Source organism: Ascaphus truei, chromosome 1 (assembly GCF_040206685.1).
Source record: "Ascaphus truei isolate aAscTru1 chromosome 1, aAscTru1.hap1, whole genome shotgun sequence".
NCBI classification, from domain to species: Eukaryota; Metazoa; Chordata; class Amphibia; order Anura; family Ascaphidae; genus Ascaphus; species Ascaphus truei.
In genome coordinates, this window is record NC_134483.1 from 504,706,612 (window position 1) to 504,778,700 (window position 72,089).

The following is a 72,089-nucleotide window of genomic DNA, read 5'->3' on the forward strand; positions in this document are numbered from 1 at the left end:
TTTTCCATTCATAACAACTCTCTGCTGCCTATCCGTGAACCAGTTTTCTATCTAAGTGCCAATATTTTCACACCAAACAATTTATTTTCTGTTGTAGACTAACTTTTTGTGTGGCACCGTATTGAAAGCCTTTGCAAAAGCTAAGACCAGAAGATGCATAACATCCAGATGAATAAACCTGGCCATCCTATAATCTCTGGAATTACACACTTACTGTATATATATATATATATATATGACTTGTGCTGAAACGGCTTGTACGTGCTACCAATAGCCTTATGCTAGGTCCATAGTGGGGTCGCGTGCACTCACGACAGGTGTGCGTGACATCACACGTGCTTGTACTTGCAGAGATCCATGGCCTGCAGGGTTGCGCGATAGGAGGCGTGCCTGTGACAGCACGTGAGCAGTTCGCCCTCATTGGATGAACCGTACACGTGACTAGGGCATAGCGCGTCAAAGACAAAAAAGTTTGTCTCCGCATGCATCGCTCCTACCCACGCTCACGTGCGCACGTAGTATGGACACCAATTCATTTACATTGTTTTGATCACGCAGCTCACGCACAATCAGCCTTAGGCTGCAGCCGGTTGACACTGAGCGGCACGTGCGCTCTCCGCGATGAAACACATTGCGGCAATGTGTGTAGCCAGCGTGATCGAGCGCCTGCGCATGCCTGTGAGCGCATGGCGCTCAGCTGCTTGCAGAGGCAAGCAAATTTGTTTATGCCACTTGCTGGCACGTCACGTGAGCGGTTCTCCCAATGAGTGCGAACCAACTCTGTGACATGATGGCCACGCCCCCCGACACACCCCCATACGTGCGCAACTAGCTAGCCAGGAAAAGCACAGCCAAGCAGAGCGCATGACGTCACGGCGCTCGAGCGCCCGCACACCCGCTCCCAGCCTGGCCGCAGCCTTATACAGGATACCGCAGACTTACTCAGGTCTTTCTGAATTACTACCTGACTCGATCCTGGTCGCCATGGGTGTTAGTGCGTAAACCCCTTGAGTACCGGAGGTGTCGTGGTGATCAAGTGCCACGACCCCTCCGGCACAGGGCGGTTATGTGACTGTGGCGGCCATTTTGGAGGAAACGGAAGATGAGGGATCCTCCTCCCCGGGCTCCTCACTAGTTAGATCACGCCATGCGTCGTGATCGGAGGGAAAAAAGCAAGCTCTTTGAGCATGGCGTAGTCATGGGGACTCCGGAGTGCCAATCTCCATGAAGTTGTGGCTACATGCTGGGGCACTTAAAGGGTTAAACGCTCACACCCCCCCATGATGTTTATATCAGCGTGTAAGAAATTCCATCCCAGAAAAGAAAGCACTCAGAGGAGATTTGGGACTGTACTATATCATATAACTTTAATCTCAAACACAACATGTCCTGTTTTAGAAGATACTTTCTACAGAGCACGGGGCCATCACTAGGGGACACAACAAGACCCCAGGCTGCGCTTCCTGCCCACGCCTCACACAGGGGACTACGTCCAGCATGTGACGTCAGACCCGGCGGACTGATATCATCAACCCGATCCCTAGCGAAAGGGGAGGGGGGCGAGAGCGGCTGTGGCGACTCTGCGCTGCGTCTTGTTGCCAAGGGAAACAGACGGTGACAGAGAAAATACATAAAGGGGGGAGGGGACATTCCGCGCGCCCTCCAACCGCCTTTGCTCTCAGTTCCCGCCTCTCTCTCGCGCGCCGGGAGAGGGGTGGGGGGAGAGTTCACGCAAGCGCAGACTTCTCTGGCTTTCTTATGGGAAGCGTTTGGTGACGTAATTGTGGGGAAGGGCGTGGCCTGCGGAGAGCGCTTCGGCGTCACTCCGGGAACGGCCGCAGCGGACGAGACCAGGGCTGCATCTCCCCTCTCCGCTTCGGTGTGGGGTTGGCAACGGCGCCGCTAGCACCCTGTCCCGACTCCGGGGCACGGCAGGTAAGACGCGTCTCTGTGATTGTTGTTGTGTTGTGTCGAGGTGGGAAGGAAAGGCCCGTTACTTCCCCTTCCAGCCCCTCCCCCCCGTGCTGTCGACTGTGGGCTTTTCAAACATGGCTCTCCCGTTCCTAGGCCCCCAGCCTGCAGCGACGCGGCCCTCTTCCGGATTATATAACGGTTACTCTCCCTATCTGCTTGTGTAACACCCCCCGGCCGTCGCCATTAGTCGGGGGTGCGTGAGAGTGAAGGTGACCGGGTCCTGCCCGGGCGGTGAGGTATACACCGGGGAAGTTACAGTTTGGGGGGGGGGGTGTCGAAGGTGACCGGGCGGTGAGGTATACATCGGGGGGGGTTACAGCCGAGGAGCCCCCTCTTAGCTGAGTGACCTCTCCCACCGTCAGTTTGGGCAGGAATGCGTTGCGAAGCGCTGGCAGCGGGAGGGTTAAAGGTCGCCACCCTCTCCGCGCACCGAGCGACAGGCACGTTGTAGGACCCCCCGGTACTGTATTTTTTTACGCTGACTGACGCCCGTCACTCCCATGTTGTTGCTTCTAGGCTTCCACCTCCTTAGATGGTACCCCATCTTCTGTGTGTGTATATATGCGTGTATGTGTATCCCTAGAGATCCGATATACCGGCACAGCACAAGAGAATCACTAAAAGTGGTTTATTGAGTCCAAAATGCGCACACATGCCTGATGTTTCGGTCCCCAGGAGGTGTGTGTGTACACATTTGGTCGGCTCTATTCTTTATGCAAAGCCATAGATTACATGCACTTCTTGCAGTGGAGGAGTTAAAGGTGCACCCCCTTCCCTGGTATGCCGCCTCTATGTACTTGTTAATTGACAAGAACACACGGGTTTTTAACATAACTGTTCCCTTTTGGTAAAAACCCTACCTCCTTAACTGTAATCTGTGTAAAGCCCCCTCCCCCTCATTTGTCTGGTAAATATCCCTGCCTGTGTTCATGTGAGTGCAGTTTATGTAAATGTGGGGAGGGGGAGGGGGATCCCGATGTGCATATAATGCAGCGCGCCTCACTGCCAATGGCACACACCATGTGACCTTGCCCAGAAACAAGAGGGCTGATGCAACGCAGTGTGCCGGGTGTCCCGGGGAGATGATCCGATGCCGGGGAGCTGACCCCCTCCCCTGTGCTACGTGAGGTCCGAGCTGGGCGCCCGGGGAGGGAGGAGGGAGTGTGCTCCTGCGGCTCCCTGCAGGGCAGCATCTGCACATCGCAACCAGCACGAAGCCTCCCCGCATCCCTGCTGCTGCTGGAGATGTTGGAATATTTTTTTTTTAAATGAAGGAGGGATCTGGTCGGCGCCTGCGACCGGGATGTGATCAGACATTTTGTTTGTTTTTTTTTTCGCCAGCCGAGTTCATTTGAGGTGAGCAGCAGGGGAAGGAGGCGGGAGGGGCTGCGATCATATGCAGGGAGATCGGACTTGCACAGGGGGCTCTCAGCTTCTCCCCGTGTGCTTTCCAGACATGATTGTGCCTTTATGTGAAACACGTGTACGGTATTTGTGCATATACGGTATGTGTGTGCTTCTATACATATATGCAAGCATGTACCGCTATACAACGTATTTTAGCCCCCTCTAAACGACGGAGTAGTGAAGATTACTAGTTTCTACCAATGGCGAAATGTGCAGATGGGTCCTTTTATTTGTCTTTGGAGTTCTTGCCTTTTTAGTTGCTTTGGCATGTTTTACACGCTTTCTCTTTTGCTTTTACTGACTAAAAAGGGTTTTAACCGTTTTAGACCCGCGCTAACTACCATTTCCAATGCTATGGTATATAATTTAATATTATGGATTAAGTTATATGGTTTTTGCATAGTTAAATATTCACTGTTGCCAACTCCTTCTGGGATTATGGTAGTATTTAACGGACAATGTCTGTCTAATAAACATTGTATTAGAGCTGATGTGGTGAACTCGGTACTAAAGGGCCACCAACACTTTGTTTTAAGGATATCCTTGCATCTGCACAGATGGCTCAATCATTGATTGAGACACCTGTGCTGTAGCTGGAATTTCCCTAAAACATGACCTGTTTGCCCTTAAGGAATGGGTTCCATGTATAAGAGCAAGGGAACGCAATATTTTTCCGCTGGGCCCCCTCCTTATCCTTAACGTGAATCGGAAGTTCTGGCATCATGTCACGTTGCCATGGCAACGTGCGTCGTATTACCCCATAGCGTTATTTGATGCCGCGTTGCCATGGCGTCGCGGCCCCAGAAGACTGCTGAACCAAGGTAAGAGAGTTAGAGGCATTCACCGCTTCCCCACCATTTAATTTAAGTGCCTTCGGGAAGCGCATGGGACCTCTGTAACCCCCACAGAGAATCTCGCGTGCACCCCTGTATTAGAGCATATGATGGGTTGGTGTATGTGTTCTTTGAAGACAATAATCAGGTTTACGAGACATTAGGCCTCGGGTGCTTTCCCTGGACTTGCGGGTTCTTTCCCTGCGTGCCGTCAGGGGGCGGGCAGTGACTTCACGGAGCTGGTTCGCCCTCATTGGGCGGAGCGCTCACGTGACAGGCCCTGCGCTCCGGCAAGCGGGGAAATTTTCAATTTCCCTAAGACCTACGCTTCCGCGCGCTTGCGGAAGCGTAGGCGAGCCCCTGCTAAAGCCGCTCTAATTGCGGCCTTAGGGGCTCAGTGCTGAGCGGAAGCGCGCCTCCGCCAGCAAGCAACAACCATGGACTAGGCCTTAGTCTGAAATGCTGCAAATATACAGTTGTCATAGGATTGCTTTCAGGTAGAGTGGGAGAATTCGTGTACAAGCCTAAACCAACAGTAATATGGCTTTTGCTTAAAGTGTAATACCTCGTAGATGACCAAAAACATTTTTAACAACCCACTTGGCTTCCCTAAAACAATGTAGCAATTCTAAACAGATCTGCAGCTTAGGTAATTAATTTTCAATAAAGGTAATCACCTGCATATTTTAAAACAAACTTTTTTTTTTTTTTAATCTGCTTTGCCTCTTTAAGGAAAAGTTTGCCGGCTTTTTGTTTGGCAGTTAAAGGAACTTGGTGGGGGAAGAAAACATTCCTCCCATATGGGAAGCAGTGGGTCTATGGAGCCAACACAAATTTAATCTCTAGGGACCCCCTGCTTCCCAAGATGTGCTCCATATTTGCTTCCAGTCTCTACTCCATGTTAAACGGTCCATCCTCACTTGTGAGCTTTAAAACGTCATATTGCTCACCTAGCTTGGTCTGCTACATGCAAGACCTACGCTTCCTGGGAAGCAGGGTGTCCCCAGAGCTGAAATTAACACAGTTCAGTTGCAGAGACCCCCTGCTTCCCACCTAGTGAAAAAAACTTTAAGCGCAACTTCATTTTCTTCATGGCAGTTTAATAGTTTGTTCTATCGTTTTCCCCAATCTGGGCATGTGTGACAGCAAACAGAAGGGAATGAGGTAAAGTTCTCTTTGGGTGCATCTGGTGATTCATGGGCCTTGGTTCACCAGAGGCCTTATTGACACACCAGGTACGTCACCTTAAAATTACTAGGTTTTTGAGCGGATGTGTAGACCCTTCCACTTAAATTTCCGTAGTTGGTTACCAGTCATTGCTATGTAATCGCTACAGAAGAGATCACATGGCCCCTAATCCCGGAAGTCTGGTGGCACATGGGTGCTACTGGATTTTTGCCCTAAAAAGGTTCAACTATTTAAAAATAGCTGTTTGTATATTGCTTTAAAAAAGTCTAATACAACCCAGATTTGAACCCTTTACATGTCTGCTATTATACACTTTGGTCCTAGGATGGGGTGTCTCTCTAACTAAATGAATTGTGCCATTTCTTCTACCCCATGATCTAATTGTTTCCTTCAGGCCTATGGCAAGAGATCCCACTTTCCTGTGAAGTAATATGGGGTCCATGCAGGAGGAGGAGATGCATGATGGGTTCGGGTTTTGGTCTCCTATTTCTGTCACATTAGTTCTATGATGGGGAGAGGAGGGAATATCATTGAAAAGACAAAACTGTCAAGCTGAGCAGAGGCTGAAACCTCTGTATTGTAGGATGTTCTCCAACTTCATTGTTTCATATAACCCATGCTAGCAAACACAGTTCTTTCATGTTCATTTGTATTCCTGTTGACTTAGTTTATGTTTTGGAATTTGAGTCTAGCCACATCTTTGTCTTAGCAGTTGTCCCTTTTGTGCTGTGGATTTTTAATTGGATTACAAATGGATTTGTCCTCAGGCACAGATTATAGGTCACCAATGAGCATAAGAGATGTTGGGATTGTGTGCACTGGTAAAATCAGTTAATTTTTTTTGTTTAATTGTTTTCTGAGAGTGAAAGCTAATACTTGTTAGTAACTGTACAGATATCTTGCAACATACAGATTTCCTTGTGACCCGCACAGGTTATTTGTGTCTGGCTATATTATAATAATTACATATAAGCCTTATGTGATTTGTCGGTCATACCTTATGTTCCCCTTAATCTCAGGCCATATTTCATATCTAGGCCAATTTTTCCCTGCTTTGGGAAATGTTGTACTTTTTGTTTAGCACTCCACAATACATTACATTTTAAAAGTTGATTCAACATCTGCATTGTGTGGCATGGAATCTCGGCAAGCAATTAAACTGAGATTTGTTTAATATTTGTAATGTTATGCCACTTTGCTTTAAAGATGAACTCCCTCGTACAGTCAAATGAATACAGGGTATCTCTCAAATGACCAAAATGTAAACTGTTTAGTCTGGTCCTATAAGAAACAAAATATAGGAGAAAAAGGTTTTGTGTTTCTATTTGTGTATGGTAAAAAAGGTTGTAGGCTTGCTCTAGACTTGCATGATAACTAATGACAAATATGTACTGTATGTAGTTAGATCATGCCCATTTAGCTTGAGGGGGCCGCTCCATATTGTAGAAACAAAATTGAACCAGCTTGAATGGCAGTGGGTTGAATAATGTGTAATGTTTTGTCGCCTAATTGTGTGTGTGTTATATTTAGTGCGCTACTAAAGTGATTTGAATGAAGTGCAAAGATTATAAAACAAAAGCCGATACACAATTAGAGGATAATTAATTATCCAATATAAACACAGTGAACAGATGTAAAAAAAAAAACTATACAGGCATTAACGTATGCAATGGGTCCAGCGCATTTATGTAAAGCGAAAATGTACTTAGAATGAAGCACTACCTTTTTTTACTTCGGTAGAGGTAGGGAGCCGGTATTGCTGTTCAGGGACGTGCCTATGTCCTACTCTCAGGCGCATGTGCGAGCTGCCATATTCCAATTGGGCGAGGGGAAATCAGCACATCACACAACTACGACGGTCTGTTGGGCTGAATAATTGTCCCTACTTGCGAAACGAGTGTACGAACACAGGGGAATGGTGACATTTAAATATGTCCATACTCGCGAGTTTCCGTAAAGTGAAAGTCTGTATAGTCTGTACTTTACAGCCTATAATAAAATAAAGTTCCATAAAGTAAAAATCAAATGGTGATAAATCTTGTGTAGTGAAAGAAATGGTTCCAAAATTGAAGTAGAACCAAACATTTGCATAAATCGCAAAAGTACCAACAATTGCATTGGTGTCATTTGACTAAACCTCTTGAGTGCACTAAATAGACCATTTTTTAAATTGGGTGGTTCCCTGTGCACTCCCTTAATTATCATCATCAAAGGGCACACACCGTATTAACCAAGCCACCTTGCTCAGGGTAGTGCTATTCTGAAAAGAGGCACTTAGTTGCTACGTTTCAAAAGAGAATAAAATGGCCTTCTACATTGTCTCTACTGTTAATTTTCACATCCGGGTACCTGCTTCTACCTCATCTTATTCCCCACTTCCTGTCTAAATTCATTGTAACCAGATATCTTTCTTACTGTATATAATATTGTTTCTGCCGTACCCGGTGAAGGACCCTGAGAGGTTCGAAAGCTTGTAACATATCAACTACTTGTTGGTCCAATTATATATGTATGTCTTTATATAGCGCCATTAATGTACATATTTAATTATTAATGTGCATAGTGCTTCATTCACAGCAGTAGTATACGTGGCAAGATACACAAAGCAGGATCCAGAGTGCAAATAAATCAAGGAGTATATGAAATAGGAGTGATCAACTCATGGAATCTTCTAGGCACAAAACATAAGTGGTGTCAGGCATTTAGACCACACAGGGTCAAAGATAGAGAATAGCAGCGTTCCCTCTCCCACTGGTGGTCCCGTCGCAATCGTATTCCGTGGGTGATGTCACCACCGAGGGATGTGAGGATTTCAACTGTAGATGCTTCCCGACTGCTCCTGAGTGACCCTCCATTGATGACCACGCCCTACACATTTATTTACACAAGCTTCCTTGGGATATATCTATACAGTATTTATTCACGTACAGCAAAAATTCAAGCGCAAATAAACACTTATTATTTAAAAAGTGCAAACACCCATGTAGTGAACATGTGAAAAATCTATTAATACAGGTTCCTGGAGAGAGTTTCGCTCTTCGAATAGATTCAAACCAAGTCCAAGACAGAAATGCAAAGTAGGATCCAGAGCGCAAATAATTGCTGGAGTATCTTATATACTATATTAGTGAAAGCACTGTATGCCTGTCTGGATGTCCTGTGTCCTAGGGAAAATCTCATTGGTCTCTTGGGCCGCCCGCCCCCGCACACCTCTCATTGGCCTGAGGCAGAGTGACGGGCCAAAGGGGAGAGACACACACACACACCACCCCCCCAAAAAATAAGTACAACACTCTCCCCCCCCCCCCCCCCCCTCTCACCCCTGTGGACTTGCCCCCCCCCCCCCCCCAACTGTCACCCCTCTGGCCCTCCTCAATGGCTGGCCGCCCTTGACCACCCACCCTCAAACCCCTTCTCCCTTCCCGGCGCTGGCCTGCAACAACAGAGCCACCCCCTATCACCATTACGGCCCCTTTGCTACGCCCTTACCCCACGCGGCACTTTCCGCCGCGGGTCCTCTAAAACGAGCACGCTGCCGGCGGGGATGGGTGGTTTCGGGGAGCAGAGGGGTCTGGCGGCCAGAAGAGGTCTAGCAGTCAGGTTCCCCTCTTCGGGTCCGGCGGCCGCGCACGGTAGGCGGAGGTACAGCCACTGGTGTGCCACATGGTGCTCCTGCAGGAGGAGCACAGGCACTTGCATGCTCAGAGCGTTAGGCCCGCCCGGTCCCGAGGCGGGAAGTGAAGCGGCCAGCCATGCGGCACCCCCCCCCCCCAACACCCTCTATCAGCACACGTAACCCACATTGCCGCCGCCCGCCAGACAGCAGAAACAGAACACTCACCACCCCTCCTGCCACCACTCTGCGGGACCTCACAAACAGCCCGCTCACCCCCCCTCCCCTCCCTTTCTCCCCCCCCCCCTCCCTTTCTCCCCCCTCCCCTCTCTTTCTCCCCCCCCTCCCCTCTCTTTCTCTCCCCTCTCTTTCTCTCCCCCCTCCCCTCTCTTCTCTCCCCCCTCCCCTCTCTTTCTCTCCCCCCTCCCCTCTCTTTCTCTCCCCCCTCCCCTCTCTTTCTCTCCCCCCCTCCCCTCTCTTTCTCCCCCCCTCCCCTCTCTTTCTCCCCCCCTCCCCTCTCTCTCCCCCCCCCTCCCCTCTCTCTCCCCCCCCTCCCCTCTCTCTCCCCCCCCTCCCCTCTCTTTCCCCCCCCCTCCCCTCTCTTTCCTCCCCCCCTCCCCTCTCTTTCTCCCCCCCCTCCCTCTCTTTCTCTCCCCCCCCTCTCTTTCTCTCCCCCCTCCCCTCTTTCTCTCCCCCCCTCCCCTCTTTCTCTCCCCCTCCCCTCTTTCTCTCCCCCTCCCCTCTCTTTCTCCCCCCCCTCTCTTTCTCCCCCCCTCTCTTTCTCCCCCCCTCTCTTTCTCCCCCCCTCCCCTTCTCCCCCCCCTCCCCTTCTCCCCCCATCCCCTCTCTTCTCCCCCCCCATCCCTCTCTTTCTCCCCCCCTCCCCTCTTTCTCCCCCCCTCCTCTCTCTTTCTCCCCCCCCTCCCCTCTCTTTCTCTCCCCCCTCCCCTCTCTTTCTCCCCCCCCCTCTCTTTCTCCCCCCCCCCTCCCCTCTCTTTCTCTCCCCCCCTCCCCTCTCTTTCTCTCCCCCCCTCCCCTCTCTTTCCTCCCCCCCTCCCCTCTCTTTCTCCCCCCCTCCCCTCTCTTTCTCCCCCCCCCTCTCTTTCTCTCCCCCCTCCCCTCTTTCTCTCCCCCCCCTCCCCTCTTTCTCTCCCCCTCCCCTCTCTTTCTCCCCCCCTCTCTTTCTCCCCCCCTCTCTTTCTCCCCCCCTCTCTTTCTCCCCCCTCTCTTTCTCCCCCCCCTCCCCTTCTCCCCCCCTCTCTTTCTCCCCCCCTCCCCTTCTCCCCCCATCCCCTCTCTTTCTCCCCCCCCATCCCTCTCTTTCTCCCCCCCTCCCCTCTTTCTCCCCCCCCTCCTCTCTCTTTCTCCCCCCCTCCCCTCTCTTTCTCTCCCCCCCCTCTCCCTCTCTTCTCCCCCCCCCTCTCTTTCTCCCCCCCCTCTCTTTCTCCCCCCCCTCTCTTTCTCTCCCCCCCTCCCCTCTCTTTCTCTCCCCCCCTCCCCTCTCTTTCTCCCCCCCTCCCCTCTCTTTCTCCCCCCCTCCCCTCTCTTTCTCCCCCCCCTCCCCTCTCTTTCTCCCCCCCCCCTCCCCTCTCTTTCTCCCCCCCCCCTCCCCTCTCTTTCTCCCCCCCCCCTCCCCTCTCTTTCTCCCCCCCCCCCTCCCCTCTCTTTCTCCCCCCCCCTCCCCTCTCTTTCTCCCCCCCCCTCCCCTCTCTTTCTCCCCCCCCTCCCCTCTCTTTCTCCCCCCCCTCCCCTCTCTTCTCCCCTCCCTCTTTCTCCCCCCCCTCCCCTCTCTTTCTCCCCCCCCCTCCCCTCTCTTTCTCCCCCCCCCCTCCCCTCTCTTTCTCCCCCCCCCCTCCCCTCTCTTTCTCCCCCCCCCTCCCCTCTCTTTCTCCCCCCCCTCCCCTCTCTTTCTCCCCCCCTCCCCTCTCTTTCTCCCCCCCCTCCCCTCTCTTTCTCCCCCCCCTCCCCTCTCTTTCTCCCCCCCCTCCCCTCTCTTTCTCTCCCCCCCTCCCCTCTCTTTCTCTCCCCCCCTCCCCTCTCTTTCTCTCCCCCCCTCCCCTCTCTTTCTCTCCCCCCCCTCCCCTCTCTTTCTCTCTCCCCCCCTCCCCTCTCTTTCTCTCCCCCCCTCCCCTTTCTTTCTCTCCCCCCCTCCCCTCTCTTTCTCCCCCCCCCTCCCCTCTCTTTCTCCCCCCCCCTCCCCTCTCTTTCTCCTCCCCTCTCTTTCTCTCCCCTCCCTCCCCTCTCTTTCTCTCTCCCCCCTCCCCTCTCTTTCTCTCCCCCCCTCCCCTCTCTTTCTCTCCCCCCCTCCCCTCTCTTTCTCCTCCCCCCCTCCCCTCTCTTTCTCCTCCCCCCCTCCCCTCTCTTTCTCCTCCCCCCCTCCCCTCTCTTTCTCCTCCCCCCCTCCCCTCTCTTTCTCCTCCCCCCTCCCCTCTCTTTCTCCTCCCCCCTCCCCTCTCTTTCTCCTCTCCCCCCCCTCCCCCCTCCCCCTCTCTCTCCCCCCTCCCCTCTCTCTCCCCTCCCTCTCTCCCCCTCCCCTCTCTTCTCCCCCCTCCCCTCTCTTTCTCTCCCCCCCTCCCCTCTCTTTCTCTCCCCCCTCCCCTCTCTTTCTCTCCCCCCCTCCCCTCTCTTTCTCCTCCCCCCCTCCCCTCTCTTTCTCCTCCCCCCCTCCCCTCTCTTTCTCCTCCCCCCTCCCCTCTTTTTCTCCCCCCCCCTCCCCTCTCTCCCCCCCCCTCCCCTCTCTCTCCCCCCCTCCCCTCTCTCTCCCCCTCCCCTCTCTTTCTCCCCCCCTCCCCTCTCTTTCTCTCCCCCCCTCCCCTCTCTTCTCTCCCCCCTCCCCTCTCTTCCTCCCCCCTCCCCTCTCTTTCTCCTCCCCCCCTCCCCTCTCTTTCTCCCCCCCCACCCTCTCTTTCTCTCCCCCCACACCCCTCTCTTTCTTCCCCCCACACCAACCCACCTCTTTTCCCCCCACACCAACCCACCTCTTTTCCCCCCACACCAACCCACCTCTTTTCCCCCCACACCAACCCACCTCTTTTCCCCCCACACCAACCCACCTCTTTTCCCCCCCCACACCAACCCACCTCTTTTCCACCCCCACACCAACCCACCTCTTTTCCACCCCCACACCAACCCACCTCTTTTCCACCCCCACACCAACCCACCTCTTTTCCCCCCCCACACCAACCCACCTCTTTTCCCCCCCCACACCAACCCACCTCTTTCCCCCCCCCCCCACACCAACCCACCTCTTTTCCCCCCCCACACCAACCCACCTCTTTTCCCCCCCCACACCAACCCACCTCTTTTTCCCCCCCACACCAACCCACCTCTTTTCCCCCCCACACCAACCCACCTCTTTTCCCCCCCACACCAACCCACCTCTTTTCCCCCCCACACCAACCCACCTCTTTTCCCCCCCACACCAACCCACCTCTTCTCCCCCCCCCCCACACCAACCCACCTCTTCCCCCCACCCCACCTCTTTTCCCACACCACACCACCCCACCTCTTCTCCCCCCCACACCACACCACCTCTTCTCCCCCCCCACACCACCCCACCTCACAATTTTTGAACAACAACTACATCATATCATTTCACGCATTTACATCCCGGGCAACGCCGGGTATATCAGCTAGTATGAACTGAAAAAAAGCTACACAAGCTTCCTCGGGCTACATGAGAGAAATAATAGATATATAGAAATGAAAATATAACCAATAACACGTGATACATAATGGTAAGAAGTGCTTCAGACATAAAAGTGACATTTAGGAACATGAGTCCCTTTCCTGTAGAGCAAGTAGAAAGACCATACAGACAGTAGGGAGGTATTCTGATAAAAGGCAGCATACCACCTACTCCCTACTATGATACTACTTGATTTACTTTGCAAACAAAGCTCAGCTAACAATTTAGCTTGGTCCTATCCCCAAGTCTAGCTAAAGAAAACCCCAAAGTATGTTTGTCATGCAAATTTGTTTTAACAGTTTTACAAATATTTCCTATAGTTGCGCTCTTTCAATACTTTTTTACACAGTAATAATTCTTCATCTAACCCCTTTAAAGCTGCACACCAAGGAGAGCGCGCCTGTCGCTCGAGCGATGGGTGCACTGCTATGGGGAGGCGTGCCGGCAAAGTCACCAGGCTGGTTCCGCCTCATTGGCTGAACTGCTCATGTGATGCGGCGGCTGCCGAGCTGAAAAAACAATCATTTCTAGTTTGAAATATCTGCCACGTGGTCGCTCTGCCTCGCGCACACAATGGACGGGCTGATACGGCTACTGACAGTTGTTCTCGAAGCGTGCGAAATCGCACGCACCCAGTAATCGTATCCTAATGTATTATAATGTAATGAGCAATTTCTTTATTTCTGCAGCAGCCATTTACTTTGTCACTTCCTCTTCTGAAACATGCTCTGGCACACCCCTTCTCGAGCCCTCTCAATTGTATCTATCTTGTGGCTGCCTGGTCACATGATCTTCCCCACAGAACTTTGCATGTTTGTTCCCCTTCTGCTGCACTGACAACCATTTAGTGAACCCCTGAGACGAATCTTAACCAATCTATCACCAGAGATCGGATCCTCTATTCTAAGACGCACCTTTTTTCACATTTTAACATGTTTGCATTCGGGATGCGTCTCTGAATCGATGTACAATATTAGAAAAACTGGTATTTGTAACTGGTTTCTGTTCCGGATCCTGTTTGACTGGACTGCTACCGCGTTCTGTTCCCCGCGCTTTGGTTGGATGCAGTTCCCCGTCTCGCATTTTCATTGGCTGGCTGAACCGCCGAGCTCCCACCTCTCACCCCGCTGTCCCGTCCAATCCCCTGGCCGCTTTCTTCACGGTGGCCGGTAGGTCGGGCCCGTGCTGTCGCGTTCTCCCAGCGGACAGTCTGTGTGCACACCCCGGGCCCAGCATGGGAGAGATGCCTGGCGGCCTCCTAGACAACACCCAGCAAACCACCAGGGGCCTAGAATCACGATGTGTGAGGGAGAGTCACAGATGTAACACAAATATCTGTATTTTTATATGCACAACACTTCATAGAATAGTGTTTCTTTTTTTCCCCAAAACTGAGAATTAAATCAGTGGTGCGTCTTGGAATCGAAGAAATCTGGTAATTCTCATTCTGTGGATTGTATTGATGCACATATTAAAGGGTAAAAATTTAAATGGGGGGGGAGGGGGACAGAAGCTTGGACTGCTGCTTTAAACATGTGATTGCCTCCTTCAAAAGGCATATGTGCCTAATAAACAAGCCGCATGTTTAGTTCAAAGCATGATTGCCGGTGTTTTAAGGAAGCCATTTAGATTACCAAACCCAGTTTAAAAATCTGTGAACAGGGAAAGAAAATAGGTAAACAGAATCCTTATTGCTCAAGTTGAAGACATCTTGAATAAATCAGACAATATTAAAAAAAAAAGGGAAAATTTGGTTATAAACTAATTTATCCCATGTGCTTAGCTGAACTGAAGGATGAAGTAAAAATAGCCAGAGTTGTAACATAAACTTGCTGCTGCTATTGCTTTACAGTTGATACCCATACAATCGGCTTCAGCCGTCTTGTATATTCTGTGCACATGCAGCTTCTAGTCAAGGAAATTCACCATGATGGCCATGGATAACTTGGACCTTGCAAAACAGCACTTCATGATGATTTAAGATATTGTCTTATTTTATAGTAAAGTGTGTGGTGTTAGGATTTTAGACATCCTCCGGGGTTTGTTACTTTATCAAAAAAAAAAAAATCTAGAACAGGATTGGAGGAATCGGGTGCCTAAAATGTAACCACTGGCGGACCTGTTGGTCTCAGCTGCGACCAGCAACATCGCTCCCCAGCATGCTTTTTTATAAGACGACTGCAAAATAGCATTGAGTGCATTGTGATCGACTAGCGACTAAGGGTCTGTCATCGACAATAAGTGGTGGAGGGCAGAGGCCTGCGAAGGCTGGGAGCGGGAGTGAGTCGGTGAATTCCAGGACTCTGCCTAACCCTGCCCTCAATTGACACGGGTGGTATTGTAAGGCCGGACTCACACAGGGGACTTTGCGACGCTGCGTGCTGGGCAATGTGTGATCATCCCCAGCAGACGGAATGATGACATTTCTCTCCCCCCCCCCCCCCCCCGCCGCACACATCTGCCCTGAAACTCGTATTTGCAAAGACGGGGTATGGAAGTGTGTGTCCGTGTCCCGAAGCTAGTTATATTTAATTTATTTTAGTTTTCCGTCTGCTGTCCCCACAATTTCAGCAGCCAATCAATGGTAAACGTCTTGGCATTGATTGGCTGCTGAAATTGACGTCACGCTCTGCATCCGGAGATCAGATTGAAAAGACTCCCGTGACTACAGCAGCGTCGACGCCGTTCTTTGCAGCCAATGGTAGTTTCAACACTGAACACTACCATTAGCTGCCAGGCATCTGTGACGAACGAGCGCGTGCACACATGTCGTGTAGCGTGCTCTGTGAGCGGGGCCTAAGGCCTGGGACCCGCGGCGCGGACGGCTGCACGAGCTTTCCCCACCAGCAGGGGAATTCTCCCGAGCCGGTCCCGGTCCCCCCTGGCTGCACAGCTCACTACACGCTGTGACGCGTCAGCCGCTAGGGGATACAAGAGAATTGTAATCCCTAGCTTCGACGCGTCACGTGGTGTGGCTGTGAGCCAATGAGGAGGGGAGGCTTCAGGAGGAGGAGTGTGGAGTGTGTATGAGTGCCTGCGTGTGTGTATGAGTGCCTGTGTGTGTGTGTGTTGCTTGTGATTTCTTCAATCAGCAGCTCCAGCCCGAGCCCGTGGAGGGAGGGAGGGGGGGAAAGTAGCGGGTCCTTCCGCTCAAGCCACGCCTCCCTCCCGCTCAAGCCTCCCACCTCCCGCTCCGGCTTCCGCTCCCTACAGACCGCATATCGCGGTCTGTGTATGTCAGCGCCCCGCCTGTCTGCAGTGCGGGAGCGCTGACGGAGTGAGCGGGGCCTTAGCCTAAGAGTCTGTGTCCCGCTTCCCTCCCTCCCACTTAACAAACCGCTGGCTCCAAAGTATTATGTTTTTGTCCCCTTATCTAGAATGCACTGTTCCTCATACACTGAATGCACTTCACTACTTTAAGGTTAATTCTATATAGTCCGAAGTGGACAAATTTCCATGGTAATTTTCGCATGAATAGTAGCTTCAGACTACAGAATTGACCCATTTGTCTGTGCTTCCCAGTATCATGCGGGGGAAGGAAGTTCTCCGATATTATTGTAAAACTGCAAATGAGAAACAAGGCAATCAAGTAAAAGTAAAGTGGTGACATTTTTAAAGGTCTGCTAGATGACGTGCTAAAGTTATATAATAAACCATTAAAAAAGTTGATTGATTATTGCTATAGTTTGTCAAGTTCAGCATCTGTCTGGAAACAACTAATTTTTATACTCTTGTTTCCTTCATGTAGGTTCTACCACAGAGGTAATCCTCTTATCAATGTGAAATTAGAGCGGAAAAAAAACACATCTCCATGTGTATATCATCAAGATGCGTTTCTTTGGTTATGCCTGAGGAGTACTAAGTCTCTTGATGACCAAATGTCAACCAGTATAAATGATTGTCCTGGAATTCAAGAGTCTCTCCAACTTCCTGGAGTGAAATTCCCCTCTGCCTTCTAGAGGAACATCCTGATGAAAATGCTTCATGTTTTAAGGATGCCAACCACCTAGAAGATTCATGCGCCCTATCTGTACAGTTGTGGATGGTTTACCATCTGAAGGCTCCACAAGCTTGTTTCCTGGCCCTGCTTCTGTCTCTGAAATGTCGATGCTTCGTGCTTTGGACCCAGTCCAGACCTGGCTGGGGCAAGAGCTGGAGAAGTGTGGTATCGATGCCATGATTTACACCAGATATGTCTTAAGTCTTCTGCTGCATGATAGCTATGACTACGATCTTCAGGAACAGGTATATCACTTTTTTTTTTTTTTGCATTTATCCAATTGCAGGTAACGCTAGTATTTTTGTAAACCAGCTTGAGTAAAACATGAGAATCGATTTGTCTTTCTACATGGAGCTAGAAAGTTGACTGTAGCGACTACCAGCCTCACATTGCAAGACCAGTAACCATCCACACACACTGACCCAAAAGTTTCAAAACAACTGTCTGTAGTTTTGCTGACCATGTACTTTAGCCCAGATTGTGCTCAAAAAGCTTTGTAATACGGGAGGCATAAGCTTATAGGGATCCATGTTAAAATGGACAAGAAGCAAAAAGTGACCATGCTGATTTGCATGTCATTACCCAGAATTCCTGGCTGCAGTGGAAACTTTGTAAGCTGACATAATGGGGAAAGGCAGGTTGTGGACCTTTCCGAGACGTGAATATGCTCATAAGTGGTATTTTTATTTGCTGTACATGTATATATGCAAATATTACTTTCCAATATATATTTGACCTCAATGTTAGATTCTTTCCTGATATTAAACATGCACACGTTAGCTGGCATGAAAACATTAATTTACTGGGATTATTAATTGAGCTGTAGGCTGCATTTAATCCTAAATTATAAAAAAAAATTGGAAACATGCAGGTAAAATATATTGGATTACTCATTTGTATATTGTGTATCTTTTGCACACACTGAGACACAGCCTGAGGGAGGTTGTGTGCCGTTTAAGCCAACCCCTTCATATTCTGGCGCCTAAAAATTCAGCCGGCTCCTAACACGTTATTTAAAAAAAAAAAAAAAAATATCTCAGGCCCTGATGGAACAGACTTGCTTGCTTGCTTGGCAGTTCAATTAAATATTGTTTTTCTGAATTCCTGTCCTTTTATTCAAAATAGTATATGGCTGTACTTTATAACCTTTGTATCAGAACATTGCTTTCTGGATAATTAAGTAGCTTTTCTCCTGAATAAAACCAAATGTGTGCTTTCTATTGTAGCTCCAGGTACATCCTATAGTAAATCGAAGGCAACTTAATCTAGTGTTCTGATTCTGTCCACTTCTGCTCACCTAGTGCTGTCACCCAACTTTCTATATCCTTGGAAAAGGCACCCTTGCTAGAATACTGGTCACTTTTATTCTAAAATTATGAACAACGTGTCTTACAGTTCTCCTATTTGTAACATTTTGGGAAACGTTTTAGTGTTGACGTTTTTTAGCACTGATTTTGACATTCCATGGGGGTTGTCTGTATAGGTAATACAGATCAGATCCTCAAGTCTTGGACAAATGAATTCTCTGGCACTGTTGTAGCTGGCTTGTAAAACCATATTGGGTTACAAAGATCTTTCTGATTTTAGTGTTTGGAACTTTTCAGATATAAACAACCTATGATTGGCAACCAGGTCTATTATATTTTTAGTAAAGCATTGAGAAATGTAAGTTCAGTGCTGTCTAGTAGTTTGTGTTTTTTTGGCTTGTAGAGAGTAAGTATATTAATCGGCAGGAAATAAAGTTTGAGAACCATTGGTTGGGAAACGTATATAACTATCTCAAATGTTAGGTCTGCAGTATAATCAAAGGGCATTGACCGCAAATAGGTAAACATTTAATTCCTCAAATAGTGACTGTCGGCCTGACGCACCTTTCCATCACCAGTGGGTTATGCCCTTAATGCGGCAGAATAAATTGCACGTATTACAAAGCATGCACGAAGGAACTCTTTATACGGTGTTGTAATCTATATTTACATATTGACTGCATGTGAAATAGAATAAACGTGAACACTTACATTTAGGAAATGTCTGTTCTGATCCCATTCACCATCCAAACTTCTCTCTGCGGAATCTAGGAGAACGACATATTTCTGGGCTGGGAAAAGGGAGCGTACAAGAAGTGGGGGAAAAGCAAGAAAAAGAGCTCGGACCTCTCCTTGGAAGAAATGAAGAAACAAGCTGCTGTCCAGTGTCTGCGATCTGCTTCTGATGAGGTACGTTTGTTTTTGATGGCATCCATCAAATTGGCCACTCTTAAGCAATGTTTGTCACATGTAATCTATAGTTTTGAGTAAGGCTAGTCAGAAATGTTAAACTATTTGTCTGTGATTGAGATTACAAGAAAGATGGGTAAATGCCGTTTCTGAAATATAATTTTGATCGGTACCTTTTGAACTGGGGCTGTATAAGAGAATTGCCCTTCAAAAATGTGGATATATTAAACTGTTGACGTTGTTTTACGTTGTAAACTTGGCAAGCTTAGCAAACCATGTTTGAGAGCAGGCACTTACTGTGGGCACAAGTAAAAGCACCGAAGGGCTAATACAAATTGGTATTATAAACATGCCAAAGTGAAGATTTGGACTTTTGTTTCTGGAGACTCGTTACAAATTGTATTTCTTAGGGGCTTCTGAATGGAGATGTGTTCATTACCCTTAGCCTACCCCGACAGTCAAGAAAATAAATCAGCGCAATATAACAAATAGGCTGTTGCTGTCATCTACCAAGTGTTCCATTAAAATCAGAAAAGCACATCCAAAAATGGTTTATCATGAGTGGCCAATTTGATCCATAAAATGCATCCATTATGAAGACCTTTGCTTCAGTAGTTTCACATCGATATTGCTTAATATTGTTGTTCCCTGGAGGAAGGGGTTAATAGACTTGCTAAGCCTGCCACCGTCATTTTTATTTATTTATTTTTCTTGCTAACTAGGCGCCAAAAAAACTTACGTTATCCATACTTGACTTATTTCATGTGTAAATATGTGGTGTAATAATTGTGCGCCGCCGAGATGCATCGTGCCATAATTCACGTGGTTGAGCAGCTGACAGAACAGCTGCTTAATCCGTCTCTCTGACAAGCCACATTCCAGGAAAAGCAATCTGGCGCACTGCAGCTTGTGCCATTTCTGTGCCTGAATGTCCTGCACCCTTCCACAATAGGGACACTTGGCCCTTATTTCACGTCAAGTGACACTTCAGCCGATAACTATTTTCATGGACAACTAGAAAAAAAGACCTTTCCATTTAATTTATTTTCTGTCATTTTAATATTATAGCAGCAAAATAAGTCTTCATAACTTTTAGGGGGGAAATGTACTACAGGATTGATGCAGGGCGTGTTTTTCGGAGTGGAACTGTGTTCATTTCAACTCCAGGGATACTTACCTCCGTAGGGGGTCTGTACCTGCAGCCAAAGAACTGTGCCTAACATAATGGCAGTGTTTTTAAATGTCACACGGGCCAATAGGAAGTGGTGACGTCATCCGGTGTGACTTCCTATTGACCCGCGTGACTGGGACATTTAAACTGAAGAGTTTAAAACGGAGGTAAGTGTCTCTGGAAGCAAAGGGTCCCTGGAGCGGAAATGAAAAATAAAATAAAAAATGAAACTTGGTATTACTGCTTTAATAACGAATGGATATGACCTTGGTGGCCTATAATAGGAGCTGCACTTTTGCATGGCTGAATTTGTTAACTCTGAGGAGCCCACTATAACAGAAACATTTCTCGTTACGGTTTTCCCAGTAGTATGGAAAATACTATTGTTTTCATAGTGTCTGTTGATTGGTTTGCAAGTGACTTCCTTGCCATGTTGTATGTTAATCCAGGGGTGGGCAAACTGGAGGGCACGTGATATTCCCTGCAGGGGGTGTGGGGATTACACCCAAAGGCATTTTTAAATGAAATGCCGGGGAAGCAGCGAAGGCCTCTGTAAACTTCACTTACCTTGGCTCAGACAGCTTCTGAGCGTCATGACGTCACATCTCCAGAACGCCGGAGCCAAGGTAAGGGGTGACGCAGGGGGGCGTTGTCGAAAAAGATTGCGCTCCCCTGTGTTAATCCATTCAGTACCGGTGGGCCCTTCATGCAATTTATAACCACTTGATTGCCTTGGTCTCTTTTGAGGGGGGTGTTTGCTCTGAATCAGGGATTTTTAAGGTTGCGCTGGACACTGAACTTATAGTTGAATTACTCTGCCAGCTGTAACCGTATTTCTGGCAGGGCCATAAGTGCCGTGCCCCCTGTGGTTTTGGTTTAGTTGGGGTTTCTCCTAGAGATGTTTTAACATGGTCTGAGCACTGCCCTATTTTTGTGTTCTTGACACCACCTATAATTGACTTGGAGCACCACAGTGTTTCTTTTTCCCAATTGTTCTTCAAATTATTGTACAGGATTTGTATTTCCTGGTGAAGGACTTGTTTAGTTTACCGTGGACTTTATGGGGTACGGTTTGGCAACTGGGATTGTCGTCAGTCTGTCTCTTGAATCACTGCTTTTTACTGATTGTCTCCATTGTTTGTGGTGTTGGGCTAGAGTTGTTAGGTGGTATAACCAGTCTTCATTAAATGTTCTTCGGCTAAGGTTGAAAGGGCGCATAACCAGGTCCTCCCCTTTTCGCTTAAAGTATCAATGTTGGCAGCCTAACGCCGCCCTTCGGTCGTTTCGTTTCCATGTCGGACCACGTTCAGCCATTAGGGTTTTTTTCTGTGTGGTTTTATATATATATATCTATATCTGTGCGGATGCCGACAATGTGTGGCCTAACCAATGCCACCGTCTGTTTTTATAATGGTCAACACATTTTCGGAAACGTCGCATTTTTGTCGAATTTCAGCATTGGACGTCCTATAGGTATATTTGGTATTTGTTGGTCGGCACAGGCACCGCCGATTTTGGAATAAGTCTAGTTTATGTTGATGTGTCGCCTTTACTGGCCAGGTTTCACAACCGTATAATGTCTGTAGAATAACAGCTTTGTAAATGCAGACTTTTGTCTTTAAGAGTGGGACTTTACTGGCTTAGTGTGTTAATTTTCATGGGATGTTCGAAAACATGAACGCTTACCCTGGATATAGAGCTGGGTTTACATAGGGGATCAGCTGGTTTCTCTTCCATTTCATATTCTCACAAGACTGTGCAAACATCCTGCCTCCTAATCGGTCTTCCCCCATTTCATGGAGATTTGTATTTTTTTCCCTCAAGTTTAAGGGCAATCACGCTGTGATTACCGTCAAGCTATTTCTGTACACTAACCGATGAGAAGTGAGTTGAGATGGCCAAATGAAATATTCACTTTTAATTGGATTCCCTTTTTTTCTGAACGCTCTCCAGTTAAGCTCCAGGCAAATGTATTCTGCAGTGAGACACTGAAGTGATCTCTAAGGGGCTGGCACTCTGCAATGAGAGCTTTTTTTTTTTTTCCATTGCTTGTTCCGTCTGTTCTCTGGACGAAGCGGCATAGAGCATGTCAGCTGGTGCAGGGGGTGCGTGATGCACAAACAAAGTGCTCGCTTCCAAAACTTTTTACTTGCATTATGGTAAGATGACGATGATTAAGTAAAGCTGTGTAATTAGGAGACCTTTTTATAGAACATGTAATTTCATAATTTCTGTGGGGAGGAGTTTTTTCTCTCTCTAACTTGGAATGGGGGATGGGAAAACAGGCCTTGACTTTACGCAGCAGCTGATGCAGAGAAATTGCTGTGTCAGAGCATGATACCAGTTCTCATTGTTATATAAAGCCATTGTGTGCGTGGGCCTTATGGTATCAGACTCGTTAGAAGAAAATACAATTTTGGCTTTTAATTTTGAAAAAAGTGTGTACGTGACTCGGACTATTGCATGTAATATGTAATTCAATAGGATTTTTTTTGATCCGATTAATTCTTATATAGCATCTTTTAGCTGATATTTTCACTGTTTCATTCTTTAATTTGATCCATGCAACACTTTTGTTGGTGACTTGCTATTTATAACGATCCTTGTAGATTGTAAGCTGTTTAGGCCAGTGATCTGCTACCTTTTTTGTATCCATACATGTAAGTTTAGTTATCCTTAGAATGCTATGTTCTCACGTCGGTTGCATGTGCCTTGAAGTAGTTTGCTCATGTGGGTATCCTGCAGTGGCATATTTCTTTCAATACTTCTGTATTGAAAATGTGCAAATGTCGCAAATATTTGCTCATTGTGAAGTTAAGATTATTCATTTTGGGGAGGCTTTCTTTCATCGGTGCTTACACAATACTTGCATTGCATATTGTGTGTACTTCCTGTAATTTCATGAAATCTAACATTTGCTAAATTTTTCTTGAATTCTCACATTTTTGAGACATTACGTTAATGTAATTATATCTTTTAAAATATTAGTGTAACTTCAATATGTAACACCACAGCTTGAATAAGTTAACTAATGTCACTTTTAGATGAGGACATTTATCTTATTTTTATATTTGTTCTTCGCAGGTTTTGCAATCTTATGCAAACGTTTTGCATCACATCTACCTACTCCTTTTTATATATAAAATAATTATTACTTTTGTAACAGAGCTTTGTTACCCAGTAATACATTGCTATATCCAACGATTGTTTATCGTCTGAGATTCTTTGAAACGGTGCCTCAGAATTGACAAAGAATGATTGTCCTAATACACCTGTGGGTTTCCAACTTTTTTTTGGGTTAAGGAACCCCAAGTGAAATTCTGAGGAACCCCCAACCATCTCAAATAGCAACTCTGATCAGATGCATTGTAAATTCTTCTGTATCTGATACAATTTTCAAATGATCAGAAAATTGCAGGGAACCCTTTAGGGATACCTGGGGAACCCAAGTGTTCCTAGGAACCCTGGTTGAAAAACAATGTAATATTACTACAAATGCATTAAAGGGACAGGCTAGGACCAAAGTTAGCTGATGACAGCAATGTTCCTTCGGTTCTGTGTAGGTGATACTTTTCAAACAAGTGTGTTTTTTGTTGTTTGTTTTATCATTTGAAACCACAATACAGATTGTAGAAATAGTCTTCAGTTTTGTTTTTACATGCTTTTTATATGAATATGCTGGGAGATTGTTTGTTCCAAATCTTTCTCATTGATGTTTGACTAATGATGGCAGCGCAGTTTGTTGAAAGAGCAGTAATTCCAACATAGCGTAGAATTTTTACTAAAAAGACATTTTATCTGTCTACTAAAGTTGATTGCATTGCAAATGTGTTGGATATTTGAATTACTGCCTTCCACCAACCTCCCCTCCGCCCCTCTTGTTTACATTCACATAAACCGAGTAAAATAAGCACCACTCCAAAGTAACCTGGTACAGAGGCGGCTATTGCATTGAGTAAATGAAACAAATCACTTGGTGTCCAGAGATTTGATAAGATAACACCATGCACAAGAAGACCCTTCATTGTGGAAGTTCCTGTTTATTAATGTGAGCGCTTGTTATGCCCATGGGAAAGCTTGCATACAAGTACTGAAAACTGCTTATGTCCAGTTCGGGTGATACTGAAAATGTATATTTTGAGCAGCTAAAATTACGTATGTATGTATAACAAATTATGATTTTTAGGAATTTTTTACGTATACTGTAAAACTGGATCATTATTATATTTAAGTGACTTAAATTAATATTGCTCTATTCACAAATAATTATACAATATCGCTAAATGATCATTACCATGGCTGCTAGCAGGGGAGTCAAGTCTACGGCAGTCAAGGTGTTAAAGAATCAGTGTTACACGCCAAAAACCTTTTATGGTAAAAAGAACTCCTACCGCCTACCTCTCCCCCCTTCTCCCTCCTGCCCCTTGTTTTGTGTGTGGACTGAATTTTCCGAGCACACATTCATTGCTAGGGATTTTAATTTGTGTCTAAAAAAAAAATGACATTAGAATTCAGGGAGACTACCTTGCTGTTTAGCCATTTATTCTAAAAATGAAAGTTCACAAAACAATTTATGGTGTTCCATTTCAAATTTGCAACATGCCCTACCTAAGCAAGGTGTTTGATCTAAATGTAGCTTTTGTAACAAAGGTACCGTGTAGGTTGTGATGGCTTTTGGTGGCCTAACTTTAGAGTTCCTCGATTTTTAAGACACAGGATTGAGGGATAGTATCCCTATAAGCGGGTCTCAGCTGACTCAGGGTAGAGTATAAGTAAAATGATAATAATAACCTCTGTGATCAAGGTATAGGAGCAAATATGAGTGCTGGGGAAACTCTGATAAACCATGTGTAATGGTACATGAAATGGTATATGTGCACTAATGGCGCTGTGTGGCTAGCTCAGGTCTCCATATATGCCATAAAGTTCCCAAACAAGCCCCAACAGAACCAAAAAGTACATACCAGAAATGATCTTTGTTTCAGTGAGAATCCCCTCTTTTGCAGCACAGCTCTTTCCTTGTAGTGGGTGCTTCACGTCCATAGAAGTACAGAGAAGAGTAGTCCCAAGGGGGGCACAGGCGGAGCACTGCCAGATCGAAGAGGGAGAAAGGGGGCTGCATTCAGTAGTATTAAAAATATGTTTTATTGAGTGGTCAAAAAAAGAACATTATCACTTTTACGCGTTTCGGGAATTGCGTCCCTTTCTCAAAAAGTGTGAACCCAATTGATTTCAGCTCTGGCAACCCCCTGCTTCCAGTGATACTTCTGTATTGTTGCCGTATCACTGCAAGCAGAGAAACCGTGATCCGTCATCTAATGGGAGCGTTTAAATGTCACGCGGTCCAATTGGAAGCTGGGAATTCTTCCTGTGTGGCTTCCTATTGGCCTGTGTGACCTGGACCGTTAGGCTAAGGCCCCGCTGCACACGGCCGCTTTGCTTGCCGGCGGCGCGTGGAATTCACTGCACCGCGGTCTGATTCCCCCCCGCCGGCGTGGGGGGCGTGGCCAAAACGTATGGGGGGCGCGGCCATGACGTGAGGGGGCGGGACCGCCCCCACAGCGCAGCACTGCAGCAGCCCCTCTGGCACCCTCGGCCCCCTCAGCCCCCTGGCACCCTCACACGGGCACCCTCACACACACGGGCACCCTCACCCTCACACACGGGCACCCTCACACACACGGGCACCCTCACACACACGGGCACCCTCACACACACGGGCACCCTCTCACACACGGGCACCCTCTCACACACACACACACACACACGCGGGCACCCTCACACACACACGGGCACACACACACACACGGGCACCCTCACACACACACACACACACACGGGCACCCTCACAAACACACACACACACACACGGGCACCCTCACAAACACACACACACACACACACGGGCACCCACACACACACACGGGCACCCACACACACACACACGGGCACCCTCACGCACCCTCTCACACACACATGGGCACACACACAAGGGCACCCTCTCACACGGGCACCCTCTCTCTCATATACACACACACACATACACACACGGGCACCCTCTCTCTCTCACACACACACGGGCACCCTCTCTCTCTCACACACACACACACGTGCACCCTCTCTCACACACACACGGGCACCCTCACACACACACACACACGGGCACCCTCACACACACACACGGGCACCCTCACACACACACTCGGGCACCCTCACACACACACACACACACACACGGGCACCCTCACACACACACACGGGCACCCTCACACACACACACGGGCACCCTCACACACACGGGCACCCTCACACACACACACAGGCACCCTCACACACACACACGGGCACCCTCACACACACACACGGGCACCCTCACACACACACACGGGCACCCTCACACACACACACACGGGCACCCTCACACACACACACACGGGCACCCTCACACACACACACACACGGGCACCCTCACACACACACACACACGGGCACCCTCACACACACACACACACGGGCACCCTCACACACACACACACACACGGGCACCCTCACACACACACACGGGCACCCTCACACACACACACGGGCACCCTCACACACACACACGGGCACCCTCACACACACGGGCACCCTCACACACACGGGCACCCTCACACACACGGGCACCCTCACACACACGGGCACCCTCACACACACGGGCACCCTCACACACACGGGCACCCTCTCACACACACACACACACGGGCACCCTCACACACACACACACGCTGCACACGCTGCACACGCACACACGCACACACTCTCACTGCACACTCTCTCGCTGCACACTCTCTCGCTGCACACTGCACACTCTCTCGCTGCACACTGCACACTCTCTCGCTGCACACTCTCTCGCTGCACACTGCACACTCTCTCGCTGCACACTGCACACTCTCTCGCTGCACACTGCACACTCTCTCGCTGCACACTGCACACTCTCTCGCTGCACACTGCACACTCTCTCGCTGCACACTGCACACTCTCTCGCTGCACACTGCACACTCTCTCGCTGCACACTGCACACTCTCTCGCTGCACACTGCACACTCTCTCGCTGCACACTGCACACTCTCTCGCTGCACACTGCACACTCTCTCGCTGCACACTGCACACTCTCTCGCTGCACACTGCACACTCTCTCGCTGCACACTGCACACTCTCTCGCTGCACACTGCACACTCTCTCGCTGCACACTGCACACTCTCTCGCTGCACACTGCACACTCTCTCGCTGCACACTGCACACTCTCTCGCTGCACACTCTCTCGCTGCACACTGCACACTCTCTCGCTGCGCACTGCACACACTCTCGCTGCGCACTGCACACACTCTCGCTGCGCACTGCACACGCTCTCTGCGCACTGCACACGCTCGCTGCTCGCTGCGCACTGCACACGCTCGCTGCGCACTGCACACGCTCACTGCACACACTCCCAGCACTCACTGCACACACTCCCAGCACTCACTGCACACACTCCCAGCACTCACTGCACACACTCCCAGCACTCACTGCACACACTCCCAGCACTCACTGCACACACTCCCAGCACTCACTGCACACACTCCCAGCACTCACTGCACACACTCCCAGCACTCACTGCACACACTCCCAGCACTCACTGCACACACTCCCAGCACTCACTGCACACACTCCCAGCACTCACTGCACACACTCCCAGCACTCACTGCACACACTCCCAGCACTCACTGCACACTGCACACACTCCCAGCACTCACTGCACACACTCCCAGCACTCACTGCACACACTCCCAGCACTCACTGCACACACTCCCAGCACTCACTGCACACACTCCCAGCACTCACTGCACACACTCCCAGCACTCACTGCACACACTCCCAGCACTCACTGCACACACTCCCAGCACTCACTGCACACACTCCCAGCACTCACTGCACACTGCACACACTCCCAGCACTCACTGCACACTGCACACACTCCCAGCACTCACTGCACACTGCACACACTCCCAGCACTCACTGCACACTGCACACACTCCCAGCACTCACTGCACACTGCACACACTCCCAGCACTCACTGCACACACTCCCGGCACTCACTGCACACACTCCCAACACTCCCAGCACACGCACACAGCCCTCACAGCACCCTCTCACAGCCCTCTCACAGCCCTCACAACACCCTCTCACAGCCCTCACAACACCCTCTCACAGCCCTCACAACACCCTCTCACAGCCCTCACAACACCCTCTCACAGCCCTCACAACACCCTCTCACAGCCCTCACAACACCCTCTCACAGCCCTCACAACACCCTCTCACAGCCCTCACAACACCCTCTCACAGCCCTCACAACACCCTCTCACAGCCCTCACAACACCCTCTCACAGCCCTCACAACACCCTCTCACAGCCCTCACAACACCCTCTCACAGCCCTCACAACACCCACTCACAGCCCTCACAACACACACTCCCCCTACCTTTGGTGTCGGCTGCTGAGATCGGAGCGGAGCTGGCATCAGGAGGAGAGGGGGGTGTCGGGGGGGGGGGATTCTCGGGAGGAGGTGGGGTGTCTGGAGGAGGGGGTGGGTGGTGTGGATGCCGGTAGGGGGGGTGAGTGAGGAGCAGGCTGGGACTCGGAGGGCCGCGTGGGCTAGGCCCAAAACTGATTATGCCACGGAGGGCCGGTAGCTGTGGGGGCCTCGGGGGGGGGGGGGGGGGAGGAAGTGGATACCGGTGGAGGGGGATGGATGCCGGTGGTGGGAGGTAAGGAGCAGGTTGCGGCTGGACTCGGAGGGCCGTTGCTGGGGGACGTGTAGGGCTTCCGGCCACCTTCCTTCCTTCCTTCCTTCCTCCCTCCCGATCAGGAGCATTTACATTAGCGCGACCCCGGTTCTAGCGCGGTCGGATTGGGTGGCCCCCGAGGACCGCGCTATAACGGGGTTTAGCTGTACATTGTTTCATAAAGAGTGCATTCCTTGAATGATTTGTTTGCAACACTAGCAAATTACGGATTAAAATAACCGTACTTTAAATTATAATTTAAAGAGGTGTTTAGACTTGTATAAAGAACAGTTGATTATTATATTTATTTTAGATTTTGAAAAATGGTTGTAGGAATAGGGTGCTGCTGATGCTTTACACCTATTATTATACTTTGCTTGAAAAAATAATAATAATCCGTTCTGGTAATATAATGAGAACCTGATCGTTTTCATGTGACTGGTTTTAGAAGGAATCCACCTGAAAAGGGAGAGGGGACACAGCAGATTCCGTGTTGTGGCCACGCATCTCAAGAACAACGTCTAGGAAGCGTTAACAATATATTGTTTGAAATATATAACCTCTTAAAGCAGCAATCCCCCCCCCCACCCCGACCCTTTATTAACCCCCTTGAGCTTGTCCTGGTCCCAAAAACAAAATTTCCTTAATCTCTAGTGTCTGAGGTTATCCTGGTAACCTTTAGGCCATGTTTATAGTGCCGGCGACGAGACCTATGTCACCCGTCGCCACTGGCGAAAGTTGCACTTTAGTTTGGAGCGACTGGCTGCTGGCAATCCAAGCATTTTTAAAATTAAAAAAAAACTTTTTGCAGATTATCACAAACGGTAAAGTGTTACAAAGATTGTGCACTGATTGGAAGTGTGCTAAAGCCTGCTATAGAAATCAAGATGCTCGGTGTATTAAAACTCATTAAAAATGGCTGAGTTGAATTTAAAAATTAAAAAAGGTCGTAAGTATCTAATACTACGGAACTAATAATAAATAAAAAAAACGCACACTTGGGATATTGGATTGCTCCTTTTAAAATGCTCATCTGAACTGGGCATCAGAATTTAAGCATAAAAACACAGTTGGAAAGGGCAAGTTGTTTTCTTATTAAAATCAAAGTAAATGGCATTTGGCAGACTTCTGTTTTAAGTGTTTTATGCTGGCAATATTTTATAACCATTTGTTTCGATTTCAAACATTGAACAAATGTCTTTAAGCATTTTTTTTGTTTGAATTAAAAACGTAACACAAGTTATTTATACTAATCTTTTAAGGTAACATTTTCTTTTATTTTTTGTTTTTGTTTTTTTAGAGCTCTGGCATTGAAACTTTAGTTGAGGAGCTCTGCTCCAAGCTGAAAGACCTGCAGAGTAACCAAGATGAGCAGCTGTCGCTAAATAAAGGTAACTATATATACTGATAACAGTGGCTTCCCTTTTTACTTTAATTAGAATAGGACTTTAGCCAATGAAAGATTTTGTGGCGTTGCCAAGTAGTCAAGCTTAAATCTTTATGCCTGTCGTTCCATGAGAAGATTTACAGTATAAAAACTAAACCAAAAAGTCTTAATTCTGTGAGATTTAATTCCCAGGTTCAGTTAACTAGAATTTTGTTTGACGAATGTCGTCTTATAGGTGTAATAAGAATTGGAAATAACAAATTCAAATGTGAAATGATGCAAAGTTGAATTTTGATGATTTGAATCATTGTTGGGTTTCTGCGTTTTATAGATAACTCAGGCTAAGGTATTCATCTGTACCTAAAACTGGTTCTTTGATCATATTAACCTATATATGTGCTTGCACCAAAATGCATTTGTTTCAGGTAAACATCACATTTAAAAGAGGGGTTTCCCAAAATTGCCTGTATTTAACGTAAGCTCTTTGTGATGGCCGTTTTCTAGCAGATTACCATACCTGTTTTTATTTATTTTCTTTGCGGCCAGCGAGTGTGTTTTAATCAAAATCAAATAAACTATTGCCATATTTGAGGATATTGTGTAATTTAAACACTAAATTCCCAGTACAAATTGTAATTTTCACATTGTTCATATCAATTTGATAGTGATATAATTGACTATTCCTTTTTAACAGAGGAGAAAAGTAACAGAAAGCTAGATGGATCACTGTCTCCTGAAGCTGCATCATCTCCTGCAGAAAAGGATCAGGTAGAGATGTAAGTATTGCTTAACCATCTTGGAATGGTTGGCTATGTGTGATCTCTTAAAACCATTGTCCAATGTCCAGTAAAAGGGGCAGTCCTTCCTAGGACCAAAGTGAACAAACCAGTGGCATGCCCAGTAGCTGAGATACCATCTTTAAACTAATCAGACAAGTAAAAGTATCTTTAATCATTTTTAAAACCAATATCGTAAGTTTTTTATGATCATTAATCCTATTGTCGCAAGGCGATGCACTGTTATATATACAAGGAGATTGTTCACATCGTCATCATCATTGTTTGGCAAAGCTGATCTGAAGCAAATAGGAACGGACTCTTTTTTTAAATAAGTGGCAGATACGCAAATATTTTAGTTTTGGGTGGATTTGATCTTTTGAATTAAGGCAATTGCATTGATGTATTATTGAAATACATTTATAAACACCTTTTTGAGCTTTTGAGTGCCGGGGAGGGCTGCGGCCAAAGAGTGCCGGGGAGGGCTGCGGCCAAAGAGTGCCGGGGAGGGCTGCAGCCAAAGAGTGCCAGGGCCCCTCCTGCACAATGGGGTCAGGTGGCTGCCGCGGCCTGAAAACGAAACTATTCCCCTACTATTTCCTTGTACTTCAGACCGCTTCCTGCACTCTGAGCGCAGGACATGATCAAAGCTGCAAAAAGCACTCTGGACATGGCGTAACCACTGTGTCTAGGGGAACCCAGAACGTTAAAAGTGCCATTCCACATAGCGGCGACAAAGCGGTTTTAAAACAATTTCACAATCCTAATTAGCTTCTTTAAACTAATCTCACCATGCGTAAGTGTTGAATAATTACCAAGATTTAACACCTGCCATTAGTACACTTGCGTCCTTGTCTAGACTGCCCCTTTCCCTCTTGAGTCCCAGAAAACTGGCAGTACCTGAGTGCCACAGTGCTTCCAGATAGCGACTGCATGATCACTTTCGGTACAGATCATGTAATCGGCATGTCCCGAGTGACCTGTGCAGGACTGGTCAATTGATACCTTTCTCCCTCCCTGTACAGTTGAATGAGAAATATGCATAGGTAGTGTTGGGACCTGCATACTAGTCATGACGTGGCTGCAGGCATATAATGCTTTGGCCAAAGGGTTTAACTAAATGACCCTTAGAAAATACTTAAATGTTTGTATTCTCATGTCACATTGGATATACAATTGGGTGTTCTTGTCTCTTATTGCTCTTAAAAGAACCCTCAACAAGGGATCCATGTAAAGGTTTGTACTGCAATGGTTACAAAGTTATGGGATTTAAAATTGTTCTGAAACAGTTTGAAATGTGGTTACATTTCTTTATCTAAATATTGATTTCTATTTAATCTCGTCTACGTAGAATTACTTTATTTTTTACCTATATTGCTTGACCACTGAACTCTGACATTTTTGTTTTTAATAGGTATTATGAAGCTTTTCCACCACTCTCCGAGAAACCGGTTTGTCTGCAAGAAATAATGACTGTGTGGAACAAGTCCAAAGTTTGCTCTTATTCTAGCTCCTCCTCATCTTCCACTGCTCCACAGACCAGCACCGAAACACCCTCGCCAAAGGATTGCAATAGTGAAAGCGAAACTATGGTAGCAAACATGATGAACGAAGCTTCTAACAATGTACAGGGAAGGAACACACAAAGGAAAATCAAAAATGAAAAAGAGAACAAGTTTAGTAATGGCACAGCTGAAGAAAAAACTGGGTTATGCAAAAAAGTCAGACACAAGTCTGATGGGAAAATCCGCCCTCGATCATGGTCGTCTGGCTCCAGTGAAGCAGACTCCAGTTCAAGTAGTAATCCAGGCGAACTGAAAACACGGTTCATTAAAGTAAGGCATAAAACTCGTGAAGTCCGGCACAAAAAGGGAAAGAATGGACAAAGACTTCCAGCAAAGAATGCAGAGAGAAAAAATGTTGCTAGAGGCAGCAGCAGTGGTGCAGGATCTGTCAAGCAGTTCTGTAAACGGGGAAAACGACAATTAAAAGAATTTGCAAGGAAAAATACTGGCAATGAAGGAAGTGACATCTTTACGGAGACAAAAAATGAAACGGAATTCAGAGAGGAACCACTGTGGTATACTGAACCTATAACAGAATACTTTGTTCCCCTGAATCGTAAAAGTAAGCTGGAGACTACGTATCGGAAAAGACAAGATATTTGGGATATAACTTCAGAAGATCTCGAAGAGCTGTCTGAGTCTGTACACAGTCTATGTATAAATACCCCCAATATCCATAAAACATACCTCGCAGCGGGTACTTTTATTGAGGGTCACTATGTAGAAATGCCTGCAGTTGCAAATGAGGCGAGTGACCTTGCTGGGACCTCGAACTGTTCTCTCCCAGAGGACAACTATTTGGATGATGTTCATCCTTTAGAACTCTCTCACTTCTATGAAGTGGATTTTGATCAATCCATGTTGGATCCTGGTGCCTCAGATGAAATGCAAGGCGAAAGTCGTATCTTGAACATGATCCGACAGAAAAGTAAAGAGAAAAGTGACTTTGAGGCTGAATGTTGCATTGTGTTAGATGGAATGAGTTTGCAAGGGGAAAGTGCAATATGGACAGAAACAACCCGTTCTATTGGTGCTGAAAGCTTTTTCTTGCAAGACCTTGGTAATTTAGCTCAGTTTTGGGAGTGCTGTTCCTCTTCAAGTTCTGTTGATGCAGATGGGGAGAGTTTTGGAGGAGACTCCCCAATTAGATTTTCCCCTATTTTTGACCACACAATGCTTGATACACACACGCTTCTAGGCAATCAAGATTTATTTTTGGATGGAAATGAAGAGTCTAATATCAACTCTTGTTTTTCAGTGTTCGAAGTGCAATGCAGTAATTCTGTTTTACCTTTTTCTTTCGACACCCTCTCTTTGGGCAATGAAAATACAGAGTCTTGTTGCAGCATGAATAGGCTTGGAAAAACTCAATCGAGATTACTAATATGGACCAAAAATAGTGCCTTTGATGAAAATGAACACTGTTCGAATCTTTCAACTAGAACCTGTAGTCCATGGTCACACTCTGAAGAAACGCGATCAGATACTGAGACTTTAAACATTCATTTAGAAGATCCTACCCAATTTAATGTAGAAGACCTTAATTATGTAGTTCCTAAAGTGACGTCAAGTTACTTAAATGATGAACTTATCGATTTTTTGCAAGAAGAAACATTTCGGCAAAAGAATGGAGCATTAGGGGATGAATCTGTGTTGGTTTTAAAAAAGAAATCCAAGTTGGAGTCTGTCTGTGGTATTCAGCTTGAGCAGGAAAATGTGGAAAACTTTGACACTACAGAGGTTGGTAGTGAGGGCAGCCAACATGAAGATGGGTTCTGCGCAGTGGTCATTAAAGACATTTGGACAAATACGACAGACAGAAATTCAGTAACCTTGCTTGAAGCTGAAAGAGTAGAGGATCAGTTATTTCCCTTGGATGTAAATAATTACTGTTGCGGTCTTGATACGGATGCAAAAGTTGAAACACTTCAAGAACCTAATAAGGCTGTGCAAAGATCAGAGTATCATCTTTGGGAAGGTCATAAAGACACTCTGGAAAAAAGAGCATTTCTCATAAGTGAGTTATCAAAGGTAGATGGTGGAGACTATACTACCCCATTCAAACCCTGGGATGTAAACCACGATAAAGAAAATTCCTTTATTCTTGGAGGCGTTTATGGAGAGCTCAAAACCTTTAACGGTGAGGGTGAGTGGGCTGTGGTACCACCCAATCAGACAAGAGGAAGCTTACTCCAATGTGCCGCTTCAGATGTTGTTACAATAGCGGGTACAGATGTTTTCATGACACCCGGAAATAGCTTTGCACCAGGCCATAGACAATTATGGCGGCCATTGGTTTCATTTGAAGAAAATGAACAGTCAAAAGGTGGTGATAAAGGTTTAAATAAAGGTTTTTCTTTCATTTTTCACGAAGATCTACTTGGAGCTTGTGGTAACTTTCAAGTTGAGGAACCAGGGATGGAGTATTCATTCTCTTCTTTTGAATTGAACAATCCATTTTCACAAGTTCTTCATGTAGAATGCTCGTTTGAACCTGAAGGTATTGCTGCCTTTAGCCCTAGTTTTAAACCGAAATCTATATTGTGTTCAGATTCAGATAGTGACGTTCTTCATCCCAGGATTTGCGATGTCGACAGAACGCAATACAGGGCAATAAGAATTTCCCCACGGACTCACTTTCGCCCGATATCTGCATCTGAACTGTCTCCTGGAGGAGGAAGCGAGTCCGAGTTTGAATCTGAAAAAGAAGAGGTAGTAATGCCTGCTCTTTCTGAAGAGGTATTTGATGATCCACAAGATCTCAAGCCACTGGAAGAAGATGCGGAGAATGAAGGGCATTTTTATGGAAAGTCTGAGCTTGAATCTGGGAAATTTCTCCCCAGGCTAAAGAAATCTGGAATGGAGAAGAGTGCACAGACATCTTTGGATTGTCAAGAAGAGTCAGTTAGTGTGTTGCCGCTAGAGAAGCTAGATCATTGTTTAGACTGCAGGATTAATGAATCGCTTGAAAGGGAAGTGATGGAGAACTCTAAAACTAACTGTAAAATGCTGGAGTCGTATGAAGAAGCGGATGCGATGCGCAGCTGCAAGATTGGTTGTCTCTTTCCTTTGTACGACAACCCTATTGCTGCTGAAGAACTTGGAGAGGTATGTAGCGTTATTTATATTAAATTAGGAAGTATATAACGTGTATACACGGTTGCGCTGTAACGGGTACAGCTGTAGAAAGTGGGTTGCATAAAAAGGTCCTGTCCTGGAATTCATACCAAGAAAATTAATATGTACAATAATAGGTTTGACCCAATTCGCTGGGTTATTATAAATTACACAGCCTGTAATTTTTAATAGAGGCAAGTATGAATGGCTTTGTGTTTAATTTATTAACATATACCATTCGGGATGGAAATATCCATTATTCATTGGCCTTTTTAACCTTTTGTTGTTGTGATCTTTGTCTGGTCTATGAACCAGTTTTTCAGCTGTTCACTGGTCTTTGTTCCTGTTCTGTCTTTGCATAATGATTGAACCATCTAAATGCTAATCTGTTGAGCTCGCCTGTACTATTTCAGACTTTCTTTATTTAGAATATCAAACCACATCTGAAACTGGGAAACCAGAATTATAAAGCAAAGGAAGAGTTCTAGAAGCAATGTTAATGACAGTCAAACAGGATGGCATAGGATAAAAAGTTGTAACATTTTTAAGAGGTGATGTGTATTTACTGTGACTTTCTTAAACTATGCAATACTAACTTGTTGGTTAACATTTTTTTTTTTTTGCAGTATCCCTCACTAAGCGTTGATCTTCAAGGCGTTAACGCCATCAAGGAAAAGCAGTGCTGGTGGCAGAAAGCTCTGTACTCCCCTCTTCTTTCTGGATCTTGTTGTGAGCGTAAGTAATTTAATTACCAATCTTTCAAAACAAGTTGCGTAAACCATGTATTCCCTTCATTGAGTAAATTGAAATGGATGCATCAGTGAAGGCCTGTACATTTGATGATTACATCTCTGTTTAGGGAATCTATCCTAACTGAACAAGAACAGAGTAAATGGAAAACGGATTATAAAAACAGGCATAATTTCACTTCTTTAACAGTAGGAGATATTCTGAAGAGGAGTTCATAACTATATCGCTTGATTTCTTAAAAAGGAATAGCATAATAACATCAATGTAACGTTTGCAGATAAAATTACGGCGTTTGTATAATCTGATCAGTGAGCAAAGAATAGTATAGAAATTCACATTCAATGCTGGTACTTCTATGAATGCATATGGCTAAAAATGCTTTCCAATTAGGTAGGTCTCTTAGTAAAGGTGTTTAATTTTTAAAAAGAGCTATTCGTTAGAGCAGGATAAAATAGTAACATAACCATCTGTAATCCGCTTCCATAGAAAGATTGTCACCTTCAAAATGAAACTTGTCCTGTGAAATGAATGCTTTCATTAGATCATGTAAAACAAAAATTCTATTGTGCTATATTTTTGTTTGATTTAAGATGGCATTAGAATTACAAAGTGACAAATATTCCTGTGGACAGTCTTTTTACAAAATAGGTGAATATTAAAAACGCCTAAACCAATTTGGCTACAATAGAATGTTTTGAAAAAATATTTTAAAATGTTTTTTTTTTTTTCATTTTAAAGATGCTGCCACGTACATTTGTGCTTGTGGCAGTGGCCATACCTACTGGATGAAGTGTGTGTGTGTGTGTGTGTGTGTGTGTGTGTGTGTGTGTGTACACAAAGTTAAATATAACTGTATTGGAAAGTACAGACTGGCACTGTTGGCAGAGTGCTCAAATGTGGGGGAAGTTATTAGTGCGAGCTTGGAGCTTTTGTGCAGGAACCAGCAATTTAGGTTTGAAGCAAAACTTATACTATGCAATGAAAGTGCTTGAGAAGCATGAATCCAGCTTTAACCCCACCTGACTGGCATGTGATGGCTTGTGTACCAATCACTTGGCCAGCTGATGTCTGGAACAGATGAGGAAGTCCTTCTCTTGTGTTTGGATGGAGGCAATAAGCTTCCTGTGAGCTGGGGACTCAATTAGCTCTAGATGTACACAAATAGCATGACATACATGGTGCATCAGAGTGTCAGCCCTTGTGATACTGTATATCATGAGGACACTGATCTGGCCTAATACAACAAACTTATGTGATCGTTTGAGCATATGATTGTGGAAGATAGAAATAAGTTGACAAAAAGCATATGACTAGCAGTGGTTGCCGTACACGCGCATGTTTTTATTATGCTTGTATATGCACGCTGAGTGCTGCAGCACTGTGTATAGTTATGCTTTTACTAGCATTAAGGGTTTTTGTATTGTGTTTTTTTATTTAAATGTGTTTTTATTTTTTATATATTTCATTTAAAATGTTTGGCAATATTTTGTCAATTTTGTTCCTGTTAGTAATAGTACTGTGTTAATAAATAACCAGTGTTTTCTCCTTTTCGTACTGAAGCACCCTACACAAATGTCAAGGGGGAAAGTGGTGTAGATCATACAAATGGGAAAGAAATTCCCAGCGCTGGACCGCATCCTGAAGAGATTGAAAGGGTATTTATGCAACTTACTTTTAAATGTGCAGCTTTCACCATCTGTGTGTGTATTTCCGATCTGGCTGATAACATAGGTGTGTTTTTTTTGTTTTAAGTTTAGGGGTGGGTTTTATTTTGTTTTACAAAGGCTCAATGCAAGGTTATCTGTCTTGTGTTCTAGACTACTTATCTGTATATGTCTATACATATATATATGTATATGTATATGTGATCTCATAAATGTGAACAATTGGTCTTCATACGTGCCCTAATTAAGTTGAGTAGTGGAAGCGGCAGAACTGGTTTACCGCAATCAGTGGTTATTAGTACAAAACAAATTGTTCTTTCAGCCCATATATACCAGTTCTAAAATAGGATTTTCTTTCATGTTTCTCAGCAGCTGGGTGAAGAGATGCCTATCTGCTACTACATTTCCAGATAAATGTAATTGGCAGTTGTGTAATCAATTTCCTAGTTTCTCTAACTGCTACAGGTGGTATAAAAGTCAATCACTTGTGGGAGCTCCCAACGTCGTGCTCCACTGCTGTGGATACATTGCATTGTGGGGAGCTACTTTGGATGCTGCTGCTGTAATTGACACCAATACCACCCAGGCTAAAGTGCGTTTGGGGCTTTACCAAGTGCACAGTTCCAGCATTTGATCAGTAACCCTGGGATACTAGACAACATATTTTGCTTGGAGAACCCCTACCAACCCCCAGGGGTTCACTAACCCCTGTTGGGAGTCGCTGCTCTAGGTAGCTAACAGTTTGTAGATCCAGCTAACCGGAATGGAGCGCACCTGCATAGAATCTTCTCCAGACTGCCCGAGTGACAAATCTACAGGAAATTCAAGCAAATCAATAAAAAGCCTCATTACAAAACATTTGTATAAAATTAAAAAGCCTCATTACAAAACATTTGTATAAAATATATGAAACCCAGTGGATGTTGATTAAATGACCAGTTTAGTGAAGATCAAGTGGCTCGCATTGAGACACACTCTTAAAGGGCCATATTTACTATGTAAAACAAGTGTCTTATGGCGCACAACTTTTTTTTTAAACGTCCCCTATTGTAAAAAATTGTGGTGTGCCATTTATTGGTTGCTCCATGCTTAAGGCCTAGGACATAGTGAAATCAGCGTCGCTGAGCCACGCTGAACAGATGCACAAAGCCCCTGCATCTGTAATCAGCGCGGCTATAGTTTCTCCCTCCGCATGCGTGCTGATGCGTGCGGAGGCTGAGAAAATCAGAAGACAGGAGAGTTTGAAATTTTGCCGCTTGGGGGAGCGGAGTTGCGGTCACGTGACCGCTCCCATCCAATGGGGCTGCAGCCTTTTTTTTCCCCTACTGTGTCGGTGGATAGCAGAGCTCAGCCACCAGACCAGACAGGGTAGAGGCAGCACAGAGGTGGGGGTGGGTGTTGGGGATTGTGTGTGTGTGTGTGTGTGTGTGTGTGAATATATTTATCAAAGTTGCACAATGTTAATAAATAATTTATTCTCACATGTCTTTTTTTTTTTAATTTTTAAAATATTATATAATACACACACACACACACACACACACACACACACACACACACACACACACACATTCCCCAGTGACACACAAACACAGACCACTTCAAAGTGACACACACACACACTGACAGCTACCAAGTGACACACACACACAGTGATACCCGCCTCCAAAGCGCGCTTGCTGTCTCCTCTGCCAGGACAGCAAAAAGCTCCTGGTAGAGCGAGCGGCAGCAAGCAACAGCGAGCAGCACAAAAGTGTTTACTATGTCCCAGGCCTAAGAAAAGTTGCAGTGATTTTAGGTTTTCAGAGATTTATAATGCAAATGATTTTCACGTCTTGACTTGATTAAATAGTCAAGTAGATATAAAAGGAGTTTGTTTTATTCACCTTTATTCCTGAAGGGAATGTCTAATGTGCTCAATTTTCTTGTCTGTGATTTAATAACGCTCCTGAGAACACTTTCACTTTTTGAAGTGAGTGCTTAGTCAGCTCTTCTTTAAGTGTTTTATTTAGGAGGTCTAAAGATATGACTCGCCTAATTTCTTTATTTTTTATTGTTTTTTTAATCCACTCTTAGACCTCTACATTTTATGACGCCAGCGATGCAGTCGAATGCAATGCCGGAACAAAAACCAATGGCTTTAGGAAGAAGATATACTCAAGCGACAGCTCCAGTTCTGACACCGCTTCAGATGGTGGACACGAATGGGCCGATGCTTGCGAAGAGGAACTTTTCTCTCGCACTCAGCTTTGAAAGAGCATAGCTGTAGTTCTGAAGATTTAAAGTAATAAGAGGAAAAACCTGTTTTGTGTGGGTTTTTTTTTTTTTTTTTTTCCTTCCTTGGGGATTTTTAACTCTAAACATCTTTAGTTACCACTTCAGATAATTTTCTTTTATTTTCCCCCTTTTATAGTCTGGGTCAGAAATCCCATGTAAGGCTTTTTTTTCCTTTTTTTTCTCTCCTCTGACGAACTGTTAAATATTTGCCTAGTAGATCCTAGATTAGATGGTGGTGTCCGATGAAGAATGAATGCATGTGCTTGTTTGTAGAATCCCTGCTTCCCAGCACCTAAAGGCATATTCTTGTTTTTTTTTTATTTTGTTTGGGTTTTTTTTTTGTTGTTTTTTTTACCATTGGCTGTAGCCAGACTTGCTATCTCGGCATTGTGGGGTCTACTCTACAGCTACTTCTGCCATTCAGATACTTGGGCTTCTAGAATATTTTTGGCTATATTCTCTAAGAACCGGGAAATAAATACGTAACACTGTAATCAGTCAGTGCCTTTCTGAATGCAGGAAGACTAGCATGAATGACTTGCCCAGTCTTCATTCAAAACTAAAAAGAAAAAAAAATTGTAGTTAAATTTGAAGTAGAAGCAATGCGGATTGTGCTTTAGAGACTTAAAGAAATACTGTGTTTTCTAGCCTATGATATTTTGCCCCCGCTATCGGAGGATAATATAGTTTGATATTTTTGCTAACTGTAAGAGCCAAGGATTGTGTAAAGTTATTTTTTTCTCTCTCCCCTTTCCTTGTGCATATTTTTCCAGCCCATTTCTGCGCTTTTTAAAAAAAAGTTTTTATTTGCTAACATGTAGCAACAGAACACTGAAATGTTGAACTGCATAATGGAAATAAAGGACTGTACATATGAAGGTGATATTGCAGTGGTAACACCAGACAATTCCCGATCCCAAAATCTGGTTGTAATGCTGTTATGAAACAACTAGTACCTGTTGGCCTGCAACATTCCCGTCATTTCCACCATTACTAACGTGTTGGGTTATTATGGTTTTACTGCATTACTACAGTACTGCAGTACAGTATGTCATGCCAACAGGCTACAGGTCAAAATTGAACAGAGGCCTTTTTTTTTTTTTTTTTTTGGCCATAAGCAATGATTCAAAGCTTTACTACAAATCCTTTGGTTCCTGCAGTTAGTTATCATATGATATTGTTGGTGTTACTTAGTTAGTCTTGTAGTTATTTTTGTGTTTGAGAGAATGTTACGGGCAAGTGTGTGTGTGTGGCAATAAGTAACAATTTCCATCATACATGTGTGACTGATGTAATAACGATTTATGTAATTTTTATTTTGCTGAACTATAAATTCAGCACATTGTCAAAAGTGTAACTGTTCAAAACTGTCATACTCTTTGTGCTTGTAACACTTATGCAAATTGTTCAAGCACAGGAAGAGCAATATTTGAAAACAAAACCTAACATATTACCAAAATAAATCTATAAAAGCATGCTTATAACACCAGGAAATGCAAAAAGTTTAATATTGCTTTGGAACAATAGCGTCATTTTTGAAGGCAATACAAGGCGTGATAATTAAAGGGATTTGAGATTTGAGTTCAAGTGGAGTTGCAGTATGTTTAACTTGAACATAATATAGATTTTCTTCTCTTTTTTTTTTTTTTTTTTTTTTTTTTTAGATTAAGGAAAGAAAATTGTTGGTAATAAAATCTTTCAGGGGAAATAGATCAATGTTTTAAATCCACTCTGCATTGAAGTTCACAGAATTTACAAGAGACGACATAATTTAAATTCTGCAGTTACTCCTAAATAAGTATGAACTTACATTTTTGGTTGTTTCCCACATTTTGCAAATGCCCTGACTTCAAATGTTTTAACAACATTGTAGAATCCAAGTTCATGGGGAATTTACTTTCAGACTGGTTTTAAACAATGTTCCCTCTTCCAGTTGCTATGTATGAAAATAATTTGGTTTTCTTTGATCCTTATAAAGGATTATACTCCTCACCTTTTTGTAAACATTTGTAAAAATGTATATTCCTAAAACTGCATTTTTTTTTAATTTTATTTGATTGTCTTAGTATTTTTTATTTAGGTTTACTACTTTCTGGAGCTTCCTTAAAGGTTTTGTAGAACCAGCACTGAAAATATTGACACAAACATAATTTCCTTGCTGCTGGAAGCACCTTAAGCATTTTGGGCCCTTCCATCAGCTATGGGGTTAATGCATCAATGTGTCAACCCCATCAAACGAGGCTTTCAAATGTAAATTGAAATTGACATGTCATGCACCCTATTTTTTTACTTAGATATGTATATTACTCAAGTCACAGGCTGCTCATGCAGATAAACGGACATCAATAGTAGTGTAAGATTCCAGCACGGTTTAGAGTGGAGGAAGGGAATGGTACATTAAAGGACTCGGCAATCATTTATAATTTTATCCATTTTTTTTTCTTGTGTTTCCACCCTCTCTCCCTCCTCCCCCCATGGCCGATAGCTCAATAGAAGTTTCCTGCGAGAGTCGTGAACTTTTATTTTTCCCCCTAGATAAGATACATGCATTCATTTAAGGTTGGCAAAACGCTGAACGCACTGTGGTATGAAGCGCATTGCATATCCATAGCACTGAAAATATCAGTTTTCCATTCCTGGGCTGAAATTCTGTTTAGAATTATTTTTCTTCAAGTGGCTGTATTGTTCTGATTTCATGTACACCAGAGTAACTGATTTTGTTTTCTTGTGAAGTTATTTAACACCAAATAAAAAAATGAAAATACTTTGTGTTTTTTTTTATTTATTTTTTTTAAAGATAATTCCATGGTTTTGGAATGCACTCCATTTTAAATAAAATGTATTTTTGATGCATTAACCCAGTCAACATTGAAAATATAGAGGCCATAACATTACAGTATACCTTGTGAGGCTGCAGGCAGAGCCAGGCTGCCCTGTCTAGATTAGTGTATGAATGATTGTATCTATATTTATATCTGAGTGCATGCATGTAAGCCGGTGTATGTATGAGTGCAAGTCCTAGTCGGGTGTGGTTATAGTGGGCCCCTAGAATCTTTCCCCATGTGCGCCAATGATAGCCCAGTCTGACACTAGGCATAAGTGCCTTACCAGCACATTTAAAGCAATAAGTAGTTAGAGAGGACAGTGCAAGAGTTAGAGGGGAAGGGTGCAAGGTATGGACCTGCATGGTATTTTGAGCAATTTAAAATTAGGGGCAGAGAAGAGCCACTAAATAAAGGGTGTGGATAATCTAATTTGAGAGGCTAGATAAATTAGATGTTTAAATTTTGAAATAGGTGTCTGAGGGGATATGATGACTATATACAAATATATTTGGGGACAAGACAATCTTTAAAAAAAAATAACTTCATCCCAAGGGCAGTACAAATGACACATCCCTTAAGGTTGACGGAAAAGAGATTTCACCAGCAACAAAGGAAAGGCTCTTTACAGTAAGGGCAGTTAAAATGTGGAATTCATTACCCATGGAGACTGAGGGCAGATACAATGGATTTGTTCAAAAAAAGTTGTGCATCTTTTTAGAAAGGAAATGCATACAAGGATATACCAAATAAGTAAATATGGGAAGGATGCTGATCCAGGGAGAAATCTGATTGCCAATATTTGGAGTCGGGAAGAAATTCATTTTTTTCCCTTGTGATAGATTAGCTGAGATTTCACTGGGGGGTTTTGTTTGCCTTCCTCTGGATCAATATACTGTTAGTATAGATATAGGATAAAGTATCTGTATAAATTTAGCATAGGTAAAACTTGATGGATGTATGTGGGGTTCCCCCCCCACCCCCACCCTCTCAACCTCATCTACTATGTAACTCAGGTGCCCTCTTTCTCTTGGCAGCAAAAGGGCAATCTCTTGGTATTCTATAGTATTGATATAGGGTTCTCTTGGTATCTTAGTCTTAAACAGCTATTAAAATGATAGTTTGCATCTTTCAAGGCTTTAATTTTATTGCAAGTACAGCATGATCACAATAATTGATTTAATATTGCAGCATATTGTACAGGGACTAGGCCTTCAAGACGAAAAAAGTTAGCATGATGTTACTATACTGGCCTATTGCTGGATAAGGTAAAAACGGCAGGTAACCACAATTTGACAAGGCTTACAGTAGCTGTGACAAACAGGCTTCAGCAGCCATATCTCTGAAATAACATTGATGGCAACACTAATTGGTTGCTTGAGTATCATACACTTCTATACTTTTTTTTTTTTACGTTGGTTTTTTTAGTTCTTATATTTAGTTGTCACAGTATCTAAAGCTTTAGAAACAACTTCTACAGTGTGAATGACTGGCACTTCCTGACTTGCATTGTGAAAGCTTTTGGTCAACAAAGAGAACCAAGTTGCATAACTTCAAGAGTATCCTCTATCACAAGCAAAGGGAAGTTGTCAGCAAATGTTCACTATTAGAGGGGAATGTCCACATTGTGGTAAAAAATTATACTTTTAAATGTAACCTGCTTCCTTTAAAAAAAAAAAAAAAAAAAAGTATCTTTAAACAAAAATGTACTTAGTTATGTCGAGTCTTACTGGTTTCGGTGCCGCGGACCAACACCCTGAAATACGTGACCCCGAAAACAGTACATTTTGTGCCCCGGGAGGATTAAAGCGGGAACCCTGCAGAGTTAATCTTATCAGGCCCGCCAGTCTGTAAGCTGTGCAGAGGAGTCACAGACATGCAGTTTCTCTCTGGGTCTCCCCGAGCAGCTCTTACAGGAGCAATTCATGTGCTTTTTATTTATTTACATAGGTATTGAAGTAGGGGGGGGGGGGGTCGGGTCTCGAGCTAAACCCCATTAATGTTTGCTCAGGGCAAACCCTGCTTCTGGAGATAGAGCTCACCGGGGCTGCGGGTATCTCCCGCAAGTTTATATCTTCCGCCTCACGACTTCCTATTGGCCTATGTGACGAGACATTTAAACTAGCAGAGAGATACCTGTAGCCCCAATGGCGGTAAGTATCTCCAGAAGTAGGGGGTTCCCTGGAACTGACTGGGGTTCAGCTCCAGAGACCCCCTGCTTCAATCAATATAGAAAAACAAAGTCCAAACAAACACTGTAAAAACATTAAACATACATTTAAAATAAATGTTAAACCATAAAACTCATTGATTGGCATTGTGGATACCTGCTTCTCTGACTCCGGCGCAGCTCTTAGAGACTCGTGGCTGAATTGGAATTACTTGGATTAGCACTGCGGGAGTCCCATTGAGAAGTGGCTGCAGAGCGGTCTGGCGGCCACACACAATCACTGCAACAGTAAGTCTACGGACCCAGTGCTCTCTACTGCATGTGTGCCTGGCGGCGCGTGCACAGATTACAGCCGCGATCTATGGTATGGCGGGGCATATCTGCCCTTCCATTGGCTGCCCACTGAGCACGTGACTGCGGCATGGAAAGACAAAAATCTTGTCTTTGCCAGCACTCGCGTCGTCGCGCTTTGCGCACCACCACACAGGGCGACTGGGGCCTGCCCCATAGTGTGTGTTGCATGCACCGCAGCGGCCCCTGGCCTTAATCTTGACACATCTGTAATTGGTCATACAGTGGCGAGAAAAAGTTTGTGAACCCCAATGATAGTTGCGGAAATTCCATAGTTTTTCCATGATAACCTTCTTGAATCAAAACCAGTCTTTTCTTGCATATCCAATAGTGGTTATATTAACCAAATCCATGTCTTCTGAAACAAAATGATGTATGAATTAGACAAACAATGAGTAATTAAGAGTCAGGATATGTACATAAGTGAAACCCTGATTTTAAATTAATATACAAGTGCGTACATAGAGAGATTCCGTGGCGGTGCACATCAACAATAAAACATAATTTTAATAGGCATAATTAAAATAAATACAGCAAGGAAAGAACATACATGTGCAGAAGGAGTGGCTCAGTGAGTAAAAACACTGACTCGCACTGACTTTGGAGCAGGGGAACCTGGTTCAATTCCCGGTGTTGGCGCCTTGTGACCTTGGGCAAGTCACTATCTCCCCTGTGCCTCAGGCACCAAAAATCATAGATTGTAAGCTCCATGGGGCAGGGACTTTATGTAAAAATGTCTCTGTAAAGCGCTATGTAAAACTAGCAGCGCTTTAAAATAAATAAATTAACATGATGGTGCTCCTAAATTACAATGAAATTAAAATGATGTCCATCCCTTGAAAATACCACAGTATTGACTGACGTGTTGGTTATAATGACCAAGTATTACGCATAGATACACTATAAGACCCCGAAAGAAGCTGTCACGCACAGCAAAACGTACGGCGGGTCAGCGCTGGCTCCGGCGGTGTCTACTCCCCGGTGGCAACATCATCTGTTAGCTAGTTACATTTGTATCTAGTATATGCTGTACTGATGTGGCTCAGTCGCAACAGTAGGTCTACAAAGGGTTACAGCATCTGCACCATCTCTCGACTACTCCCCCCGGGGCTTCTACCTATACGCCTACCAACTCATCCTCACAGGGATCATTCACACAGGGGGCCTGTGCGCATAACACTGCACGGCAATAGCCTGCGGCTGTGTGTCAAGAAAGGCAGGTCAGGGTACCTGCGCTTAACGAGACACATCGGAGCAACAAATTCCTCTAGCAGATACAATCAGCTGGAGCGGGGACTCCTTTTCCTAAATGTTACTTTTATGGCTGAAGCACTGCTTTCCTTGGTGTGTTATTCGTAATTTATATGAGTGTCGTGTAGTACGGCTGTGAAGCGCTATGTACATTTGATGGCGCTATAGACATAAACATATTCATACATGGCCATCATTTTTTGTGCAGCCTGGTGTAAGGGTCCTTTGCAGAATAGTGTATGCCAAATGGGCACTAATTACAGTATTACACTTTCCTGACTGAGAAACATTTTACACTGCCCCCGAACTCCACACCGATGGCACTGCGGTAACAAGGGTCCTTACCAAACTGTGTATAACAACGGCACTGATCAACTGTTAAACCCACGGCTACAATCCTGTGTTTAGTTTGGTGTAAGGGTCCATTGCAGAACAGTGTATACCAAGTGGATACTAATCACCTCAATTTACTTTCCTGACTGAGAGACTGTTTAACAGCCCTACATTGAAGAGACTGCAGCACAAGGGTCCCCACCATGCGATATATAAAAGAGGCACTGATTATTATGTCTCTAGGACCACCTACCTGCCCCACTAATCTTATACTGAGGACATTGTAACAGAGCTATGTATTCACTGCGCTGACAGAAAACTGTATATACTGTTGCTATCTTCAACAAATGATACACAATCAATCTAATATACCTGCCACTGTATCTACTTCCACTAGACCTTGAGATATATTCCCCTTTTCTACACCAAGCATTAGAAATAGGGTGAGCATTAGTGCTCTGATTTAATCCATTCCAACTGCTTGTGTATTTGTGTGTAATACTTGGTCATTATAATCAATGTGTCAGTCTATACCATTGATTCCCAAACTTTTTTGTTTGGAGGAACCCTTGAAGTATTTAAAAAAAATCTCAGGGAACCCCTATCTGGCTGACACATATTAGATTAATTTCACACCCCACGAGCCTCCTCTATTTCCCACCCTCTACTCATGTATTTCTCTCCCCACTCCCGCCTTGCATGTATTTATCTCCCCTGTGACTCACTCTTACTCCCTCTTTTCCTCACTCCCCCCTCTCCTCTCAGTTGCCCCTACCTTCTGTCAATTACCCCACTCTCACTCAATCCCCCCACAAAATACATACCAAAAATCCCCACCCCCCTAAATACATGTAACCCCACCCCGCAATACATAATAAAAATAATCGCCCCCGCAAATACATATTGAAAATACCCCTGCCTATATATATTAAAAGGCCCCCGCCAATACATATAAAAAAGATCCCCGCCACCCCAATACATATTAAATAAAATCGGGCCGCACGGGTAAAATCATCATCATCATCATCATCATCATCATCATCATCATCATCATCATCATCATCATCATCATCATCCTCCCCCAGAAACTCTCATCATCATTCTCATATATCTCTCCCAGCACCCTTCATCATCATCCTCATATATCTCCCCCAGCACCCTTCATCATCATCCTCATATCTCCCCCAGCACCCTTCATCATCATTATCATCCTCATATCTCCCCCAGCACCCTTCATTATCATCCTCATATCTCCCCATCACCCTTCATCATCATCCTCATATATCCCCCAGCACCTTTCATCATCATCCTCATATCTCCCCCCAGCACCTTTCATCATCATCATCCTCATATCTCCCCCAGTACCCTTCATCATCATCCTCATATCTCCCCCAGCTCCCTTCATCATCCTCATATCTCCCCCCACCACCCCTCATCATCATCCTCCTCATATACCCACTCCCCTGCATCTCACATTACCCTCATATACCCATCCCCCTCACATCACCCACCCTGCACCTCACATCACCCCCACCCTGCATCTCACATCACCCTCTCTTCCCCACCCCCTCTCTCCCCATATGCCTACCTCAGGCAGCGGCAGGCAGGAGGTGGCGGAGGCGGCGTGCAGGAGGCGGCTGCGGGCAGGAGGCGGCGGCGGCAAGAACTGCATGCACGCGCTTGCTAGCAGCAGACACCGGAAGTACTGCTCTGCTTGAGCGTGCCTGTGAGCGGGCTCCGGGGGGAGGGGGAAAGCCGAGGGGGCGAGCCAGGAAAGCTGACGCGGGCTGCACATTGATGCGGGCGGCTTGGCGGAACCCCTGGGACTGCTCCATAGAGCCGCAGGGTTCTGCGGCACCCTGATTGAGAATCACTAGTCTATACTGTGGTATTTTCAGGGGGTGGACATCCTTTTAACTTCATTGTCACTTAGGAGCACCACTATATGTATGTTATTTCCTTGCTGTATTTATATTAATTATGCCTATCAAAATGCTAAGTTTTATTATCAACTAATATCTTGCCAATGGTGATGGTGGAGAGCACCGTCAAGGGATCTCTCCTCTATGTACGCACTAGTACAGTACATTTGTTTGTATTGTCCATATATCCCAGTTAGCACACAACGAACCATACAGTACTTGAAGACTTAAGAAAGGGTTTTCTTTCATCTGTCTCAAACCCTGGTTTTATAAACTAAATTAAAGGGGATCATTAGAATCAGGTGTTTAAATAATTAGACAGATCTTCAGGGGTGAGTTTGGGAGGCCCCACCCTATATAAAGATCAGAAACTTTGTGAGTTTGGTCTTCATCGAACAAGTTTGTGGAAACACGTCATGCCACGATCTCAGAGGACCTCAGAAAAGCAGTTATTAAACAGAGGGAGAAAAGATCCAGGTTAAACGGGTGTCAAGCAGATATATAGCAATTAAGGATGCACTTAACATACAATGTGGTCTAAACTCAATAAACTAGTATGGGGTAGGTGCTGCTTGAAAAGAACTGTTCCCAGGTCTGAGTGAAAAGGTGTCCAGGAGAATCAGCGCACCTCAAAATATAAAGAGAGAAAGAACAAAATAGTGAAGCACGTACACAGAAATCTTCAGCAAATTCAATGGTGAGGTATGCACTTACATGAAAGTGCCTGAGCCCAGGCACTAAAAGGTTTCTTTGCTCCTCCACTCCCAGAGTGGATAACAGAAGGATTCGGAAGCCTCTTCTTAAAAAGTCCAACTTTATATGTAAAAAATCAGAGTAACACTCACATAGACAGAGTACACTTTAAGAGGGACCAGCTTGAGCACTTTTCTCTTCCTCCGGTGCTCGCGACTCCCACCGCCCTTTACCTCTGTGGCGGGTGTGGGAACGGGGGGGAGGCTCTAGAGGTGGTCAGGTGTCGCCGGAGCTCCGCAGCAGGGCACTGCCATGTTAGGTCCTCGCACATGCGCATAGAGTGCCTCGCGCATGCGCAGTGGAATATTGCGGCGGCCATTTTAGGAGATGGCTCCGCAAGGGACTACATGTCCCAGGAGCCTCAGAAACAATACAGTGAGGAGGAAGGTAGAGGATTTTGGCGCGATCAAAGCGCGCGCTCAGTCCAACAGGCAGCTGAGGGAGTAGGTAGTGTCCGGGTGCCATTGGCTCCCGAACTAGACCAGATCTCCCCAACAGGCCCCTGATAGGCCCCTAAGCTCCTTCCAGGTTGGGGATGCTGTAGGGAAGGCCCCAGATAGGGACGCATCCCCGTAGCACTACCGTAGTATTGCCTAGTGAGGGTGTGTTGCACCGTCAGACAGGTGGCCACGCGGTGAGCTGTGGCCTGCGGTCTGGGATCAGACCCAGGCTACGTCAGACACATTAAGGGAGACACAGACGTTACCGGTGAGGAGAGAAAGGATTGGGCAGACCCCACATTGTGGACTCACGTTGCGTTTCTGCTGATCCAACATCTACAGTATATCCTGGTCTGGCCTGAGACCAGGAGAAGTACCACGTGCACCAACAATCTCACACAGGGGTAGCGCTACTCCACAAACACTTTGGGTGGGACTGCCTTACGGACACGGGGTGTTTAAGTGCCTGGTGCGCCCTCAGTACTTTGGGGGAACCCCGTCGGATGTTAGTAATCCGTTATATATACCTGTGTGTATTATTCATTGTAATTGGTTGCTGTGAGGGGTTATCCCGCTGCGCTGGGATCCCTCCCAGGTGGAGGGACTGTAAACAGAAAGAAAGAGGTCACCCCAGGCTCCCAGTGGCGGAGGATAGGGCCTCCTTTAAGTAAAACAGGCAATCAGCATGCGTAGTTCCCTTAGGGAAAGGGGGCTACACATACAAGGAGATGAACAAAAGAATGGCTGCAGAAGAAGAAATTCCCGACCTAAACCCTATCGAAATGTTGTGGCAGGATATAAAGCGAGATGTTCATGCAAGGAAGCCCTCAAATGTCACTGAGCAGAAGCAGTTCTGTAAGGAGAAATGGTACAAAATTCCTCATAACCGATGTGAGAGACTGACCAGCAGTTACAGGAAACACTTAGTTGAAGTCATTGCTGCTCAAGGGGGCGCCACCAGGTATTGCATCTAAAGGTTCACATACTTTTTCACACATAGATATTGAATGTTTAATTCAATTAAACATTGAATAAATATATGAATAATGAACATGAATAAATAACTGTTGAAAAAGTATTATGTTTTCATATCATTTGTTTGATCAGGTTATCTTGATCTATTATTAGGACTTAGATTAAGATCTAATAACATTTTAGTTTTAAAATATGTGAAAATCCTAAGGGGTTCACAAACTTTTTCTTGCCACTGTAAATATATGGGGTTTTTTTTATTTTTTTTACTGGATACAATAATGACACCACAATTCCACAATTACTTTTGAAAACAAAAGATGAGAAAAGGACATGTACTTGTGTACTGTGATTTATCACAAAACATTAGAAAAAGATGGTCACAACTACCCCAAACACTTGACTAATAGGAAAACAGTAAAAAGTTATACAATGTTTTTTTTTTAATGAATGCTTTTCATGGGAGAATTTTCCAGAAGTATGTTGTCATGTCACAGCCGCAGGGCCGGCTTTAGGGCAAGGTGGTCGCCTTGGGCCCCCTGCCTTCTCTCCTTCCTGTCGGCGCCGAGATCAACCTTTCACACAAACTCCCCCAGCTCCCCTCTCCAGTCGTGAGTTGGATCCAGGGGCCGACAGGAAGAAGCGCACCTCCGGACCGGCAGAGAGGTTGGGGGGTGGGGGTGGGTTTAGTTCTTTAAATCCGTGTGAGTGGGTCAAGCTGAGCCAAAGTGTAGTTCAAAAGACAAAAGTCCTCTGGGAAAACGAGGAGCAAAAGTGGCTACTTAGTCCTGCATAGTTGGTAGCCTCCTGGCTACTTTGCTGGTGTGGTGGGAACCGCCAAGCGCCAAAGCTAGAGGCCCCAGAGAAACGTAGGAAAAAGGGGCTAGAAGAAATATGGTTACCTAGCCCTTTGTGGTGGGGACTGCCACCCGCCGAAGTTGGAAGCACCAAGAATGTCCAAAGCTTGGCTCTCCAGGTAGCTATCCTCCAGGAGAGATGCTGGAATCATCCATGGCATCTCTGTTACATAGTCACATAGTAGATGAAGTTGAAAAAAGACGTACGTCCATCAAGTTCAACCTATGATCAATTTAGACAACAGATACTTTATCCTATATCTATACTTACTTATTGATCCAGAGGAAGGCAAATAAAAAACCCCAGTGTCATATCATCCAATGCTATCTCATAAGGGGAAAAATAAATTCCTTCCTGACTCCAAGAATTGTCAATCGTAACATTTAGGAAAAGGAGTCCCTGCCCCGAAGAGCTTACAATCTAATTGTATCTGCAAGAGGAATTAGTTGCTCCGATGTGTCTCGTTAAGCGCAGGTACCCTGACCTGCCTTTCTTGACACACAGCCGCAGGCCATTGCCGTGCAGAGTGTTATGCGCACAGGCCCCCTGTGTGAATGATCCCTGTGAGGATGAGTTGGTAGGCGTATAGGTAGAAGCCCCGGGGGGAGTAGTCGAGAGATGGTGCAGATGCTGTAACCCTTTGTAGACCTACTGTTGCGACTGAGCCACATCAGTACAGCATATACTAGATACAAATGTAACTAGCTAACAGATGATGTTGCCACCGGGGAGTAGACACCGCCGGAGCCAGCGCTGACCCGCCGTACGTTTTGCTGTGCGTGACAGCTTCTTACGGGGTCTTCTAGTGTATCTATGTGTAATACTTGGTCATTATAACCAACACGTCAGTCAATACAGTGTATTTTCAAGGGATGGACATCATTTTAATTTCACTGTAATTCAGGAGCACCACCATGTTTATTTATTTTATAGCGCTGCTAGTTTTACGTAGCGCTTTTACAGAGACATTTTTACATAAAGTCCCTGCTCCGTGGAGCTTACAATCTATGATTTTGGTGCCTGAGGCACAAGGGAGATAAAGTGACTTGCCCAAGGTCACAAGGAGCCAACACCGGGAATTGAACCAGGTCCCCCTGCTCCAAATTCCTTCCTGACTCCAAGAGTCCCTGGATCAACATTCTTCCCATGTTTACTTATTTGGTATATCCCTGTATACCTTTTCCTTCCAAAAAGATGTCCAACCTTTTTTTGAACAAATCCATTGTATCTGCCATCACAGTCTCCATGGGTAATGAATTCCACATTTTAACTGCCCTTACTGTAAAGAACCCTTTCCTTTGTTGCTGGTGAAATCTCCTTTCCTCCAACCTAAAGGGAGGCCCCAGAGTCCTTTGTACTGCCCTTGGGATGAATAGTTATTTTGAAAGCTTCCTGTACTGTCCCCGAATATATTTGTAAATAGTTATCATATCCCCTCATAGATGCCTCTTTTCTAATGTAAATAAATCTAATGTAGCTAGCCTCTCCTAGTAAGTTAGATTGTCCATCCCCTTTATTAATTTGGTGGCTCTTCTCTGCACTCTCTCTCGTTCCATAATGTCTTTTCTCTAAGGAGTGGCGCCCAAAATTGTACTCCATATTCAAGGTGTGGTCTTAATAATGCTTTGTAAAGGGGCATAATTATGTTTACTTCCATTCCATCCATTGCCCGTTTAATGCAAGATAAGATCTTGTTTGCCTTTGCAGCTACTGCATGACTTTGGGTACTATTACTAAGCCTGCTATCTACAAGCACTCCTAAATCCTTCTCCATCAAGGATTCCCCCAATTTATCCTCATTTAATTTGTAAGTCGCTAGTTTATTCTTGCTTCCAAAATGCATAACCTTACATTTATCTGTATTAAATCTCATCTGACATTTACCTGACAAAGTTTCCAGTCTCTCCAAGTCCTTCTGGAGAGAAGTTACAGCCTGCTCTGATTCTACTACCTTACACAATTTAGTATCATCAGCAAAGATGGAGACTTTGCTCTCGATGCCAACCTCAAGGTGATTAATAAACAACTTAAAAAGCAGGGTTCCTAGTACCGATCCCTGAGGTACTCCACTCACGACTTTAGCCCAACCTGATAAAGTTCCATTTATGACAACCCTCTGTTGTCTGTCCTTCAACCAGTTTTCAATCCAGGTGCATATATTTTTATTGAGTCCAATTTGCTTTATTTTGTACACCAACCTCTTGTGTGGAACTGTATCAAAAGCATTTGCAAAATCTAAGTAGACCACATCAACTGCATTAACCTGATCTAAATTCCTACTTGTCACCTCAAAGAAACAAATAAGGTTAGTTTGGCATGATCTATCCTTCATAAATCCATGCTGACTATTACTAATAATTTTGTTTTCCATTAGTTATTCCTGAATATTATCCCTTATTAAACCTTCAAGTAGTTTCCCCACTATTGAAGTCAGGCTTACAGGTCTGTAATTCCCCGGATGTGATCTAGCTCCCTTTTTAAATATATGCATCACATCTGCTCTACGCCAATCTTGTGGTACTGAGCCTGTGGGAGTGGAGTCCTTGAATATTAAATATAATGGTTTGGCTATTACTGAACTTAACTCCTTGATAACTCTTGGATGTATGCCATCGGGGCCAGGCGCCTTATTTACTTTAATTTTTTCAAGCTGTCTATGAACGTCTTCCTCAGTAAACCAAATGTTCATTAATATGGAGGTTGTGGCTTCCTCCTGCGGCACTACAATTGAAAGTGATCCTTCCCTGGTAAACACAGAGGCAAATAATTTGTTTAATACTTATTTCTTTTTTATTTATTTATAAAATGTTTTACCAGGAACTAATATATTGAGAGTTACCTCTCATTTTCAAGTATGTCCTGGGCATAGAGTTAAGATGACAAAGAATACCTGGTTACAAATACAGTTGCATAAGTGAACAGGGTATACATTATATGCAAGACATTGCATGCACATGTAACGGGTATTCCACCCCACCCAATCGCATATACAGTGTGAGTGCGGGGAACATACAGTGTTACCTTAGGTGTGGTGCGTTACCTGTTGGCTCACAGGAGGGCTGAGCTTCCGCCACGGGGAACCTGGGACATAACACAATACTAACGGTGATCACTTACACGATGCAGCGCCTCCACCTGCGATGGCTCCCACCAGAGGGGGAGTGGTTCCTCGCAGGACAATCAATAATAACATACACGTGAGGTAAAATAACTAAGGACTTTACTAACACACATATCACACATTACATAACATCATAACCTTATCACCTCAGGCCCAATGTCTGGTGTTCCCCCCCAGTGTCCTGTAATCCTACGGAGGTCGTGGGTGACTGCGCAGTCACTAAATTATCTGTTAGGCCTGTTGGTGCACTTATGTGGAAATACCTTCCGAGCACTCCGATGCTCGGGCCTGCAACACTCTTCTCAAAGGGTCAGACGTGCGATGCATCCGTCTGATCCTTTCCAGGTACTTCTCCAGGAACCCCAACGAGGGTCCCACCGCTTCACGGGAACACAACCGTCTCACGGTAACAGAAACCGAATCACGGGAACAGCAACCGCCGCTATCCCTGTCTATCCCTAACTAACCCTAACGTGACAGGAACCCTAACCTAGGGCCTGTCCCTGATGAACCGCAACCTGGGGTGGCTTGGGGAAATCTCCTAGGGCCTGCGGAGTAATAACCTGCCCCACTCCCTTAGCTACCCAAGTCCCTAATCCTCCCTAACATCTAGCTACTCGCTACTCCTAACAGCCTGCAGCAGACACACAGCTCTCACCGTCAGCCTGCAGACATTCACACACGCTGCACACACTGCGCCCAGCACATGCAGCGACACACACACAGCTGGCAATCGTACACAGCCACCTGGATACCCGCAGCAATAATCCACTGCACACACTCTGTGCCTATTTGCCAGTGCGCACAGCACTACCAGCTGTGGCACTGCCAAACCTGCACCTTTCGTACCCAAGGGTAACCTCCTTATCTAGGGCCGTCCCTCTTCAGTTACCCCCTGCCCTTACCGGGAATTGGGGCCTGCCTGGGGACCTAAGGAGAACCCTTACCTGGTGCAGGAGCCACGCGCTCCCTACACCCTTCCTACTCCTTCCTCTGCCTCTTCCTGACTGACTCATGCAAAGCCCGGGAAATGTATCTCTTTTCCCGGGCTGAGCTTCCTCCAGCCCTATTGGCCACTATCAGGCACCTGGTGCCTGTCTCGCTATGCCCCATGGGAGTTGTAGTCCCATGGAGCCTAAAAGCACATAGGGACCGCGTGCGCGCCTCTCCTGCGCATGCGCGAACAGCTAATGGCCGCCTCACTGTTTCCCTACCTATTCTCCCGCTCGTGCGAGTCTACCCTGCCCTCGCGCGATCTTCTGCGCATGCGCGACTATCTCGGGCCGCCGGGGACTCTCTGCGCATGCGCGAACCGGCGCAACATGGCGGCGCCCTGTGCAAGAGCCGCCGGAGATCTCCTGCACCCCGGCGAGCTCCCTCCTCGGCCCCCACCCTCCTGAATGGCCGTCGGGTCTGCCGCTTGCCTCTGGCAGTACCCGACAGCGTCCGTGGCCACGGAGGCTCCCTGGGGGGTCGAGGGGAGAAAAAGGTAACCTGGCTACACTCTCCCCCTGGTGAAACACCCAACGCCCTCGCTTGGGGAACAACATAGCATGGCACAATTTTACACACGGAAAAATGGCATGGCATAACCCGTACACTTAACAGATCGGCTGCAACATCCATGAAACCTGACACATCACACCCATTATTACCCGAGGCCAGCTGAGTATCAGCTGCTTGCTGAGACCATTTGTGGGGTGCCCCTAACTGATCAGATGGGGGTACCTCACTTTTGCGTCCGTGAGCCTCCCCCTGAAAATTTTCTTGAAGAGCACACCAGAGGCCAACAGTCACTGGTTCCTCGCTACTTCCTCCCCCTGGTGGAAGGAGTAGCACATTGTCCCTCAAACCGGCCTTTACCTGGTAGTCTATGGCCTGGAAGCAACAGGTCGGGCGGTCAGGACCTTTCCCGCGGTCTACTATTGGGCGACTGGGCCACTTCTTTTTGGACACAATGGAGGCCAGTCTCCCTGGATCTTCCTTTACACAGTCCTTGTCCCTACAGACTTGCGAGGCTTCCACTGGGAAGCGAGAAAGGAACAACGTCTCTTCATTCAAAGTCTCTGCGTCACCTGGTAAGGGGTAAAGGGTAGGTACCTTACCACTGTGGTGACTCACAGTGGCCAACAGGTCCTCAGGGATGCGGTCAGTTCCCACCTCGACGGTCTTGGGGCCTGTCCACAACACTTCTGGGACAGTCCACTTACTGTCCTGAAACTCGGGAGCGTTGGATCCCAGTCCTGGGACCATTTGGGCTGGAGCGCACGGGTTCTCACTCAGATCAGCTGTGCTGACACATGGATGTCCAGCTACGTTCTTCTGCTCCGCATGAACGGTAGTTGGAGCATTTTTCACTGTCATCTCCACCGGACAGCTACCTTCCAGGGAGAGCACCTCGGCCAGGATGCGATGCAGAGGGGAGCCCGTCGCCCTGGTGACCAGACTTAAGGAGCTATCGTGCTCCGCGGTCGCCTGGAGGCTCACCCCCAACACCCCTGGGGCAGTCGACTCATCCTGGTCTTCGTTAGTAGGTACTGATCCCATGCCTGGGACCGATGGTACCTCTGTAGTCCGGGCGGCCCGTTGTAGGGCACACGGGCCCATATCAGGATTCACTGAGATAATTGGCTTGCTGACTTCACTCGCGTGGTCCGCCGGCAGGCGCATCACCACGAGGCGTTGGTCACTGGAATCACTAAAAGAAGATGGGGGTACAGACACCTTACCCTGTGATTCCACTGTATCATCGCTGGGGTGGTTCGCCGGTAGGCGCATCGCCAGCGATGGGACTTCAACCTGGTCCGCTGGCAACATCACGATCGGATCCTCCGCCAACGTGTTGCTCGGCTCCAGGATTGGCTGATCCGGGTTCTGTGGTTCCTGCTCAGGAACCAGGTCTAGAAGGTTCACTTGGGCGCACTGGCCCTCCGAAATGTCTATGAGAAGGGTAGATGGGTTAGTTATACTGACCGGCTCTTCAGGCGGGGGCACAATAGGTTTTAAGAACCAGGCACCGCAATCTCCACATTGAGGCTCCCACGCCAATGCCGCTCTAGAACAGTCACATGTAGGGCTAAAATACTGTATGCTCAGTTCTCCATCCACGGTGCCAGTCTTGAAATCCAGCGGTAGCTGAAATAGGTCGGCTCCTTGGACATAAGCTTTTTGCAGGCATGTGCACATTAATGTAAGGGCTTTCACTCCTGGCACGTGCCAGGACACATACACATTGGGGTGTACTCCCTTACAGTCTGTTTCATCATCATTATCAGAAAACCAAGAGTCTATTTCATTTATGTCGGCCACAGTGCCCTCTTCCTCGGGCTGTCCTGTAACCGCCAACGGCACGGGTTGCAGAGTCGGTATCCTGCAGCAGCCACATATGCGTCCCCAGGCCAATTTACAAAAGGAGCAGTCACCGTTGTTTCAGAAACATTCCCGGCACCCATCCTCGTTTGCGTCTTCCAGCCGCCCTCTTATCAGGCACGTCAAAATCGCAAAGTTCATACTACCCGACGGACTCAATGATTCTATCATACACGGACACAACAAAAAGGATACACCCCCGGTCTTCGTCTGCCAGAGTCCATATGACGGTGAGCAATTTTCTTTGCCCCCAGTACTTTCTTTTATGGAGACAGCAGTTACGGGTGAAGGCGCACTGTGCTTGCTCCCCCTGGTGGAATCTGAAGGAGGGGCAGCACACACTTTCATGGAGGGACTCTGGCTTGGCACAGAGTTATTCAGTTGGCGGGGGCGGGGCTTAGGGTTTCCCGCCAAGCTCGGACAGTTTGCAACATTTTCCCGCGCGCTCGGGAAATCAGAACATGACTTCTTCATGACGAACAAAAATAGCACAATTTAGCAAAAAAAATATACCGGGCACCCCAGGTCTATCTCAGCAGCGCCTCCAAATGTAACGGGTATTCCACCCCACCCAATCGCATATACAGTGTGAGTGCGGGGAACATACAGTGTTACCTTAGGTGTGGTGCGTTACCTGTTGGCTCACAGGAGGGCTGAGCTTCCGCCACGGGGAACCTGGGACATAACACAATACTAACGGTGATCACTTACACGATGCAGCGCCTCCACCTGCGATGGCTCCCACCAGAGGGGGAGTGGTTCCTCGCAGGACAATCAATAATAACATACACGTGAGGTAAAATAACTAAGGACTTTACTAACACACATATCACACATTACATAACATCATAACCTTATCACCTCAGGCCCAATGTCTGGTGTTCCCACCCAGTGTCCTGTAATCCTACGGAGGTCGTGGGTGACTGCGCAGTCACTAAATTATCTGTTAGGCCTGTTGGTGCACTTATGTGGAAATACCTTCCGAGCACTCCGATGCTCGGGCCTGCAACACTCTTCTCAAAGGGTCAGACGTGCGATGCATCCGTCTGATCCTTTCCAGGTACTTCTCCAGGAACCCCAACGAGGGTCCCACCGCTTCACGGGAACACAACCGTCTCACGGTAACAGCAACCGCATCACGGGAACAGCAACCGCCGCTATCCCTGTCTATCCCTAACTAACCCTAATGTGACAGGAACCCTAACCTAGGGCCTGTCCCTGATGAACCGCAACCTGGGGTGGCTTGGGGAAATCTCCTAGGGCCTGCGGAGTAATAACCTGCCCCACTCCCTTAGCTACCCAAGTCCCTAATCCTCCCTAACATCTAGCTACTCGCTACTCCTAACAGCCTGCAGCAGACACACAGCTCTCACCGTCAGCCTGCAGACATTCACACACGCTGCACACACTGCGCCCAGCACATGCAGCGACACACACACAGCTGGCAATCGTACACAGCCACCTGGATACCCGCAGCAATAATCCACTGCACACACTCTGTGCCTATTTGCCAGTGCGCACAGCACTACCAGCTGTGGCACTGCCAAACCTGCACCTTTCGCACCCAAGGGTAACCTCCTTATCTAGGGCCGTCCCTCTTCAGTTACCCCCTGCCCTTACCGGGAATTGGGGCCTGCCTGGGGACCTAAGGAGAACCCTTACCTGGTGCAGGAGCCACGCGCTCCCTACACCCTTCCTACTCCTTCCTCTGCCTCTTCCTGACTGACTCAAGCAAAGCCCGGGAAATATATCTCTTTTCCCGGGCTGAGCTTCCTCCAGCCCTATTGGCCACTATCAGGCACCTGGTGCCTGTCTCGCTATGCCCCATGGGAGTTGTAGTCCCATGGAGCCTAAAAGCACATAGGGACCGCGTGCGCGCCTCTCCTGCGCATGCGCGAACAGCTAATGGCCGCCTCACTGTTTCCCTACCTATTCTCCTGCTCGTGCGAGTCTACCCTGCCCTCGCGCGATCTTCTGCGCATGCGCGACTATCTCGGGCCGCCGGGGACTCTCTGCGCATGCGCGAACCGGCGCAACATGGCGGCGCCCTGTGCAAGAGCCGCCGGAGATCTCCTGCACCCCGGCGAGCTCCCTCCTCGGCCCCCACCCTCCTGAATGGCCGTCGGGTCTGCCGCTTGCCTCTGGCAGTACCCGACAGCGTCCGTGGCCACGGAGGCTCGAGGGTCGAGGGGAGAAAAAGGTAACCTGGCTACACACAGTTACAGATAATATATATTTTAGGCGTACGTAACAGTTACAGACCAGATTAAAATGTGAGACAGCCTTTGTTTTGAAAGAACTTAAACTGGTGGTGGCTGTGGGAGTCTCCGGTAGGTTGTTCCAGTTTTGGGGTGCACGGTAAGAGGAGGAGCGGCCGGATACTTTGTTGAGCCTTGGGACTATGAACAGTCTTTTGGAGTCAGATCACAGATGATATGTGCTGCATGTGGTAGGGGTGAGGAGCTTGTGCAGGTAGCTGGGTAGCTTGCCCAGAAAGTATTTGAAGGCAAGACAGGAAAGGTGAACTTCACACCTAGATTCAAGTGACGACCAATCTAGTTCTTTGAGCATTTCGCAGTGATGTGTGTTGTAGTTGCATTGGAGAACAAAACGGCATATTGAATTCTAGAGGGTGTCAAGTTTGCTAAGGTGGGTTTGGAGTTCCGAGCCGTATACTATGTCTCCATAGTCGATAATTGGCATTAGCATTTGCTGTGCGATCCGCTCTGCTTTTTCCTTATTTCCAATAATTGGCCTGCCCATCTCACACTGAAAATGTCCTATATTTTCGTTCCTCATTTTTTTTTTAAGGTACTTAAAGAACATTTTAGGGTTGTTCTTACTTTCTATTGCAATCCTTTTTTCAATACCCATTTTTGCTAATTTGATTGCCCTTTTGCAATTTTTGTTACATTCCTTATAATTCTGATACGATGCCTCCGTCCCTTCTGGCTTAAAGAATCTAAACGCATGCCTCTTCTTTTCCATTTCCTCCCCTACCTGTTTATTTAGCCACATTGGCTTTGACTTATTTCTTTTATAGATACTACCCAAGGGTAACTTGCACACTGATGAGTGTGCCTTTCTAACAATGTTTTAAAGACTGCCCATTTATCTTCTACTTTTTCCCCTGCAAAAGCATCATCCCAATGTATTACTTGCAGATTAGTCCTTAGTTTCTTAAAATCTGCCTTTCTAAAGTATATGGTCTTTGTTGAACCCAAGTAATCTGTTTTTTGATAATTTATTTCAAACGAGACAATGTTATGATCACTGTTACCCAAATGTTCCAGGACTTGAATATTTGTTATTACTTCTACATTGTTTGATATTACCAAATCCAGTATTGCCCCTCTCTTGGTTGGTTCCTCAATAATTTGGGTCATATAATTGTCTTTAAGCACCCCCAAAAAACTGTTTCCTTTTGTTGTAATGCTAATCTCATTGCCCCAGTCTATGTCTGGATAATTAAAATCCCCCATTATGCAAACATGACCCAGTTTTGATGCCTTCTCCATTTGCAAAAATATTTTAGCTTCCTCAATCTCGCAGATATTTGGTTGTTTATAGCATATTCCCACAAACATTTTCTTTATACTTTTACCTCCACTGCTAATTTCTATCGACAAGGTCTCTACATTTTCATAATTCCCTTCATAAACATCTTCCCTTATTATAGGTTTTAGATCCGGTTTAACATATAAACATACTCCACCTCCTCTTCTATTTACTCGATCCTTCCGAAAAAGGGAATAACCCTCTAAATTAACTGCCCAGTCATGAGTTTCATCCCACCATGTTTCAGTAATGCCTATGATATAATAAGCTCCCTTGTAGCTATTACACAAGCTCCCCAATTTTATCTGTCAGGCTTCTTGCATTAGCAAGCATGCATTTAAGATTTTTTCCAGCCTGTTCTATTATCTTATCTTCTTTCTTTCTGCGCCCACTTGGTTTAGTCTTTAGAAGTTTTCTAGTATTATCTGTATTTACAATGAGTGTCTCGCTGCTTGTCAAACTCACACTTGTCTCCATAACCCCTTGTTTCCTCATCTATTCTCTTTAGTTCGTTATCTGTTTCATTCCCCTTCCCCCTCCATCCTAGTTTAAAATCTCCTCCAACCTTTTTAACATTCTCCCCCTAGCATAGAAGATCCCTCTTCACTGAGGTGCAATCCATCCATAGAATAAAGATGGCACCTCTCAGAAAAGGACAATAAATATATAGAGTAGACCGCACTCTATAGAGTATATAAATGAAATTGCAGGGTGCCAACGGGACTAGGGGGACCCAAACCCCCTAACCAATACTACCCAGTGTGCTGGGACTTTTTGTGTGGTACTCTCAGAAAAGGAGTCCCAATACTATAAAAAAAAAAAAACCCTCCTTCCTACACCACTTTCTTAGCCATGCAATAACCTCCCTAATCTCTGACTGTCTCCTTGCGGTAGAGCATATCACTTGTAGTATTTCAGGAAATACTACCTTGGAGGTCCTTGCCTTAAGCTTTTGGCCTAGATCCCTGAAATCATTTTTTAGGACCCATCTTTCTCTAACTTTGTCATTGGTGCCAACATGTACCAAGACCGCCGGGTCAATCCCAGCCCCCCCAACAATCTGTCTACCCGATCCGCAATGTGCCGAACCTGAGCACCCGGGAGACAACAAAATGTTCGGTTCATGTGGTCAAGGCAACAAATTGCCCTATCTACCTTTCTAATAATGGAGTCCCCTACCAACACAAGCTTTCTTTGTATCTGAGCATCCTGAGTCCCCTCTGTGCTGGAAGAACTATTCCTCTGGCTGCTAAAGGAATCAGTCTCCCCCTGTTGAGACTCATCCTTGACATTCCAGCACTTGAATCGTCTCCAGCTGGCGCTGGACACTGAGACCGAAGATTCCACTGAGATGATCCTCCCAGAGAGCTCCCGGTACTTTGCTCCAACCCCTAACCGCTCTGCTGGTCGCATCAGGATCCTCTGCTGAACTCCTGATCGGGTAAGCAGATATTGCCTCCCTGGTGTCAGCCAATCTGGCACGTCTCTTTAAACGCTTCACCAATCAAGAGCGAGGTGGGTGGTTGAAATGGGCCAATTGTAGGAGGGGGAATGGCTACAGCTGGAAACCCATAAGGGGGGAGTGTCATGGAGGGGATGGAAATTAAAAACTCCAGGCACCCCGCTGAGTTTGGTACCATGCTGTCAGAGCAGAACAAAGCTCTGGCTTTGTTCCGTTGGTTCTCCCAGCAGGCAGCCAACCTCACCCTGGTTACCCAACAATGGACACAGAGTAACCACAGTGTAAACAGACACAAAATACAGATAACATACGGTTACATGACCATACAATGGCATTCCCTCCCCAGGCATACAAAGCCTGATCCACTCAGTGATTACAGTTCTTTTGCAGAGCAAGTTGAGTTTTCACCCCTGCATATCCCTAACCTCATGAACTGAACAGTATCACTGCTTTCAGCATTAGTACATAGGCAAACCCCCTGTGCCCGACATTAACCAATGGTTTCCCACAGTAATTACTGCCAAAAACGGGCAGCAGGTTAGGGTTTCACCTTTATTTTAGTAAAATGTTTTGTAAAACGATCCACAATAACCAAAATCGTAGTCATGCCTTGAGAGGGGGGAAGTTTCACAATAAAGTCCATGGAAAGGTGCGTCCAAGGACTTGAGGGTATAGGCAGTGGCTGCAGAAGCCCACAAGGAAGTGTTCGGGCACACACACTGCAGGCCGAGTCAAAGTCCTGTACCTCTTTAATTCTGACCACCAAAAGGTCCTCTCCAGGTGTACACATGTTTTCCCGAACCGTTGGGTGGCCTGCGAGCTTGGATTTATGTCCCCATCGAAGAACCTCCTGCCGAAGGAGAGAGGGAATGAAAATTTTGGATGGGGGAATGGTTATTCCAGCAGGAGCCTTGGTCTGAGCTTTTTGAATACGATGAAGAATCGAAATAGCAGACACAATCTTAGATGAAGGAATGATGGGGCCTTTGTCCGTCGAATCATTGTCATCCGTGGAGAACTGGCGTGATAGAGCATCTGACTTTACATTCTTGGAACCCGGGTGGTAGGAGATCACATAATTAAACGGCTAAAAAAGAGTGCCTTCTAGCCTGGTAAGTGTTTAACCTGCGTGCCCCTCGAGATATTCCAAGTTTTTATGGTCCGTAAGAAACGTAACTGGTATGGCGGTTCCCTCAAGAAGGTGCCTCCACTCCTCCAGAGCCATTTTAACAGCTAGAAGTTCACGATTGCCCACATCGTAGTTGTGTTCTGCAGAACAAAACTTCTTAGAGAAGAAGGAACATGGATGTAACCGACCCTGAAACTCACTTCTCTGTGACAGGACTGCACCTGCTCCAACATCAGAGGCATCCACTTCGACGATAAAAGGATGACGAGGATCGGCGTGTTTCAGGATGGGTGCAGAGGAAAAAAAGTTTCTTAAACTTCAGAAAAGCCGCCTGGGCTTATTATTATAAAATAATAAACTTCATATAATACAAGTCTATAGAACAAGAAAATGAAATGACCTCTGGAGCAATCCCGATGATGATAACTTCATCCAAACATGGTATAGTTATGCACCACGACACAGTGATAATGCAGCATTTCTTTACCAAACTTGCGTCGCTGACCGTGCTATACCTGCAATGAAATATAGTTATCTCGGGTAATCTTCATGATTCTCTTACTGTCGTGCACATGCGTGCATTTCGCGGCCAGATCTAGGTCTGGCAAGCTGCATATCTACATTTTTTGGTCAATTGGAGCTTGGGGCCTTGCTCGCCTTGCCCTAAGGCCGGGTCTGATATTGACAATAGTTTTAAGTTAAAAAAAACAACATTTTTTTTAGTGTTCTGGTTTATTTTATACATGTGTATTTTATTTCAGCTAATAGGGATATTGGGCATTAGTCTAGAGGAAGGGTATGTCTGTTGGGGGGGGGGGGGATAGGGAGTTGTTTCCCCAGGGAGGGTGGTTAGGCTTGACGGGTTAACCCCTTGGTTACCTTAGCGGTTAGATGGGCAATGGGAGTGGGTAGTGTTTTTTCTCTGCCTGTAGTATACCTTGGTAATGACAGGCCTTAGACAGGTTAATGTTATTTCTATCATAGGCTTCTGTAATAATAGATATTGCAGAAGCCTCGGATACAAATATTATCGCCATGCGGGGTCATGAAGGCATTTTTTGAGGATCGCGTTAATTCGCGATTTTGGTCAAATATTGCACCCGGTAAAGTATTACAGCGATGTTATTGAATACCAACTTAACATTGCGGTAATAACGCTCGTCGTTATTATTTGTTTTAATCGGGTGCGATATTAACTCCACTTTAACGGAGTTTGATGTATCTGGCCTGTGGGCGCTATGTAAATAAAGACATACATACCAGAGGGTGTGTTGCAACTTGTCACACATGTCTTTCTATTTTTAGCTCCAGTATCTCCCTGCTTACTTACATTCCCTGCCTGGGTTAGGACCAAGGGTACATTCCAAAATACTACAGACACAAAGTACTGCAGGCAGAGGGTGCTGCAGGTTAATGGGCCACCAGGGAGGCTGCTTCTGTCCTTACAAAGACACTTCCAACCCACTTAGTGATAGTTGGACGGGAATAATTTAAAACTGACATCTCCACAGGAGAGGAACTAGGGAAAGCTAATAGTTCAGTGTTTGCTGTGACACTTTAGCAAAGTGTGATCTCCTCCCTTCTCTACTTGTGATGACAGGACATAAATAGCTTTGATTCAGAGCAATTATGGTCCTCAGGCTGTAGTATATTATTTTCTCAATTTTGTTACCCGTAGCTCTTAACCTTTTGATAGGTTTCTGATTTTTAATAGGTAGATCCCATTGAAGACTACGGGGGCAGGACCGCCAACAGGAGGGGAAGGTCGGGCCTTCTGTCTCGGGTCCGGCGGCTACGGGGGGCTCGAACGGCTAGCACTTGAATTTGGGTCCGGCCAGAGGTCCGGCTCAACATCCTCGTCCAGCTGCTGGGACCCAGCTCTCCCCTGCTGCAGCAGACCTCACTCTCCCCCACTGTGGCGGGCCCTGCCTCCTGTACAGGCCATGCCCTCACACCTGAAGTTGGGCCCGCCCAGAAGTTGGGCCCAACTGAACGGTGCAGCCCTGGAGGCCCCCCTCTAAGGTGAAGTGTGTGTGTAATTTTGAATAGTAGGAAAAGGGGGGGGGGTATTATGTGAATGGGGGAGTGGGGTTATTATGTGTATTGTGGCAGGGGTTATGTGTATTGGGAGGGAGAGAGGTGGGGGTGTGGGGGAGTGAGGTGAGGGAGTGGGGGAGAGAGGTGAGGGAGTGGGGTAGAGAGGTGGGGGCGCGGAGAAAAGAAATGAGGGGAGTGTGGGAAAGAGGTGGGGGTGTGGGAGAGGGAGGTGGGTGAGAGAGGGGAGGAAGGTGGGGGAGAGAGAGGTGGGGGCGGAGGGAGAGAGAGGTGGGGGCGGAAGGAGAGAGAGGTGGGGGCGGATGGAAAGAGGTTGGGGCAGAGTGAGGTGTGGGAGAGAGGGAGGTGTGGGGGCATGAGGGAGAGTGAGAGAGAGTGGGGTTCAGGAGGGAGAGAGGGGAGAGGGAGGATGAGAGGGAGGGGAGAGATGTGAAATAAAAAATAGAGGTGGCATCTTGCAAGGCCGTCGACACTGATTGCGAGGCCCAGCAGAAACTATAGTCCTGGGCCCCAGGAAAGGTGGCTGTGGCCCTGTATGGGGGAACCTTGTGTTTTAGAGGGAGATGAATTCTAAAATTGAGATCCATAGTAAATTATGGTGAGTAAAAAAAACCACCTTACAGTGTACAGCAATTAAAAATTGCACATTCCTCAATTAAAAAAACTCCTACCTGGAAAGTTGAGTGAGATCGCTCTACATTCCAGACTTGAATTGATTTGTAAGAGCTATTTTATCATGGAGTAAGTAAGAAAACTAAGTCTACTAATTAGCAACACGTTTCCATGATAAATAATGATATTTGGTAAATGTATGTAATGTATGGTATGTATGAGAATCATTGTGATCAAGATGAGTGGAACTCCCCCTTAAGGAAGTTGAGTTGAGTCATGCGGAGTCTTGCTCATAGGTAGAGGGTGTCACTAGTGTCACCTTGAGAAAGGTCTGCCCTGTTACACAGAAACGTTGGATGAATAAATATTAACCACTAGACCACTATTTTGGAGTGTTACTCTTTTCGCTTAATTTCTATTACATTTTTAATTATCTCGCTATGACAATTAATTGTATGATCATTTGTTCTTTGGACCAGACTTCCCAAATCTCATTCACTTCTTATCTTTGAACCTTGGTAGCTACCAAGTGAATAAGGGACCTGTGATGCAATGTGAAATATTAAAGAAGTTAGGGGCTTTATAACACCAATTTAACCTGTTATTTAATATTATCCTAACTTTTGTATTTTAATGAGCTCCATGTAATCCTTTCAATGAATCCCCCCAAGTAGAGGAACCAGCAACAGATTGCTAAGTGATGTATTGAGAGCCAGGTGGCAGCAAAGGACTAAAATAATAAATTAATACCATATAGTATTTTAAACTCATCAGTATACAGGAGCATTAACATACAGAGCAATAAAATAAATCCTAAATATTGTGGTTCCTTGAACTGCTTGGGGCTCTACACTATGGGTGTAATTCAATATATTCTGAAGCTAAGTCAATGGGCGTTTTTGGCAATCGTGCAAAGGTTGTCTACTCAACAAGGGTTACCTTGACTCAGGGTGCTGGATTCGGGCGGCTGGGCGATGACGTAGCAAGTATGTATAGAAATGGGCGCCAGGAACTTTTGTAGCACAACTGTCATTTATTTGTGTCCGATACTGAGAAAAAAACGTGCTATCTAATAGCGCTTAAATCTACGTAAATGCATAATATAAACAGTGTAAGGGTGTAAGTGAAAAACCCAAGGAAAATAGTGCTGTAATGTGCTCAAATTAAAATCAACTTAAATAGTGATTTTTGTGCTTGTAATTGAATAAAATACAGACTTAATCCGATGCTGCTCGACCCTTGATTGGAATTGCGTTCTCAAGCCACGATTTGCATTGGTGTCCAGGAAGATTAGGGAGCGCAAGATTATGTGAATAAAAAAACATATACAAATGGTGCAATATGTCTTAAGTCTTTTCTTTTCAATAAATGTTCAATACCCAGATCCAAGATATGCTCACAGATTTCTCTGTGTTAAGATGTACATAAAGGTTTCTTTATCTTTCAATCTTTATGGGGTTGTAGCATCTGTTGTAGCATGGGGTTGGAACCGCTTAAGGTAAAGGATCCTCACCGCATATACCGGGTTGAAAGAAGAGGAACAAACATAATGCAAAATTGCAGGACACTTGTTTTATCTGCATGAAAGGGTAAAAACACTCACATGGTTTCTAAAAAATATGCGCAGATCAATACATGATCAAACAGACGCCGTGGAGGTTGCAGAGTGGTCTCCCTGCTCGATGCTCACGGTATACTGTGACGTCTGCGTCTTTCGGCTCCCGCACTTCCGGTTTCGATCCCCGGGTGTAGACACTGGAGGCTCTCTGAAGCAAACAGATGATACTGTGTGGAGTCCTCCCCTCAGTCTTTGCTGGGCACTGGAAACAGATTACACTCTACGCGTTTCTCCTCCTTGGAGGTTTCATCAGGAGTGTTGACTGATAGTATATTACTCCATATATACCTAACCTACGTTGACTATTGGTGGAATAATCAACCAACCACAATGTGCTAATTAGCATAATGGCGCATATAATCACCCATATGAGTGCCTCGAAAAAATTTAAACCTACAAACTGAACATGTTTGCAGTCCAAAAACATGATTAACAAATTAAGTATAAGCAATGATATAACTATATATAAAAACACAATGTATAAAAAAAACACAATGTATAGAAAATTACAACTGTTAAAAAATATATGAAATGTGGAATGTAATGAAATAGAAATATGAGATGCTGGTTAGATCTGTGAATATAGGAAACAGAAATTAGGAGCTGAACTGTTACAGAACAAGGGATATCATTTTAAAGAAACACACTTATATCAAGGTCAATGTTTAGACCTGAGGGGGACAAAGTCTTTAATTCATAGATCCAAAAGGATTCTCTTTTAATTAAAGCTACATCTCTGTCACCTCCCCTCCAATGTGACAAAACCTGTTCTATGCCCATATATCTAAGTCCAACTGGATCTGCATTGTGAACATGCAAAAAATGTTAGATACATTATGTGTGATCAATTTCCTTTTGATATTCCCAATGTGCTCTAAAATTCGGGTCCTAAGAGGACGGATGGTTTTCCCTACGTATTGTAAGCCACAAGGGCATACAAGCAGGTACACTATGTATTTAGATCTACAATTAATGTGTTTTTTGATGCTATAATTTCGGCCTGTTGCATTTGATGTGAATGTATCACATGAAATGCCTTGTTGGCAGGCTAGACAATTTTTGCACTCAAAAAAACCTTTTGGAAGATCTAACCATCCTTGTGTTTTGACCTCATTGGTTTTCCTTAGGGTACTTGGAGCCAGTTGGTTTTTGATATTAGGGGCTTTGCGATAAAGAACTTGAGCTCTTTTTGGAAGGAAGTCACCTAGTATTGGATCATTTCTTAATATATGCCAATGTTTTTTCAGGATGTTTTTAATACCTCCCGCTGCTTTATTAAATTGTGTTAGAAAGGGTATCTCGAACCTGATGTTCTTAGTTTTTACACTAGGGGCCAAAATGGAATCTCTCGTGGTGGAGATGGTTTTATCTAGGGATTCTTTTACACGTGTACTAGATAAAACCATCTCCACCACGAGAGATGTACAAGTGCAAAAGAATTTATTTATATATTTTTTAACAATTGTAATTTTCTATACATTGTGTTTTTTTATACATTGTGTTTTTATATATAGTTATATCATTGCTTATACTTAATTTGTTAATCATGTTTTTGGACTGCAAACATGTTCAGTTCGTAGGTTTAAATTTTTTCGAGGCACCCATATGGGTGATTATATGCGCCATTATGCTAATTAGTACATTGTGGTTGGCTGATTATTCCACCAATAGTCAACGTAGGTTAGGTATATATGGAGTCAATAGACTATCAGTCAACAATCCTGATGAAACCTCCAAGGAGGAGAAACGCGTAGAGTGTAATCTGTTTCTAGTGCCCAGCAAAGACTGAGGGGAGGACTCCACACAGTATCATCTGTTTGCTTCAGAGAGCCTCCAGTGTCTACACCCGGGGATCGAAACCGGAAGTGCGGGAGCCGAAAGACGCAGACGTCACAGTATACCGTGAGCATCGAGCGGGGAGACCACTCTGCAACCTCCGCGGCGGCTGTTTGATCATGTATTGATCTGCGCATATTCTTTAGAAACCATATGAGTGTTTTTACCCTTTCATGCAGATAAAACAAGTGTCCTGCAATTTTGCACTGTGTTTGTTCCTCTTCTTTCAACCCGGTATATGCGGTGAGGATCATTTACCTTAAGCGGTTCCACAGATGCTACAACCCCATAAAGATTGAAAGATAAAGAAACCTTTATGTACATCTTAACACAGAGAAATCTGTGAGCATATCTTGGATCGGGGTATTGAAAAGTTATTGAAAAGAAAAGACTTAAGACATATTACACCATTTGTGTATGTTTTTTTATTCACATAATCTTGCGCTCCCTGATCTTCCTGGACACCAATTTATTTGTGTTCCCCAAGCACAGGAACCGCTCATACGCATATTGACAACGTTGCACTGTATTTCATATCAGACATACATGAATGTTCCCTCATCGGTGCCCACGCCACTCTTAACACAGGAATGGAGGTAAATTTACTATGTTGCTCTATGTAGGTGAGAGACTTGGCCCCCCTTTATTTTCATAATTATCGGTATTAATCTGATTACTCTAGGCCCCTATATGAATTCTGGGGGGTATTTCTTACGTGACCCAATACCTCTGGCTTGTTTGGGAACTGCCACTTCCATACAGACTGATGGAGAATATTAGCACAGATCTGCCCATACCCGGGAGTCCTCTTTCCTGATGCCCTAGCTGGCGTGCCGTATTCCCTTTCCTTAACTATTCAGTTCTCCGTCCCTTCTTTTGGTGATCCTAACTTAAAGGGTACTGTCCCAATTTACAACATAATAAACATAATAAACAGGGGGGCCTGGTCTGTGCTATTACTTAAAAAAAACATAACTTAACTACCCTCCAGAGGCTCCTCTCCTCTTAGCCTCTAGGAACCTAACCTTC

At 45.6% G+C, this 72,089-nt stretch overlaps 1 protein-coding gene across 3 annotated transcripts; it reads left to right on the top strand.

Moving 5' to 3' along the window:
* Positions 1-1,663: 1,663 nt before the first annotated feature.
* On the top strand, positions 1,664-43,192 carry KIAA0232 (KIAA0232 ortholog). 3 transcript variants are annotated; one of them, XM_075569748.1, is made up of 9 exons: positions 1,664-1,935; positions 16,452-16,948; positions 18,782-18,919; positions 30,193-30,283; positions 30,974-31,055; positions 32,470-35,728; positions 36,364-36,472; positions 38,048-38,142; positions 40,228-43,192. In XM_075569748.1, exons 2-9 carry the CDS (start codon positions 16,721-16,723, stop codon positions 40,402-40,404), a joined length of 4,179 nt encoding a protein of 1,392 aa, XP_075425863.1. In that variant the 5' UTR covers positions 1,664-1,935; positions 16,452-16,720; the 3' UTR covers positions 40,405-43,192. The 3 variants fall into 3 exon arrangements, with proteins under 3 accessions (XP_075425863.1, XP_075425871.1, XP_075425882.1); XM_075569756.1 differs by lacking the exon at positions 1,664-1,935 and adding an exon at positions 2,364-3,330; XM_075569767.1 differs by lacking the exons at positions 1,664-1,935; positions 16,452-16,948; positions 18,782-18,919 and adding an exon at positions 22,097-22,249.
* The last annotated feature ends 28,897 nt before the right edge of the window (positions 43,193-72,089 follow it).

Excerpts from the sequence above, each read along its gene's own strand:
- KIAA0232 (XM_075569748.1), top strand. The coding sequence starts at position 16,721 with ATGCGCCCTATCTGTACAGTTGTGGATGGTTTACCATCTGAAGGCTCC. Across the intron at positions 16,949-18,781 it reads ACTACGATCTTCAGGAACAG|GAGAACGACATATTTCTGGG; the intron begins GTATATCACTTT and ends TGCGGAATCTAG. Across the intron at positions 38,143-40,227 it reads ATCCTGAAGAGATTGAAAGG|ACCTCTACATTTTATGACGC; the intron begins GTATTTATGCAA and ends ATCCACTCTTAG.